Source organism: Ovis canadensis, chromosome 3 (genome assembly GCF_042477335.2).
Source record: "Ovis canadensis isolate MfBH-ARS-UI-01 breed Bighorn chromosome 3, ARS-UI_OviCan_v2, whole genome shotgun sequence".
Lineage (NCBI taxonomy): Eukaryota > Metazoa > Chordata > Mammalia > Artiodactyla > Bovidae > Ovis > Ovis canadensis.
Window position 1 is genome coordinate 82,227,814 of NC_091247.1, and position 71,555 is coordinate 82,299,368.

At 47.7% G+C, this 71,555-nt stretch overlaps 1 long non-coding RNA gene across 2 annotated transcripts; it reads right to left on the reverse strand.

The window, feature by feature from the left end:
- Window positions 1-21,810: 21,810 nt before the first annotated feature.
- LOC138437015 (uncharacterized) lies at window positions 21,811-42,097 on the reverse strand. 2 transcript variants are annotated; one of them, XR_011255727.1, is made up of 4 exons: window positions 41,707-42,097; window positions 38,975-39,171; window positions 33,135-33,781; window positions 21,811-21,946 (listed from the first exon to the last, which is right to left on the reverse strand). It is a non-coding gene; the product is annotated as an uncharacterized lncRNA (long non-coding RNA). The 2 variants fall into 2 exon arrangements; XR_011255728.1 differs by lacking the exons at window positions 21,811-21,946; window positions 33,135-33,781 and adding an exon at window positions 37,288-38,096.
- Window positions 42,098-71,555: the final 29,458 nt, after the last annotated feature.

Below are 71,555 nucleotides of genomic sequence, written 5' to 3' on the forward strand. Positions count from 1 at the left end.
GGTGTTGTTTTCTGCAGCCAGCTTTCCAGGGATGTGCTGGTGCAGGGGAGGGGTGGGCACCTGGAGGGCGTGGGAAGTCACAGCAAAGCATCAGGGATGTGCGAGGACAGCCAGACCCCAACAGAGATGCCCTGCCCCCACCCCAATTCATCTCTCCCTCTCCCACCCGAGGAGCTGAGCGCTGCAGGGAGGACTTTGCCCAGGATCCTAGTATTTCCTGAAGGGTTCCCTTAGATTTATGTCCCCCAATTTCATCTTCAACCTGAGGGAGAAAGAGAGATCTGAAAGAGGATGACTTGTGCCTTGGACCAAAGACCTTAGTCACGGCTTCAAAGTTCATCCAGTGAGCATCACTGAGCACCTACTATGTGCCAGACACTGTGTGGGAAGATGAGCTTACAGAAGTGAACTTAGGAAGTTTCCAGGCTGGGACAGAGATAAGCGAGAGATGTTTTATTGGGTTGGCCAGAAAGTTTGTTTGGATTTTCCTCAAACATTGTATGGAAAAACCCGAACTTTCTGGCCAACCCAATATAATCAATGCCAAGCCATTCTATGTGATAAATGCTAGAGCTGACTTTACACTGGGGGCTAAGGAGGATGCAGAGGGTGTGAGAGTGTGAGCTATATGTACATGAGTGTGTCATCTGTGAGTGTATAAGTGTATGTTGACGTGATGTGAGCATGTGAGTGTGTGTGATTGTGATTGAATGTATGTGTGAGTGTGCAACTGTGTGTATGATGCTGTGGTATGAGAGTATATAGGTGTGTGTGCACAAATGTGGGTCAGTGATATGTTGTAGGACTGGGCTGGGGGAACACTGGTAACTGTGGCAAAAGGCAGAAGGGCCCTGAGAAGGGATGGTATCTGTGTGTGCTGAGCATACGGGAGATGATCAATACATCTTTACTGATTGAAGAGCAGTCTTCCCAGAAGGGCAGGAAATAGGATCGGGTAGGCTAGCATCAGCTGTGGCCTTGGTTTCTTTTCAGGAGGTTTTTCCTCCTAGACAAACAAACGGAACAGGAGTTTTGTTTTTCCATCTGGATATTAGTAACTGAACCTAGAGGGTAAAAGGATAAATTCTTGAAATAATTAAATGCTAGTAACATCTTGCCTCTTTACGTGATTGTAAGTCAATAGGTTGTAGTTAATTTGCTTCTACAAACTTTATTCTTTCTAAATATTCTTCACTTTTTTTTTGAATCAGCAAAAATGTTTATTAAAAAGGGATCTAGCTTTTCCATGAACTTATGCTGAAAGGGTGTGAAAGCTGCTTGGGGTGCTGGCACCTGGACCCCAGGATTACTTCAGACCTCTCGCCCCCTGTCTGCCTGCCCCGACCTGAAGTTTCCTGTCGGCCTCCCCCGCTCCTGCCGTCCAGCCTCTGGGCTTTGTGTCTCAGCCTTGGTTATTTGTCTTGCTCCCCCTTGATTGACAGCCTGTTTTGGAGTCACATTTCTAGACTGACCTCTGCCTTTCCCAACAGAGCACAGCTCTGCAGCTTACCTAAGGCCTCATGCTCTGAAATCCCACCTTCCCTGCCTCACATTTAGCTTTGCAGCCCATGGGTCACAGGCTGGAGACCTCTACAGCCTTTCAGGGTCAGGTGGAAGCTGGAGTTAAATTGAAATGAAAAATGCTGGTGTGTCTTTACAAAGCTATCTTCTCTCTAAAAAGCTAGCATCTCCCTTTGGATTCTTCTAGCTTTTCTTAGAAGCTAGCAATTATTCATCATTTATAAATTGAAGGTAATCCATTTCCTGATGACTCCTGGCAGACCAAGGGTTGAGGTGGGAGAGTTTCTTGAGAACTTTCATCCCAGTCTGCTATTTGTAGAGGAAATAACTAAAATGTCTCTATTTCTCGGTCGTCGACTTCTGAGATCTGGTTCTTTCCAAATAGATTTCTGTGTATTAAATCCTTTAATAATGGTAAGAGTCTCCCATCAGATTTTTAAACCCAAAGGACAATTGTGTAGGGCATGTTTCAAGGTACAAATTGCAGACAGCTGTTGGTCAAGGCCACCAGATTGTGGGGCAGCGATGAGAATCTGTCTTTTTTTTGACATAAGGTGCAGTTTGAATTGGAGTTAAATTTAGGGCAGGATAAAACTGTTTGGAGTGGAAGCTGGTGTGGGAGTTATTTTAGTTATTTTATTTAGTGTTAGCTTTGGGTTACATGAGGCCTGGGCTCGGGTTCAGATGGCTGTGTGTTAGCAAAGAGGGGGAGGGGCAGGTGGGATTTAGGGTGAGCACATGGTTTGCTACTGGTGTCTGGATTAGGGTTGGGCCAGGTGCTTGGCTGAACTCTGGGAAGCACACTGGTGGGGACCCTCCATCTGACGGTTGTGCTGTGACTCAATTTTCATGCCCACTGGAATCAGACCCCCGGTCCTGGCATGTAATTTTGAGTTGACCATGATAAGGATGTCGTCTGGGAATTGAAGGGCCGCACACAGGAACACCGCGCAGCCTCCAGCAGAGCCCGAAAGACCCAGGGTGGGGGTCTCCCTCTTTTGAGGCAGGAGGGCAGGTAGAGGCCATAGGCCCTGCTATTCATCCTTCCTCCTGCACTGCTGGGCAGTGGGGACTGGACTCGGTCTCAGGATCTGAGGTTCAGTGTCAGCCAGCTGGGTTCTGGGGCTACCTCTGGGCAGAAATGAACCCCACCTGGTGTTCAGTGGACCCATTTTCTCCCATAGCAATCAGTTCAACAATAGACTGATTCTATTCCTTTGCCTCAGGAAGAGACAGGCAGGGAGCATTCCAGTGCCACTCTGGGCTATTTCTCTGAGCTCTTGCAGGAAGAAATGTCTTTCATGCCCTTGGGTTCTTCATTTAGAAGCTTTTGATAAAGGTTTATTGATTGGAAAGCCAGTGATTCCCATTTGATATTGTATGCAGTTTAGGAAGCATGCCAACAATATCCTTATTGACATCATGCATAAAAAGTTTAAACAGAGTAAGACAAGGGTGAATCCCGAAACATGTATGTACCTTCTAACAACATTTTCATCCAACATTTCTTCTTGCCCATTATAAGCAATTTTATCAAGAGTTTGAAGAAATATGTCTGCTTCCTTCCCCTTACCTGGCAGGGTAGAGGACCTATGAAAAAAGTGAAATTAACTTGGCAGGACAGAGGAGCTTAGTGAGCCCCACTATACACCCAGAGAATTCCTTTCTGACTCCCTGGAAAGGAACTCCAAATATTCTTTAAAGGACATATATCTCCAGTCATCCTCTCATGGCTTTCCCATTATACCCAGGCCCTCATTCCCCAAGGCGTGTCTGGGGATTTCCAAATCCAAAAGGATTCCTTTGGATTGAGTGTTAGGCTCAGGCTCTGTTAGTCTCCTCTCAGGAGTGGGACAGCTTACACACACAGCTCATAAACCACACCCTGCCCCTGTAGCTGAGCTCTGGGCATCTCCTGATACAATTCGATGGAGAGGTAAAAAAAAAAAAAGCGCATTTTGGAAAAAGCGATGGTTTCCATGTAAAGGTATGATGGGATGAGGGTGGAGCTGTGAGAAGCTGAAGAAGGAACAAGCCTTGAACTTGGAGTCAGAAGCCCTGGGTCCTGATTCTCCCAGCACTTTGCTGTGTGACCACGAGCGAGCTCTTTCGCTGCTGTGTTCTCACTTAACCACCAGGGAGAAGAAGGGAAAATTTTTTTTTCCCAGAGGAAATCTTTCCTCAGGGCTTTTAGATCACTTTAGGAGTCATAAACTTTTCTGGGAACCTGCTAATATTTGCAGCCTTGGCCCCCAAACGGACACAGACACTGGCACACATGCACACACTCGAAATCTATTTCAGAATTTTCCCTGAGCGTGGCAGCCGACAGTTATCAGTGCCAGCCTCTTCTGTTTTTAAAAAGTTCTGACTATGTCTGCTCAGCTGCCAAAATCCAGCATCTCTTCCAGCCTTCGTGATGTGCTGGAGTTACAGCACTATTTCATCCACAAGTTATTGTGAGTCCCCGCAATAGAAAATATGAATTTAGAGGCTCTTAGAGAAGCCTCAGTTCTCTTCAGTTAATTCCAGCTTCTAAACTGACTTCCAAATATTTATTCTTTCTGATTTGAAAACCTTGCCTGGAATATGGAAACCAAATCGGATTTGCCATACTCACTTCCCTTCCGTGGCCCTGACATCACTTCTCTGCCCCAAGAATATCCTCGAGAGTGGAGAGTGGGTCGGCTGGAAAGCATTCTGGTTGGCGGTGCCGGAAAGCACTCTGGTTCCCCTTGAGATATCTCAGGGGAAATGTGGTGCTTCATGCTGGAGGTTGACTCAGAGGGGATTACCAGGAAGCAAAAGAGGTTTTAGGTCCCAGTGAAACTTGTATAACCCTTTCCAAGGATCTGAGGGTGGGAACCGTAGCATTACATCCATGAGGTGATATGTTTGGTAAAATTACAAAAGTCAGATCCTTTAACCGTGATTGTTAAGCTGTCTGTCTCTCTGCTCTGATTTCCTCGGCTATAGATTTCTGCTGCATTGAGTGGCCTTAGAGAAGGTGAGAGGATTTGTGGGGACCCAGCTAAGGGGAAGCTAAGTTCAGGATGTGTTTAGTCTGGGTTCACTGAGTTGTATTTATGAGGCTTCCATTCACTTTGGTGTTGTAGTTAAATTACTGCTGGCCGTCTGCTGTGGGAGGGGCTTCCGGGGGGGACTTCTCTGCAGTTTACACGGCTGCCCTACCTGTCCCGTGAGGTAACGTGGCTGGAGGGCATTTCGGATTGTGAATGTGTTCTATCACAATCCCACAGAAATGTTTGGGTGATGGAGGAGAAACAAAGTTTAGAACGGAATCTGTGTTACCTGCCTCAGTTCAGTTCAGTCGCTCAGTCGTGTCTGACTCTTTGCAACCTCACGAATCGCAGCATGCCAGGCCTCCCTGTCCATCACCAACTCCCAGAGTTCACTCAGACTCACGTCCATCGAGTCCATGATGCCATCCAGCCATCTCATCCTCTGTCGTCCCCTTCTCCTCCCATCCCCAATCCCTCCCAGCATCAGAGTCTTTTCCAATGAGTCAACTCTTCGCATGAGGTGGCCAAAGTACTGGAGTTTCAGCTTTAGCATCATTTCTTCCAAAGAAATCCCAGGGCTGATTTCCTTCAGAATGGACTGGTTGGATCTCCTTGCAGTCCAGGGGACTCTCAAGAGTCTTCTCCAACACCGCAGTTCAAAAGCATCAATTCTTCAGTGCTCAGCTTTCTTCACAGACCAACTCTCAAGCTGCTATAACAAATTATCAGAAACAGGGTGACTTAAAACAACAGAAATATATTTTTCTCACTGTTCTGGAGTCCAGAAGGCTGGCCCTCTCTTCAAAGGCTCTAGGGAAGAATGCTTTAAACCTTCCTGGCCTTTTTAAGCTCCTGAAACTCCTTGGCTTGTGGCAACATCACTCCAGTCTCTGCCTGCCTTCATATGCCTGAGTTCCTAGCTATTTTATCCATGAGTAAGTGAAAGTCGCTCAGTCATGTCCAACTCTTTGCGACCCCATGGACTATACAGTCCATGGAATTCTCTAGGCCAGAATTCTGGAGTGGGTAGCCTTTCCCTTCTCCAGGAGATCTTCCCAACCCTGGGATCAAAACTGGGTCTCCCACATTGCAGGCAGATTCTTTACCAGCTGTGCCACAAGGGAAGCCCAGGGTGGCTTCCATTTTACACATGGTAGTGTATATACGTGGAGAAGGAAACGGCACCCCACTCCAGCGTTCTTGCCTGGAGAATCCCAGGGATGGGGGAGCCTGGTGGGCTGCCGTCTATGGGGTCGCACAGAGTCGGACACGACTGAAGCGACTTAGCATGCATGCATGCATTGGAGAAGGAAATGGCAACCCACTCCAGTATTCTTGCCTGGAGAATCCCAGGGACAGAGGCGCCTGATGGGCTGCCGTCTGTGTAGTTGCACAGGGTCAGACATGACTGAAGCGACTTAGCAGCAGCAGCAGCAGCAGCAGCAGTGTATATATGTCAGTCTTAAGGGGTCTTCCAATTTGTGCCATCCTACCCTTCCCCTCTGTCCATATATATGTCCTTTCTCTATGTCTGTATCTCTATTTCTGCCCTGCAGGTAGTTTCATCTATTTTATATATAGTAGTGTTTATCTGTTAACTCCAAACTCCTAATTTATTCTCCCCACCTCCCTACTTTTCCCTTTGGTAACCATAATCAATGTACACTCTTTTTATCTGACTTTATATTCATAAATTTGCCTTCTTTTTCTTGGAGTCCCCCCTCCTCAAGTTATACCAATCTTGAGTCCATGTCATGAAATCTGGATTATCCCTGGGTTTGAGCTCATCAATTTGAGTGTATTTCTCTACCATATAGTCTTTTTTTGTCCTTGCATAATCCGTCTTGCCTTCTCCCCTGGCCCACATACGTGTTCAGGTGGCTCCCAGCCCGAGGATGTTTATGTCTTTTTGGTAACTCCTTGAATGGCAGTTCTGTCTCTGCCCAGAGGTCTCCCTTTCTTTCTGTTTTTCAGCCTTTGCCTCTACACTCTGCTCCTTTCTTCTTGCGTTTGTCCTTGGGTCATTCTCACATTCACAGAATGCTAGCTCTAAGGGGACTTTCAGATTCCAAGCCCAAAGTTTCCTATACGAGGCTGATCATCAGAAATAGCTGGTAGTGTTGAAAAAGGATTTTCACTGTAAAAATTATACTAGGGTCCATCATGTAAACAGTGAAGGATACGAATCTTAAGCTGGATACTGTAGAGTGGATTTTTACCCTTGTATCTACCATCCACGGATAAGGCAATGACACACTACTCCAGTACTCTTGCCTGGAAAATCCCATGGACAGGGGAGCCTGGTGGGCTGCAGTCCATGGGGTCACTAAGAGTCGGACATGACTGAGTGACTTCACTTTCACTTTTCACTTTCATGTATTGGAGAAGGAAATAGCAACCCGTTCCAGTGTTCTTGCCTGGAGAATCCCAGGGACGGGGGAGCCTGGTGGGCTGCCGTCTGTGGGATTGCAGAGTCGGACACGACTGAAGCGACTTAGCAGCAGCAGTAGCAACTACCATCCATAACAAAATACAGAACATTTCTATAGAAATATAGAACTCTCAAATTGCAGTACATCTCCTCATACTTGCTTCACATTGAAACGAACTCCCCTAAAGGTAATTGCCATTCTGATTTAGCTTAAAACAGATTCAGGTCAGTTCAGTCGTTCAGTCGTGTCTGACATTTTGTGACCCCATGGACTGCAGCACGCCAGGCTTTCCTGTCCATCACCAACTCCTGGAGTCCACCCAAACCCATGTCCATTGAGTCAGTGGCCATCCAACCATCTCATCCTCCATTGTCCCCTTCTCCTCCCACCTTCAATCTTTCCCAGCATCAGGGTCTTTTCCAACGAGTCAGTTCTTCATATCAGGTGGCCAAAGTATTGGAACTTCAGCTTCAGCATCAGTCCTTCCAATGAATATTCAGGACTGATTTCTTTTAGGATTGACAGGTTGGATCTCCTTGTAGTCCAAGGGATTCTCAAGTGTACTCTCCAACCCCAGAGTTCAAAACCATCAATTCTTCGTCACTCAGCTTTCTTTCTAGTCCAACTCTCACATCCATACATGACCACTGGAAAAACCATAGCCTTGCCTAGACAGACCTTTGTTGACAAAGTAATGTCTCTGCTTTTTAATATGCTGTCTAGGTTGGTCATAACTTTCCTTCTAAGGAGCAAGCTTCTTTTAATTTCATGGCTGCCGTCACCATCTGCAGTGATTTTGGAGCCCCCCAAAATAAAGTCTGCTACTGTTTCCACTGTTTCTCCGTCTATTTGCCATGAAGTGATGGGATCAAATGCCATGATCTTAGTTTTCTGAATGATGAGCTTTCAGCCAACTTTTCCACTCTCCTCTTTCACTTTCACCAAGACGTTCTTCAGTTCTTCTTCGCTTTCTGCCGTAAGGGTGGTGTCATCTGCATATCTGAGGTTATTGATGTTTCTTCCATCAATCTTGATTCCAGCTTGTGCTTCTTCCAGCCCAGTGTTTCTCATGATGTACTCTGCATATAAATTAAATAAGCAGGTGACGATATACAGCCTTGACATACTCCTTTTAAAACGGATTAGTTTTGCCTATTTTAAAAGTTCATGCACATAGTCTTTCCTTATTCACTTGTTTTTGGCTGTGCTGGGTCTTCCCTGCGCGGATGGACTTTCTCTAGTCTCGGCGAGCAGGGGCTATTCTGTTGTTGCACACAGGCTTCTCACTGAAGTGGCTCCTCTTGTTGCGGACCACAGGCCCCAGAGAGCACAGACGTCGGTAGTTGCAGCACATGGTCTCATGGAATTGCCCCATGTGATTATCGAGGTTGACAAGTCCCAGGATCTGTGTTCACTAGACCCACACCAGAGCTGATGGTAAATTCCAGTCTGAATCCAAAGGCCTGAGAACCAGGAGAGCTGATGGTGTAAGTTCCAGTGCTAGCAGACGAACAGGCTCAAGACCCAGAAAGAACTGCTGTTTCAGTTTTGAGTCCACAGGAATGAAAGAACTGATGCCCCCTTGAGGGCAGTCAGGCAGGAGGAACTCCCTCTTACTCAGCCATTTTGTTTTATTCAGGTCTTCAGCTGATTAGATGGTGCCCACTTACACTGGGGAGGGCACTCAGCATTACTCAGTTTACTGATTCAAATGCTGCTGCTGCTGCTGCTGCTGCTAAGTCGCTTCAGTCGTGTCCGACTCTGTGCGACCCCATAGATGGCAGCCCGCCAGGCTCCACTGTCCGTGGGATTCTCTAGGCAAGAACACTGGAGTGGGCTGCCATTTCCTTCTCCAATGGTAATCTCATCCAAAAACACCCTTGCAGGGACTTCTCTTGTGGTCCAGTAGTTAAGAACCCTCCTTCCAGTGCAGGGGATGTGGGTTTGATCTCTGATGGGGAACAAAGATTCCACGCGCCATGGGGCAACTAAGCCTGTGCACCACAGCTAGGGAAGCCTGCACAGTGCAATTACTGAGTCTGTGGGCTCTAGAGCCTGTGCTCTGCAACAAGAGAAGCCCCCACACGTTACAATGAGGGCCCAGCACAGCCAAAGTAAAAAATAAATAAGCATATTTTTAAGGTTTAAAAAAGAAACAAAAACATCCTTACAGACCCACCCAGAATCACATTTGACCAAATGCCTGAGCACCTCCTGGGCCCATCAAGTTGACACTCAAAATCAGCCATCACATATGCATTCACTTCTGTGGGATATGCATTGTTGTGGGGTACACATATCATTGAATCAGACAACATTCGGCTTTAGTAATTACTACCAGGTTCCCAGGGTGATTGTACCAATTCACACTCATCCTAGCGGTGTGTTTAGAGTCCTACTTGCTCTGCATCCTTACCAGCACTTGGTATGATCAGTCTTTTTCATTTTACCTTCATGATGGATGTGGTGAGGCCTCAGCGATGTGCTGGAGCTGGCTTCTGTGGCTTATGAGAGTCAGTTGTACATACCTCTTCCCAATTCTGCAATCAGTGATGTCACACTGATAGCTTGAAATCAGCCATAGTGGTAGTGTTTACACCCAAAAAGGTTTTAATTTCTGGAAACTTCGTTGTTAAATATTTGTCACTGTGGTTTTAATTTACTTTTCCCTGATGAGTTATGGGTAAACATCTTTTCATCTTTTTATATCTTTTTTTCTACCTAAGAAATTGGGTCGTTGGTATTTCCCTGGTGGCCTAGTGGATAAAACTCCGAGCTCCCAATGCAGGGGGCCTGGGTTCGATACCTGGTCAGGGAACTGGATCCCACATGCCACAACAAAGATTGAGCATGCCACAACTGAGACCCAACACAGCCAAATAAATACAGATTAAAAAAAAAAATTGGTTGTTGAGTTTTTCTTTTTCTTGTTGATTTGGAGGAGTTCTTTATATACTCTTGCCTGAGTTCTTTGTAGAATATGTATTGCAAACCCAGTCTGTTGCTTGACTTTTCATTCTCTTTTAATGGATAGGCATTTATAATTTAATTTAGTTGAAGTAACATATCTGTCTTTTCTCTCATGGAGAATGTTTTTTATGTTCTCCTTAAGGAATCTTTATCTACCCTGCACTTCCCTGGTGATCTGGTGGCTAAGACTCCATGCTCCCAATGCACGGGACCTGGGTTTGATTCCTGGTCAGGGAACTAGATCCCACATGCTGCAACTAAGAGTATGTAGGCTGCAACTAAAAGATCCTGCATGCCACAGCAAAGATCAAAGATTTCACGTGCTGCAACTAAGACCTGGTGCAGCCAGATAAATAAATAAAAATAAATATTAAAAAAGTCTTTATCTACCTCAGTGGCTTAAGTGTTTAAAAACCATACTGATTTTTGAGTTTACTGAATCAAAGTTTTGAGTGTAGGATTCAGAGTTCAGTGTATTTTACAGCTCCCTCAATGCAGATGGCTTTGAAACACATTAAAAATTTTCTCAACCTTATTGGTAATGAGTGAAATGCAAGTTATAACCACAATGAAATGTTATTTTTCTCATCTATCAAATTAAATTAATGTGGATCAAAAAGTTGTATAAAACACACTGTATTGGCCTGAGATGTGAGGCACTCTCATACGTCGCTGATGTCTGTGTTCAACCTTTATGAAGAGCAATTTAGCAATATCCATTAAAACAAAAATACATCCACATGCCCTTTGATCTGCCTGGCAGTTCTTCTAGGAATATGTCCTACTGGTACTTGGAAGTGTTCACAAAGAAGTATGCTACATGAATATTTACTGCAGTACTATTTGTAATAGAGAAAGATGGAGAATTACCACAGTGTCCACCAATATAGTAGAATACTAAAAAATCAGTAACTGGGAGACAGTTCTATATGTACAAAATATGGAGTGACTTACAAATTACATGGCTAAGTGTAGAAAGGACCTTGTAGCATAATGTCTCAGCAAATATATACAAATGGATAATTTTTATGCGTGAACGTGCATGGTAGTAGTGGTTTAGTTGCTAAGTCGTGTCTGAATCTTGTGACCCTATGGACTGTAGCCCTCCAGGCTCCTCAGTACGTGGGATTTCCCAGACAAAAACACTGGTGTGTGTTGCCAGTTCCTTCTCCAGGGGATCTTCCCAACCAGGATTGAACTCTTGTCTCCTGTACCGGCAGGAGGAGTCTTTACTGCTGAGCCACCAAGGAAGCCCTGCCTGTATGTATCTGCATGTCTGTATGTGTGTCTATACTTATACATGCCAGTGTATTCAAGTATATTTATTGAAGAAAACAAGGAATTCAGCTACAACGGCAGCCACTGGGGATATTGAATCCACTATGTACCTTTTCTGTACTGTTGGTCTTTATAAACCATGAGCTTTTATTACCCTTCTTTTTTTAGAGCTCCTTAGGTGACTTGGGAAGCTCCAGTACTTTGGCCACCTCATGTGAAGAGTTGACTCATTGGAAAAGATCTGATGCTGGGAGGGATTGGGGGCAGGAGGAGAAGGGGACGACAGAGGATGAGATGGCTGGATGGCATCACCAACTCGATGGACGTGAGTTTGAGTGAACTCTGGGAGTTGGTGATGGACAGGGAGGCCTGGTGTGCTGCGATTCGTGGGGTCGCAAAGAGTCAGACACGACTGAGCAACTGAACTGAACTGAACTGAGGTGACTTGGGAGACCAACACATATCTCGCATGAGGAGACTCAGCCCACAGAGTTTGGCTTCAAGCAGGGTTTGCCCAGAGCGTCATCCTCCCTCAGAGTCCAAATTCTCCCTCTTCCTACCTCTGCTTGGCCTCTAGCTCCAGAACCAGTTTGTCCTGTACACTTTCTGCCTTCTGCTGGGACCCTCCAGCAGGCCAGGAGCCAGATGCCCCCTCCATGGGTCTGGGTGGGAGGGTGAAGCAGCCCCACGTGCTGGCCACCAGCCCCTCCCGCCTGCTCTCCTTGAGGGTGATCTATGGCTTGTCAGAGGTGTGGTTCTCACCACTTGCTGAATAGAAAGCTTCTTTGTTCTTGGGAATGAAAATAACCTGAAGATAAATGTTGGGGCTGGAAGGGCCCAGGGAATGTTGGGCTCCAGCTGCCCTGAGGCTCCTCCTTGGAGCTAAAGGTCTGAGGTTGAGGAAGACGGGAGTGGTTCTGAAAGAATATAGTGGCTGCGGGTCCTCTGGGGACTGTGAGCTGTGGCCCCTGGAAGGTGGCCCTGGGCTCTTCTGAAATGCAACCCAGCTCTCCGCCTTGCCTGAAACCTGTTTCCCTGGTCAGTAACCTTCTGGCAACCCCTGGCAACTTCCTGTCCCCTGTCACTTACTGGTTATGGCACAAGCAACTCCCTTACAAGCTCTTCTTATTCCTCACCTGGAGGCTGCCCTCTGCACCCCTACACAAACCCCCTTTCATCTTCTCCCTGCAGTTTGTCTTCCCAGCCCCCTTGCTTCCTCCTTGCCCCGTGGAGCCTGAATTTCATTTCTCTGGTTGTTGTTGAGAAAGGGTGGGACCCAGCTCTGCACCTGGGCTGCAAACCCCATAAAGTTCAGGGTATGACTTTGCATGGACCATAACCTCCTCCTTTCCCTAATCCAGCCCAGGCAGGACTCATTTGAAGGATCCTGGAGCTGCCAGGAGAAGGGGAAGAAGAGAAGGGAGGATTGTTTTGGGTTGGTAGTCTCAACAGAAAGGCACAGACAAGGTTTGAGCCTTGTTAGTTTTCACTCTCATCCCTAAGTTTCTCTTTTTCATCCAGAAACTTTGGGAGGGGGCCTAAGACTGTCCAAGAATCTCAGAGGGTCAAAGGTGAGAATAGCATCAGAGCCCTCTGGGAAAGCCTGGGGCTGCAGTGCCCCTACCCGAACCCCAGCCCTGGCTCAGACAAGGGAGCCAGGGGGCCTCAGAAGTTGGAGCCACAGAGAGGACTCTAGAGAAATCCTCACAGACAACCCAATGTATCCCTCTTGATAAGCATGGTTTGTTTGGGATGGCCTGTGGGAAGGGGTACGAGGGGCCGTAAGGAGAGAGGAGGAAAAGAGAGGGAACTGATAGGACACCATAGGGCTAACCCTCCTGTTCTCTGGGTGAGAAAAGAGAGGCAGAGAGAAGCCCAGGACTGTGTCTCCAAAATGGAGATGAAGCAACCTTCCCTGGCACCTGCCCTTCTGTTTGTTCTTGCTGGCTCCTCCCTGGGGCTTAATGGAATGGAAGGTTTCAGCCTTTGGGACTGATTGGATCTTAAGGACAAGCTCCCCAGGGTGACAAGAGTCCCTCCCAGTGCCCCTCCTCCCAGTGACCTCAGCTCAGTGTCCTGCAGGGTCACCTGCACCATGGATTCTAAAGGCAGAAAGTGCCTGTTAGACCCTCTGTCTACAACCCATGCCCCAAGTCTTCATCAGCTTTGCCTCTCTTTGGCTCTGCTGGTCAGGACTGGATAAGGTTTAGGATGAATCATGGTTTGGGTTTTATGTGAAAGAATAGGAAGAGAAAAGGGACGGGAATGACCAGTTGTTGCATTGTAGGTGCCAGACTCCAGGGTGAGCACTCAGGGCATACATCCTTATTTTTAACCCAACCATCCTTATTTAAGGCTCATGACACTTCTTCAGAGTAGGAATTGTTACTCCCATTGCGCTGAGTCTGCATGAGGTTCAGTGACTTGCCTCAGGTCACCCAGCTGTGATTCCAGTGGTGGAGTATGTGAGCATCACTGTCAGGATCCGGGCTGCCCCACTGTATGCTGGCTGATACCTGGCTCTGCACATGGGACAAGTTGTCCAGGGAGCACCTAGTTCTATGGATGGAGCCTTAACCAGCCAATCAGAGCACTGCTAGATGCACCAGCCAAATTCTCCAAAGGGCTGTACTGCCCCAACCCTGACCTCTACAGCCTCCTCCCACCTGACCCGGGCAGGGATTTCTCAGGGCTCCTTGCTGATTCTTGATGTCCCTGGGCTGGCAGAGGGCTGGCTTTGTGCTCATGCTCAATAATCCGTGAAGAAATCAATGCATTCCCACCTCCCACCCTGGATTCAACCAGGACCCACCAGCACGGCTTATAATCACATCCGTGTTATTTGCCCATGCTGGGCAGAGGCATGGGGGCAGGCTGGGAGCTTCAAGGTAAACTTTTGGAGACTAATAAACTGTTTCTCACGTTACAACTCCACTGCCTTTCCCTTTCCCCACTGGCCCCTCCCCCAGGACCATCCCCCACTCCTCGCCACTTTCTTCTCTCTTTCACTGAGGCCGACATCACACTCACATTTTCCAAAAATTACCCAAATTACCCAGTCTTCTAGCTCCTGCTGTTGTCTGGAATTACAGATGCTGTCTCCTGTCATTCCTTCCCACCATCAGTTCTGAGCATCAGGACTCCCCAGCTCTGGTTCCTGGTTGCCTTGGGTCCCTCAACTCAGCTTGGCCTGGCAGGGATGCAGCCAAGTGGGGTCTGACCCATCCAGGAACTCTTTCCATCACCAGGTCCATGGGGCTAAAGGTGCTGCTGGAAGGAAGTGAAGCTGTGGCTCTGCGTGTGTGTGTGTGTGTGTGTGTGTGTTTGTGCGCGCGCGCGTGAGTGCCTGCAAGGAGGCCGGCTCTGAAAGACTCATTATGTAGACAAGGGGCTGGGTCTTTCCGAAGCCTGGATAAATGGGATTGGAAGGCACATATTTCTGTGTAAAAAGCTTGGGATTTGGAGTCAGAAGACCTGGGTTCCGGTTCTGGCTTTGTCACTCATGGATGTTGTACACAGGTCACCACATAGCTCCTCCCCTCAATGTTCTCTGCAAATTGGGACTCTGTTGCCCAAAATGGCCATAACAGTATTTCCAGTCCTACACTCTCTTCCAGAAACCTTATTATTCCCATTAAGAGGTGGAGTCTCTGTCCCCTCCCCTTGAGCCTGGGCAGGTCTCTGTGACTGCCTCAACAAATAAAGTGTGTCAGAAGTGACACTGGTGACTTCCTTGGCTAGGCATTAACAAGCATATGGCTTTTACTGACTGCCTCTCAATCTCTCTCTCTCGCTGGAACTTGGCCCCTGGTCTGGGAGAAAGCTCAGGCCACTTGGAGGGAGCGTGTGGAGGTGCTAGCTGAGTGTTCCAGCCAAGGCCTCAGACAACAGCCAGCATCCGTGGTGAGTGAGAGCCTTCTGATTCTTCTGACCCCGAGTCTTCAAGTTGCCCCGGCTGGTGCCAGATGGAGCAGAGAAGAGCTTCCCTACCCAGCCCTATACAATTTCCAGATTTGTGAGCAAAAGAGATGTTATTAAGTCAACTGAGTTTGTAGACTCAATGTCTACAACAGGACTGTAGTAGTATTTGGCTTGCAGAAGTTGTGAGGGTTAAATCAAGAGAGGCTGTAGCAGGGCCCTGTGGAGTCCTATGTAAATATAATACATTGTTGTCCCCATGCTGTCAGAGCACTTCAGTGTGCAGCAATAAGATATGGACGTGCATGTCTATACTGCGGCAATAACTGGGTTACATGCTCTCCTCATATCACTTAATTTACTTATTTATTTATTTTTGCCATCTGGCTGCATTTAAAAAAAATTTTTTTTTTAACACCAAAAACATTTTGTATTGGGGTATAGCTGACTAACAATGCTGTGATAGTTTCAGATGAATATCAAAGGCACTCAGCCATACAAATACATGTATTCATTCCCCCCACATATCACTTCACTTAATCCTTACATGTTTTTCCATGTGTCAACCTCCTGCCTTCTTTCATCCAGGTCAGGCAGGATTGATTGGGTTGGTTGTAGTAAGGATTAAATTAGGTTGGTATTCTTATTTTCACTAGTTTGTAAATGGGAAAACAGAGACACAGCTAGTTTAACTTCACATGAAACTAGAATTTGAAACTACATGTGTGTTCCTGCCAACTTTTCCCTCCTCATTCTCTAGGAGCTCGAGCTGGGGCAGTTGCCTAAAGAAAATGGTGACACTAGGGTGTCTCAGTAGACCCTGGCCTGAGAAAGTCCTTTTGCTTGCTCTGTTTATTTTTATTATCGTATCAACAAGCACGTATCGAACACCTATAAAGAGACAGTGTGTTAGGTAGGCCCTGGAAGCACAAGTCACACACCTTCTTCCTTAAGCAGCTCTGGGTGGAAATAGAGACCTCTTAATTATGTAACCTTGGGCAAACTTGACCTTACCATCTCTAAGCCTCTGTTTTTTCATCTGCGAAATGGGGATAATTACAGAACTCATTTCATAAGGTTATTGTGAGAATTATATGATGCATTAATATAATTCTACTTAAAGAAATCATGTACCTGGGAAGTGCTCTATAAATATTATTCTTTAAAAGTATAGAAAGAAAGGTTGATAATAGAATGAGATATCCGCCAAAATAGAATGGAACATAAAGTGCTAGGGGAGGCAAAAGGAGTAAGTAATTAGCTCATCCTACAGTAGGAGGGGTGCTGAGAGAAGGTGACTTTTGTCCCGAGACTTCAAAGGCAAGTAGAAGAAGCAGACGGCCTATAGAAGGGCTGTGTTTAGTGTGTCTGGAGCCAGAGCAGCCCCAGGATGCTGCTGCACAGGGAGCTGGGAGTGATCGAAACAAGGCAGGTTGGGGAGGGGGCTTTGGATGACAGGCTGTCCCACAGACCCAGGTAAGAGCCTCCTCACCAGGCTGAGTGATGAGGCTTTAAGGTGCAAATACTTAGCAGGAGGACGCCAGGTTCCAAGATGCAAAAGCTTGGTATGAGAATTGGAAGTCCAGGAGACCTCACCCTGGGGCCCAGGGCTTAAAAGAAGAGGCTGGTGTATCAGAAACATCTTCTCACCCCTCTCACAAATCTGTTCAGAGTGGACTCATCGAATCTTACCTAAGCTAGATAAACAGAATCTGCTCTTCCCAATAAACCACCAAGCCCCTGGCCCAGGAATGGCCCAGAATGTCAGTGGAGATCAACAAATGCCTGCTTGGAGAACTTTGCCCCAGGAGACCCAACCCCTGAGGATCAGTGGCTTTCTAGCTGATGCATCTTGTCCCAGGGAGATGTCTTCGTAGGAATCGTGGACAAGCTCTGGGCTCTATGTGTGCAGAGAACAGCTGCTTTGCTTTAAGTATTAATAATGCAAAACGAAATGTGTGGGGTGCCCAGCACACCAGAGCCCACAGCCAGGGTGCGTTGCATCTAATGTCCTCTGCACTCGGGTTTGGAAAAATGTGGTCAGTGAATTTAATATATTTTTTGGCAAAGAAAAGATGACAGTTAACTTCTCTCTGAAGCCTCACTAAAGTGGGTTTTCTCCCTGGAAAGCAGAGGGGAGAGTGTGGTTTCTCCCAGGATGCCAGCAGGCCTGCTGCCCAAATTCTCTCACAGCCCCTCTGCTCTGCCCACCTTGACATGCACAGGGCGCTCTGGGGGCCACAGAGCATCCCATGGTGAGGATAGAGAGGTAGTCATGCTTGTTCAAGCTCCAGTGAGGCCCGGGTGGGGCAAAAGCCTCAGCTCCTGCAGGCTTCTCCCTCCCAAACACTCTGTTCCCATCTCACCCTCCTTGAATCACCCCCCACCCCCTCTCCTGCTAGTCATCAGAGGAGATCAATGTGAGAATGTCAGTGCCACAGGGCTCTCACGGGGCCCCTGAGTTTGACAGGTGATCCCAGGTCTCCAAGGGCCAGAAGTCAGCCCCTACACACTTCCTTTTCCTCAGTCCTACTGCATTTTTAAATCCTGGGGAGGACCGGACAACAAGGGCTCCCCTCTCCACTCTTGCCCTGTACCAGCTATGGCCAGAGTCTCTGTGGCTTGTTCCCCCTTCCCTGACACTCTAGGCCCCAGCTTCTGTCTCACCAAATGCCACAGCTCTCATTCAGCTTCTTCTTTTTAAAACATTGGGATATAATTGACATACTACAGTATGATAGTTTCAGGTACACAATGCAAATAACCTGCTATTTGTATACATCGTGAAATGATCATTGTAATAAGTCTAGTTACTACCCATCACCACATAGAGTTACATGTTTTTTTTTTCCCTTGTGAAGAGAGCTTTTTAAGAGGTACCCTGTTGGCACCTTTCCACTATGCGCTATCAATTGGCTTCTTGAAAAGTGAATAAGTGCTGGGTGACATCACAGTCCCACAGCCAGGGAGCAAGAAAGTGTCAGAGGCGAATGTTTGTGAGGAGAAGTCAGAGGCTCTGGGTTTGCCCAACAAAGGCGCCCTGTGCAGGCGTGGTCACGGTCGCGGCCAGCACCACCGCAGAACTGGAACAAAGCTGGCCAGGCTTTCCCCAAAGTCTATCCCTGGTTTTATACAACCTGATAATGTTCCCATTTAGAGGCCTGAGCAGATCATCCAGCAGTGAGTGCCAGGCAGCCTCAGTTCGTCATGGCCTGGTTGTGGACTGCTCTGGGGGGGGAGTGCCCTGGGGCTGCTGGGGAAACAGTCACCCCAGGGCCTCTCATGGGGGGCAAGGAGCGGGCTCCAGGCAGACAGAAATAGCCCTGCCTGGGAGAGGGTGGGAGCGGTGATCGCCAGGCGCTGGGGCTCCAGCTGTGCCCCAGGCTCCAGCTCCCGCCACCCCCCCATTCACCCCCACCCCCCTTGGCATCCAGCCCTTGGGGAAGCTGAGAGAAAGTCTCGCCTGTTCTGCATGCCGCGGGCAGGATCGGCCTCAGCCATCTCCTTCATGTGTCACCGCTGGCTGTAAGCGCTGTGTTTGGTTTGGCAGAACGGCTATTTAAATAGCAGTGAAATGTGTCACTGGAAAAAAATTAGCTCATGTTTCCTTTACCATTTCTTCATGATTTCCATTAAAAGTGTAACCACGGGTAATAAATTAACAAGATCTGTAAAAGGGACCGTAGGAAACCATGGATCCAGAATTCCTATAAACTTCTAACCCGTGATACAGAAGAGCAAGGCTACTTGGGGGAAGGGGCTTTGGCTCACCCATACTCCAGTTTTCTTTGTGTCTGATTCCTTACCCACCCTCCCCAAAGTGAGAGGAAGCCCTCTGCTTCTTTTAGGGGTCGCTGTGGTTATCAGGGGGGAGAGTCTTTGCTTAAAAAAACCCACAGCCTTGGGGCTTGGCTCAGCTCTTCCTGTTTCATTAAAAAAAAAAATCAAGAAAAACAATGAAAAAATGACTTCTCTACCAAAGTATAATCTCCTTCCCCCAACTGTGCCTCACCTGGTCCCAACCACAGTCCAGTAGCTGGTTTCTTGATGTGGAAATCAGATGCTTTCCCACGGGTACCGGATAGCTGGATGTTGAACTGTAGCTCAATTTTACAGATATGAACACTGAGGTCAACGAAAAATATTTGCCTTTGGCACAAAACCCAATAGTCAGCGAATGAGTGGGGGAGATGGGAACAGCAACCCTCTGATTACTGCCATGTTCGACACACACAGATACACACTCACACAGCAATGCTTATTTGTTTGTGCTGGTTCAGGGCTCAAGTGGCAGGCAAAGGATCATTGCAGGGTCCTGAAAGTCTGTCTGGAGATAGTGGGTAAAAAAGTTGCTTCTGAGGAAGGCGGCCCTGAGGAATGTGTTTGGTTTGACACATAAGGGCTATCTATGGGGGTGCCACGGAGAAGGCAATGGCACCCCACTCCAGAACTCTTGCCTGGAAAATCCCATGGATGGAGGAGCCTGGTAGGCTGCAGTCCATGGGGTTGCGAAGAGTCGGACAAGACTGAGCGGCTTCGCTTTCACTTTTCACTTTCATGCATTGGAGAAGGAAATGGCACCCCACTCCAGTGTTCTTGCCTGGAGAATCCCAGGGACGGGAGAGCCTGGTGGGCTGCCGTCTGTGGGGCTGCACAGAGTCGGACACGACTGAAGCAACTTAGCAGCAACAGCAGCAGCAGCATGGGGGTGCCAAGGCAGTGCCTGCTGTGCTTCACCCAAGGGATGGGTGAGTAGGGCACAGGACTGGAAGGAGTGTTAATGTCACACACAGGGTTGGGGGCTTAGGGGTGTCAGTGTTCCACCTGGGCTAGAAATCTGGGGACAGGACTGGGGAGTGTATTCAGTGCTACACACAGGAACCAAGGAAGTAGGGGGAGGAAGGGAGACCATGTCCCACTTACACCCAGTGCTAGAGCAGTAGAGTGGGGCAGAGGATGGGGGGACTGTTTTTAGTGTCACACACAGGGCTGGGGGCTTGGGGGAGAGAGCTGGGGGAGTGTGTTCAGTGTTACTCACAAGTCTGGGGGAGTGTGACAGTGTGACACACAGGGTAGGGGTGGAAAGGACGGAAGGAGTGAAGGAAGACAATTGGCAACCGGTGAATCTCCTCTGCCTCTGTTTCTCTGTCCCCCCTCCTTCTTCAGTGATCCTTTCACAGATATCTTAACTCTCCTTTATTAGTCTGAAGTGATTGCCAAGCCTTGGTCTCCTGTTAGAACATGGGGTGAGATGGGGAAATTTGTGCCACTTTCTAAGCCCAACTTCTATGCGACTTGGTCCCTGGGGTACAGAGGAGGCCATTTCTTCTCCCCTCTACTGGATGCCAAAGAATTGATGCTTTTGAAGACTCTTCAGAGTCCCTTGGACTGCAAGGAGATCAAACCAGTCAATCCTAAAAGAAATCATTTCTGAATATTCATGGTAAGGACTGATGCTGAAGCTGAAACTCCAATACTTGGGCCACCTGACATGAAGAACTGACTCATTAGAAAAGACCCTGATGCTGGGAAAGATTGAAGGCGGGAGGAGAAAGGGACAACAGAGGATGAGATGGTTGGATGGCATCACAGACTCAATGGACATGAGTTTGAGCAAGCTCCGGGAGCTGGTGATGGACAGGGAAGCCTGGCGTGCTGCAGTCTATGGGGTTGCAAAGAGTTGGACACTGAGTGACTGGACTGAACTGAACTACTGGACAGCAGTGGTGTAGAATGCAGAGGCTCAGGAAATCCTTGTTCACAAAGAAATTCAAGAGGGATTTGATATCAACTCTTCACCCCACTGATTTGCATCAGGAAGTCTGGACCCCTTTCCTTCCTCTTGACCCTAGTTCCCAAACCCTCCATTCTGTCCTCACAAGCACCACTGTCCAGTTGCCAGCACCGTCTCCCCAGGGGTGTCTGGCTCTCTTTGCTCAGTCTTTCCTCTCTGTGAGACTGGAGTGACCAGCTCCTGGATAAGGAGTGGGCTGCCATCCCCAACCTGCTCTGGGCCCCGGACTCCAGAAAGCCCTTCCCGTATAGCCTACAGCAGAGGGCTCTGCCAAGGCACCTGCTATAAGGAAGAAGAAACATCTGCTTGTTTTATTTACATTTCATCCAGATGTTTGGGTGCCATGTAGACGCAGCCGTCTGAACACTGGCTGGAAACTGAGCTTCCCTCTGCTTGGAGCTGGGAGGCCAAAGAGGGAGTGTCCTGAGGCTGAGAAGGAACCTGGCTGGGCGCAGACACAGCCTGGGGATGGTGGAGGGCCGGGAGGGGGGCGGTACGGAAGGCGAAACGCTGCAACAACCGGAACAAGATTCCTCATAAACAACTGATCTGTTTACAAAGCCACCAGTGTAGGCGAGCCCTTGCCAAATCATGATTTTTAAAAATCGCCTTTATAGTGTTTCGCACCACTTTCCAGATGGCGGAGGAAGGGCCTACTGTGTGCTCGGCGGGCCCCTCCCCGGCCGCCTGCCGCGCGCCCGGCCAGCTTCCCGCAGGCTTGCCGGAGTCTGTGGTTGTGAAGCGCCAGAGACCAGCGGTCCCAGAGGCTCCAGCCGAGAAGGCCAATTAACAATGCCGGGCAGTGAGCATAAATCTACCACGCTCCCCCTTTTCCTGGGCTCGGGGCTGGAAAGTATCAGAACTGTGCAAATACTTGGGATGCTTCTCTTTATTAGTGATAAAATATTGGACGTCAGCGTGCGCCGTTTCTTGCACTGCCTCCGACAGTTGGAGCAGTAATTGTGATGAATAGGGGCCCAGGGGCAGGGCTGCAGGCGTTTAAGAAGGCTCTGCGGATTGAAAATATTAGGATTGATTAAAGGTCAAATACTTTATAAATTTATCAGTGCTGTATGCGTTCTTCCGAGGTGGGGGCTGCTGCCCTGGCAGGCTGTTGAAAAATAACTCAGTATGGTCAATGGCTCTGCCGCCGCCCCCTCTTCCCATCTTCCCCTTAGGCCCTGCCACTTTTAATCTGCGAAACTGATGAAATGAGCGGAGTTTCCTGTCTTTCACGCCCTTTCGGCTTCTCCCTGCCAGGAGGTAAGCTCAGCACAGACATCTGTGGGCAGGTCTGTCCATTTCCCACTGGAGACAGAAAAGTTTCCTCCGTGGAAGCTATTTTAGTCTTATGGCTCTGACACCAGCCATCAGGGGCAGAGCCTCCAGGAATAGCTCTGTTACCCACCCAAGGAGCTCTCCAGGCTAAAAGAGGGTGTGACTTATTCTGTCCTTTTCAGGAGTGTCTGATTTCCTGTTATTAGTTGGAGATCTCTGTAACTCTGTGCATGCCCGGAAACTCCACGTGAAATTGTTTTGTCAAGGCAGCGGCCCTCACCTAACTCCTTGTGATAAGGCTCACTCATTAAACACATATGTACTAAGGCAGAGGGGCTTCCCTGCTGGCTCAGGGGTAAAGAATCCTCCTGCAGTGGGTTCGTTCCCTGGGTCGGGAAGATCCCCTAGAGAAGGAAATGGCAACCCACTCCAGTATTCTTGCCTGTGAAATCCCATGCACAGAGGAGCCTGGCTGGCTACAGTTCATGGGGGCGCAAAGTTTCGGACACAACTGAATGACTAAACAACGGTTAAGGCTGGAGGCGTTCTGGTTCTAGGGAAAAGCAGGAGATGAAAGGGATGAAAAGCCCAGCTTCCATGGAATTTAGGTTTTAGATGGGAGCAAGAAAATTGATAAAAAAAATTTACAGTTTATTGCACAGTGAGTGTGTGGAGTGCGCATGCGCACCCATGCTTCGTCTCATCCCACACTTGGTGACCCCATGGACTATGGCCCACTGGGCTCCTTTGTCTTCTGTACATGCTGGAGAAAAATAAAGTAGAGGAGGAAAGGTAGTAGGGAGGCCCAGTGGGAGGACATTGACATTTTGGAAATGGTCAAGGAAGGCCTTACAGATCTGAAGGAGGTGAGTGGAATTATTGGAAGGAGCATTTCTCTGTGTGTGTATGCATGTTTTAATTGTGCTAGTATGTGAGTATTTTAGTACTGGTTGTTCATGTCCTTTCCTTTTGGGAATTAGGTATGGGATAAATAAAACCATATACAGAAAATGAAGAAGGTAAAATAAGACCTATTCGGAGAAAGAGATTTCCAAAACTCTAGACAAACAGCTTGCATCCAGATTAACTGGAGGGGATGTTAAAACACAAATCGTTGGATCTCACCCTCAGAGCATCTGGTTCAATTGGGGTCTGAAAATTTGCAATGGTAGCAAATTTAAATGTGCTGCTAATCCAGGAACTGTGTTTTGACATCCACTGCTCTAAACCGGCAGAGCATGCTCTGACTCATCAGGTGAAGGGAAAGTGAGCAAAGTTTCTCCTCCTAGGCTCTGCTAAAGGAAGGGAGGGATTTGTTTACACACCTCTAAAAGTAGCTCTTCCCAAAATATGCTCCATATAACACTCCTATCAAGGGATGTTCGTAAGGATTACCAAAAAAGGATTCTTTTGTCAAATATGTTTAGAGCACCCTGAAAGTACATTCTAGTGCAGGACTTCTGGGGGCCTTTAATGTGCAAATAAACATTGTGACTCTCCCCAGAGGAGGATTTAATGGATATTTAGTGTTTCATAAACTTTTCTGACCACAAGATCTCCTTTACTTTTCCATGGAGACTCTCCCAAGGCCAATGTACAGTGGGATATGCTTTGAAAACACTGGCTTTAGGACTAAAAGGTCTCCTCCAACCCACACTGGTACATGAAATGAAAACCTCATGCAGTCAAGAACTCAGAGGACATCATATCCAGCGGTTCTGTGTTCTCTTATGGACTTCTAGATGTGCCCAGGTTCATTGCCCATCCTTGTGTCCTCTTGGTTCTTTGAGGAGAAAGCCTGGACCCCTGGGCTCCTGATCCTTGTGCATATGACTTGGGTAGGACTGGAAGACGCCATCCCTCCCCCGGATAGTGGAGTCTTGTTCAGACACACTCCAGCTACCCCACATATGCAGAAGGAGCATGTGTTGTGCTGGCTGAGTGGAGAGGATTGGTCAGATAGGATGCGGGCGCTGTTCTGCATCTGAGCGTGTGGCTCCTGCCTATAAGTGGGGTCTGCAGAGCTGAGAAGGGGAGGGGCCCACAGGCCCAGCTGTGTCTGGAGAACAGCAGCCCTGATATTTACGACTATGATGGTCCTTCTCTAGTGGACCTGCTTTGGAACATAAATAAACTTAATAGGCTTCAAATAATAGTGACAACTGAGTTTAAACCCTAGACTGTGGTCCAGGGCAATGGACGTCTCTTTCTGTCTCTCAGTGTCTCCCCTGTCCGATTCCATACAGCAAGTGCTCAATTCTGAGCGTAGCAGCAGCATTGACTTTGGGGGGGGGGCGGTCTTTGGACAAAGAGATAGAGAGCTGGGTGACCTTGGGAGTAAACCAGGGGATGAGATACATTCTTGCAGAACATTCCAGGCTGAGATGTATTACTGGCCTAGTCCAGCCCCCTCCCTGATAGGGTAAATTTCAGATCCTGCTCCTTCCTTACCTTGGGGAAGGGTGATCTCAGCTGTTCTTAGAAGCTGTGGCTGAGACATGTGAAATTATAAATTTGGTTCAAGGCATTGGCATATTTTGAACACTTTCTATGTATAAAATATCATACCATCTTGTAGGAAAGATGCCTACCTCAAACATACGGCAAAGTGGGATCAAGGGCCATAGTGTAAAGTTATAAAGAAAATGAAGATGATAACAGTTGAGATGCATTCTTGCCGATCAGGGTCGGGACTTTCCAGGAGAGGGAGAGCTCTAAACAAAGGCACAGAGATGGGGGTGTACAAGGAGTGTCCTGAGAACCATGGGTAGCATGAGAAGGCCAGCAGGAAAAACTCATTGGAGTTAGAACTTGGAGAGTCTTTCCTTTCAGACTAAAGGATTTGGACTTCATCGAATAAGTACCAACAGGTCATGTTGTGTTTTAATGTTCAAAAATAATCCACGTTCAAAATAAAATCTTCAAATGATACAAAAGTGTATTCAGTGAAAAGTAAGTCTCCGTCCCATCCCTGACTTCCAATTGCTCCGTTCTCTTCCTGGAAACAAATGCTGTTACCAGTTTCTTGTGCCTTGGAATACCTTCTTTCAGAGGTATTCCATATCTTTGTAAACATATGGAGACATAATTCCCCAGTACTTTAAAAACACAAATATTAACATGTTGTATACACTTAACCTGTACCTTGCTTATCATCACTTAACCATAGATCCTAGAGATTTTTAGGTAAGACTTGGAGAAGGCAATGGCACCCCACTCCAGTGCTCTTGCCTGGAAAATCCCATGGATGGAGGAACCTGGTATGATGCAGTCCATGGGGTTGCTAAGAGTTGGGCACGACTGAGCGATTTCACTTTCACTTTTCACTTTCATGCATTGGAGAAGGAAATGGCAACCTACTCCAGTATTCTTGCCTGGAGAATCCCAGAGACAGGGGAGCTTGGTGGGCTGCCATCTATGGGGTCACACAGTCGGACACGACTGAAGTGACTTAGCAGCAGCAGCAGCAGCAGCAGCAGCAGTGTGCTCCATAGTTTATTTAACAAGACTTCAGTGACGGACATTTGATGTTTCCAGTCTTTTACTACTTCAAACAATGACGCAGTTAATATGCGCATATGTTAATCACTTTGTGTGTGTATTTGTAAATTCACAGAAGTGAAATTACTTGGTCGAAGGTATTTGCATTTTTATTACTGTTAGACTGCACCTGGGGAAATGTAATTCAAAGGATGCTGGAACCAGATCCATTTTAAGAAGATCCATTTTGGAGGAAACAGGACTATGGGAAGGAGGGGACGAGATAAGTTTGGAGGTTGTTATGATTACATCAGGTGAGATGTGATGAAGGCCAGAACAGAGCCGTGGCTGAGAGAAGGAGGGCTGGGCAACGGTGGAAGAGACACACTAGTGACCAGTTTGATGAGTCCCGGGGAGAGAGAAGGAATCACAGACAGGTCCAGAGCCTCACATGGGGAGGGATTAACCGAGAAACAGAAGGAGTGGTTTTGATCAGATTCTCTAAACATGAAAGTGGAAAGCTAAGAAATCACCATCTCAGGCCTGGTAAAGATAGAGCAGGAAGAATGAGACTCAAAAGAAGTTAGAGGGTCTTAATGTCTCCTGGGGAGGGTTGATCAGACCTAGTGCAGTTCCAGACAAGGAAGGGCCAAGAGCATGGGCTTTGGAATCTTGGAGTTCAGGCTTTCTGCTGGAACCAAGAATCACTAAACTTTAGTGCTTTAACACAATAGATTATTTCCAGCTCACATCACCCTCTCGTGCAGGAGCAGTGATGAGGAAGGTACTCTGCTGAAAGCAATTATGGAGAATCTTAGATTCTTACATATTCAGATTCTGCCCTTCTCCAGGTCCTCTTCTCTCTCATTCAGCCATTGGGTGGGAGAAGAGAGAATCGTTGTACAGGCAGGTTTTATGTGCCAGACCTGGAAATGGCTTATGCCACTTCTACTCAAAAGTTGCTATTGGTTAGAATTGAGTTGCATGGCTGCACCTGCCTGCAAGGGGCCCTGGGAATGGCATCTAGCGGAGAGTCCAGAAGGAACGGGGAAATGCTTGATGAACAACTAACCAACCTCTGCCTCCCAATCTGTGTGTCCTGGGCAAGTCATATAACCTTTCATAGGCTCAGTGTTCACATCTGTCAAATGGGAATAATCACTTCACAGGTAGGATTGTTGATCTTTTGAGGATTAGATGAGCTTATGTACATCACCCACTTAGGAAGGCATATGTAGATGGATAAATAACCACCATAGTGAATATTTGTACATATTCATAGTATGTGCTCCTTGGTTGGGATGCTGTGGTTTTCCCTGTCTTTCTCTGCCCACTCTAGGTCTACACAGGCAGAAGAAAACTCAGTCTGCCTATGACTGACCTGGATCATTCTGGCCCGAAAGTAGATTTCTTTTCTTGAAAGAAATCACTTGGTTTGGTGAACTCCATAGACTAAATTCATGAGATTGTTTCAAATCTCCCTATGGCTGGTCTGTGTAGACCCAGCCACAGCCTCTGCCAGCCAGCTTCAGTCCGAGGATAGGCAGGCTGCAGAATGATTCTTGTTCATTCTTTCATGTTATTCCCACACTTCAGAAGTCTGGAGGGAAGCAGAATGTTTGCTGTTCTGGGATCATTTGAAGCCGGGCATGCAAAGAGTTCCGAGTCACTTTCAAGTCTGCCCGTAGGAAATCTTTCTTGGCAACCAGACAACTAGAATTAGTTATTAAAGGCATGTCAAATGAATAAAGACACCTCTGTGAGGAAAACCGCAAGAGTAGTTACTTTTTCTAATATGAATAGGAGGCTAATATCAAATCACCTTTAATTTTCCACTCTTTCTTTGCTGTTTCGATGGTAGGTCAAATCTAATAATACAGATACTACAGAAAACTGTTTCTGTTTTCATCTATCGCAATATATAGGCTCACTGCAAATGTGTGTCTTAAAAACCAGGGTCTGGAATTTAAACAAGTACCTGCACACTGACAAGCCTGTTTCCTCTAGGAACATTCTCCCAGATGCCAAACCTGTGTTGCCCTCACAGGCTGTAAAGAGCTGACCCATTAAACAGAATAAAGCCTGGTCTTGTCTATAAACCATGCATCCCACAGAGCCCAGGCTGCAGCACTTGCCAAAGGGCAAGGATGACCATGAAGACCCAGCCGTGAGGACCAGGGGAGCAAGTGGTGTGAAGGCATTTTTGAAAACAGTCCAGATGTGAATCACTGAAGGTCCAGTGTAGTCTCTGTACTGTGTGGCCTAGATTTAGGGTCACTGTGGATAGATTTGTGGACAGGGGAGCTGCCGACCAACAGGAAGCACTGTATTATGGTTAGGAGGCTCCAGAATCTTTGTGTCTATGTGTGTAAAAAGGTTATTTTAATAAATAAAATGGCTAAGTTTCTAAAAATTCTTAAATGGATTCAAACCCTAGCACTGCTATGTTCTATTGTTATAATGGGCAAGTTGCTGGATTTCCCTGGCCCTCAGTTTCCTCATCTTTAGAATGGGGACGATAATACCTATTTCACACAGTTGTAAATATTAAATGAGCTGATTTTTACAAAGATCTTAGAACAGATATTTGATAAGAAGCCAGCTCCTGATGAGTGTTAACTATTTTTGCTAGTATTATCAGCAATATTATTATCTAGTAAGGAAAGGAATGGGCTTCCCTTATGGCTCAGCTGGTAAAGAATTTGCCTGCAATGCAGGAGACTTGGGTTCTATCCCTGGGTTGGGAAGATCCCCTGGAGAAGAGAAAGGCTACCCACTCCAGGATTCTTGCCTGGAGAATTCCATGGACCGTATAGTCCATGGGGTTGCAAAGAGTTGGACATGACTTTCAGATTCACACAAAAGGAAAGGAATCCATGGATGATTTTATGTGTGGGTGGGTCACATAAGCCGAGCAACATGATTTTATATAGAAGGGAGTTTGGTTGATTGAGAGAAGCCGGTTTGGTCCTTGAAAATGCAGCCACCTTGGAAGCTCTTTTAGGTAGACATGACTTGAACTTCACGGTCAAATGGTGAGGCTGTCCCCACGCAGATGCCCACCTGGGCAGACAGGTTTGTCCTCCGGATGCAGAGGTTTTCATCCAGGTTCAAAAATACAGAAACCATTTAACTAGCCAGGCTCACTCCAGCCTCCTGGAAATTAACCTCCTTCAGGTGTGTCCTGTGGGCAAGACCCCTTTGGAAGCTCTCTTTTCCCATGTGTTCTGTGTATCTAAGAGATTTGAGCGGCCTTTTCTTGAGGGCCTAGTGGTTATTTTGCAGCCTTTGCCCCTCCATCTAAGTGCAGGCCACCACTGTGACCTTCTGCCCTTGTCCTTAACTTCAGGTAACTCAACCTGGTTCCTGGAAGCCTCAGGCTGAGCTTGGCTCTCCAGCTTCCTTTCCACTGACAGTGCATCTCCAGCTGGTCTTGAATCTGGCTACAAAGCCACTCTGGGATGGCAAAGGTCCTCTTCTTGACCAGACTCTACTCAGGCTCTTCTGAACTCTCTTCTCAATCAGGCCCTAACTTTGGGGCTTCAGTGTTAATTTCTGCATTGTCTAGGTTTATCAGGAGTCCTGCTGAGTCAGTTTAGTCACAGTCCCCTGCTCTTGGTATCTGATCACACTTGTCATGTGGTTGGGGTCTTCATCCACTCCATCCCCCTAACTGGTGTCCGATCCTCGTAGCCTGCCTTCAGCAAGAGTCCTGTTAGGTCTGTTGAGCTAGAATCCCTCCTAAGCTCTGGTGCGTCCTCTTAGTAACTGTCCATGCATGGATCCCACCCTGCTCCTTGGCTATAAATTCCCGCTTTTCCTTGTCACCTCTGGGGTTGCAGGCTTACCCTGGTGGCTCAGTGGTAAAGAATCTGCCTGCCAATACAGGAGCCCTGGGTTTGATCCCTGGGTCAGAAAGATCCCCTGGACTAGGAAATGGCAACTCACTCCAGCATTCTTGCCTGGGAAATCCCATAGACAGAGGAGTTGGCGGGCTATAGTCCACCAAATGACTTGGGGTCGCAAATGAGTCGGACATGACTTAGTGACTGCTGCTGCTAAGTCGCTTCAGTCGTGTCCGACTCTGTGCGACCCCATAGACGGCAGCCCACCAGGCTCCCCCATCCCTGGGGTTCTCCAGGCAAGAACACTGTGGGGAGTGGGTTGCCATTGCCTTCTCTGGACTTAGAGACGAAACAGCAACAAAAACAATAGCAGCCTGGAGTTGAACCCTCTCTTTGCACTAACACACACCCACTTCAGCAGCACCCCCTCTCGTTTGGAGTAAAATCTGTTTAAACCACCTGTAACTAATGTCATGAGTAATTTTTCTTTGATGGAGGTTACTGGGTTTGTTTTGGGGGAGCCAAGATCGGCGATAGATCACGGTGCCCTAACAGATCGTGGGATGGGCAAGAGATCTAGCACCGCCTCTCACAAGCAGTTGGTAAAGGGACACCAGGGGAAGCAGCAGGGAGTTCAGCAGGACTGTTAGCCCTTTCCTGCCCTTGTTATCTCCTTGTTTGATATTTTTAGGTGCAATCACTGTTTAACGGACTGAGCAACAAATACCACTGTCCCTTAAATTATGCACTTAAGCTTTTTGCTTGCTTACGCTCTCTTTTTGTTTCACAAAAGGGTGTAAGGTGACTAATTTGTTTGTGTAGACTGCAAAACAAAGATAGAAATGGAAAACCACTCAGATACTGGAATACGGCCGTATGCTTCAGTTGTTTGCCTTTGTGAATTAAGGCAAGCAGTCAAGTGACTGGTAAAAAACAACAACAAAAAAACACTAGGTGTGGTGTTCTGGAAACACAGTCTAAGGCTTGTGATGAGGATAGAGCCTGTGTATGCACATGTGTGCGTGTGCATGTATTTCTGTGTAGAGTGTAGGGGCCCGTGCTGATAAAGCAGAAGATGAAATGGCAGAAATGCCTGCGTGCCTGCTGGGACCAGGTGCTTTATTTCACTTACTCCTTGTAACTAACCAAGGTGGTAGGTATTATCACTACACACTAGGAAACTGAGGTGAAGAAAGGTGAGAGACCAACTGAAGGCAGAGTTCCAGAGAATAGAGAATGATGCAAAGATATAGAGGAAAACAATAGAATGCGAAAGACTAGAGATCTCGTTAAGAAAATTGGAGATACCAAGGGAACATTTCATGCAAAGATGGGCCCAGTAAAGGATAGAAACAGGAAGGACCTAACAGAAGCAGAAGAAATTAAGAGGTGGTAATCATACACAGAACGATACAAAAAAGGCCTTAATGACCCAGATAACTACAATGGTGTGGTCACTCACTTAGAGCCAGACATCCTGGAGTGTGAAGTCAAGTGGGCCTTAGGAAGCATTACTACAAACAAAGCTAGGGAGGTGATGGAATTCCAGCCAAGCTGTTTCAGATCCTAAAAGACAATGCTGTTAAAGTGCTGCGCTCAATATGTCAGCAATACAGAACTGGAAAAGGTCAGTTTTCATTCCAATCCCAAAGAGAGTCAATGCCAGAGAATGTTCATCAGTTCAGTTCAGTCGCTCAGTCGTGTCTGACTCTCTGCGACCCCATGAATCGCAGCACTCCAGGCCTCCCTGTCCATCACCAACTCCTGGAGTTCACTCAGACTCACGTCCATCGAGTCCGTGATGCCATCCAGCCATCTCATCCTGGGTCGTTCATACTGCTGTACAATTGTGCTCATTTCACGTGCTACCAAGGTAACGCTCAAAATCCTTCACGCTAGGCTTCAGCAGTATGTGAACCAAGAACTTCCCGATGTACAAGCTGGGTTTAGAAAAGGCAGAGGAACCAGAGATCAAATTGCCAACATCCACTGGATCATAGAAAAAGCAAGGGAATTCTAATAAAACATCGACTTCATTGACTATGCTAAAGTCTTTGGCTGTGTGGATCACAACAAACTGGAAAATTCTTCAAGATATAGGAATACCAGACCACCTTACCTGTCTCCTGAGAAACCTGTATTCAGGTCAAGAAGCAACAGGTAGAACTGGACATGGAACAACAAACCGGTTCCAAATTGGGAAAGGAGTACATCAAGGCTGTATATTGTCACCTTGCTTATTTAACTTATATACAGAGCACATCATGCGAAATGCTGGGCTGGATGAATACTAAACTGGAATCAAGATTGCCGTGAGAAACATCAGCAACCTCAGATATGCAGATGATACCACTCTAATGGCAGAAAGTGAAGAGAAACTAAAGAGCCTCTTGATGAGGGTAAAAGAGGAGAGAAAAAAATCTGGCTTAAAATTCAACATTCAAAAAACGAAGATCATGGCATCCAGTCCCATAACTTCATGGCAAATGGATGGGGAAACAATGGAAACAGTGACAGATTTTATTTTCTTGGGCTCCAAAATTACTGTGGATGGTGACTACAGCCATGAAACTAAAAGACACTTGCTGCTTGGAAGAAAAGCTTGACAAACCTAGACAGTTTATTAAAAAGCAGAGACATAACTTTGCCGACAAAGGTCTGTCTAGTGAAAGCTATGGTTTTTCCAGTAGTCATGTATGGATGTGAGAGTTGGACCATAAAGAAGGCTGAATGCCGAAGAATTGACACTTTTAAATTGTGGTGCAGGAGAAGACTCTTGAGAGTCCCTTGGACTGCAAGGAGATCAAACCAGGGAAATCAGTCCTGAATATTCATTGGAAGGACTGATGCTGAAGCTGAAGCTCCAATACTTTGGCCACCTGACACAAAGAGCCACTTCATTGAAAAAGGCCCTGATGCTGGGAAAGATTGAGGGCAGGAGGAGAAGGGGATGACAAAGGATGAGATGGTTGGATGGCATCATCGACTCAATGGAGATGAATTTGGGCAAACTCTGGGAGATAGTGAAGGGCAGGGAGGCCTGGCACACTGCAGTCCATGGGGTCACGAAGAGTCAGACACGACTGAGCAACTGAACAACAACACATGAGGAAACTGAGGGGAAGAAAGGCGAGATAGTACCCTCAGCTCCAGTACTAAGTAAGAGAAAGAACTGTGACTCATACCAGTCTGTTTGACTCTGCAAGCCAGACTCCTTCCCCTTGGAGAATGGAGGAGGGGGAAAGAGAAGAGAGCTGCATGGAGCTGGGGACAGGAGGAAGGAGAGAAGATACCCTAGGAACATGGTTTAAAAGTCCTGGTAAACTACAGAATGAAGTCTGAGCCATGGTGCTAAGCCTGCCCCTGGTACCCCTAGTCCTCAGACGCCATGCAGTCTGCAAGTCTGCTCTCTCCCACCCCTCCCCCCGCCCCCACTTATCTCTCTTCCCTGTCTCCCTCTTTACCTGACGAGATGACTATTTGTCTGGTGTTGGAATCTGCATCTCCACATCTGTACATTAAATCGTCTTCAGCACTTAGGGGCTACTGCTAGGGCAGGGGACAAGACCCCAGTCCCTGTCCCAAGCTGGGTTACCTGTGGGAGGGTGACCGGAACACCGGGGTAGAGCAGGACTGGAAAGGCCGCTCTGCCTGTGTCTGCTCTCAGCATCTCGGTGTAGCCAGCCTGCATCCATCTGCCTCATTTCCTGAGCAGCCTCCAGTGGCGGCAGCGCAGCCTCTCAGCTGCAGGCTGTTGGTTCTCCTTCACTAGTCACCGGCACTCGATATAAGTCATCCAGAAGTAGCTGGGATGATGCAGCTCTCATCTTCCTCCAAGAGGGCCTCGTGGGAGGGAAGTCCCTTTACTCCCTGCGAGCCCACAGCCCTCTTCCCAGGACAGCACACTGTCACCCCAGGAGGCGAGGCTGGTGTGCGCACTCCTGTCCGCTGCTTCCCTGGGCTGGGAACCTCTGCAGAACCTTCCTGCCCCAGCCCTCCTGAGCAAAGAGCCAAGGCAGGGTAAAGCCTGTGCATATAGGGCCTCAATTTCAGATCAGATTCACAAATTTAATTTCCTATTCCTTAATTTAATTCTGCATTTTAGTTTTGTTTTTATTATTTACATGGGTTCCCTTTAATGATTCCAAATTGCTGCTGCCCTCTAGCAGTATTTTGTCTTAGGTTAACTTCTTGAAAACCGATCAGTGTTGGAGTTTATTCCGCGCTGGGTTGAGTTATTTTCTGAAACGAAGCACAATTAAATTAGAATAATGAACATGCTCTTTAGAGGATTAATTCATAATAAGCAGGCCATGTGCTACAGCTCACAGAAGAAAGGGCACGAGGACCGAAAGCTGTTTTTTTCTGCCTAAATATGAAAAGTACATTCTGCAGAGCAGAACAAATCAGCTAATGATATCCAGAGCGCTGGCCAGCCCCAGAGCGGCACGGAGCTGGCATCTCGAGTTAGCGCAGCTCTCACTGATGTTGCTGCCTACCTTCGCTTCTTGGGAAGGCTGGCAGCGGGTGAGCTGTCTGGCTTCCTTCTCCTCAGTGCAGCTGACCGAGGTCACTATGGACCTCCTAGATTCTACCACAGCAAACCCCAAAGTCCACAGCCTGTGCCATCATAGGCTTTACCCTAAGAGCATCCCAGAGCCTGGTCATTCATTTATTCTTTCCTCCAAAGGATGCTTTACTGAGCTTCTCTTATGGACCGGGCATCCGCGGGTACCCCCTTGGGATACATCAGTGAAGGAGATAGACAAAGACCCCTTGCCTTTCTGGAGGCTATGTTCTAGCACTCGGAGACAGACAATGAACAGTAGAAATAATAAGAGAATTCTGAAGTATATTATGAGGCGATGAGTGAGGAGATTGGGAGTGGTGGGTGTGTGTGTGTGGTTTGCAGTTTTAAATATGGTGAGTCAGGGTAGGCTTGTGGAAAGCTGTCAGCTGAGCAAAGACTTGAGAGGCATGAGAAGTGAGTCACGTTCAGGAGCACCCAGGGGTCAAGAGCACTCCACAGGAAAAGGCTGGAAACAACACAGGGTAAATGCGCTAAGGCTGGTGTGTGGCTGGTGAGTTGAGGGTGGGCACAGCCAGTGGGGCCTGAGAGGAGCAAGTAAGTGGGATATGAATGAGACCAAGTCTTCTGGGGCCCCGGGTTCTGTGCTGAGTGAATGGGATGTCATGGCAGGGACTTGAGCAGAGGGGACACAATCTGACTCATGTGAAAGGGTCTCTGGCTTTTGACTGAGACTTTTCTGGGGTGAAGTAGGGTGGGGTGGGCGGAAGCTGCAAGACTTGTCAGGAGGCTAGCGGCTTAGGCCTCTAAAACTCTAGCCTCAGTTTGCCGTTTGCCATGTTCTCTGGACAGTGAAAATGGCCTTCCCTGGTGGCTTAGACAGTAAAGAATCTGCCTGAAGTGCAGGGGATCTGGGTTTGATCCCTGGGTCGGGAAGATCCCCTGGAGGATGAAATGGCCACCCACTCCAGTATTCTTGCCTGAGAAATCCCATGGACAGAGGGAGCCTGGTGGGTTACATTCCAAGGGGTCACAAAGAGTGACTAACACATTGGACTGCAGCAATATGCTGGGCCCAGGCTTCACAGCCAGGCCTGGAGGCTGAGTCTCCTGTAGCCCCCTGCCTCCCAGAAAAGCGGCTTTCGAGCAGCTGTGAAGCAGTGTGCAACCATTATTCTTTGTTTGGCCCTGATGATCCCTCTGCAGCCCCTCCCCACCCCTCCCACTGACCTGTGGACCAGGAGGCCGGAGCCTGCAATGGAAGGGGGCTTCCAGGCAGGGACAGCTCTGCACTGTCCCTTTGTTTGTCTCCGGCTCCTCTGAGAGGGAGACACCCTTTCATCCAGGTAACGAACCAAGTGACATCAGGTGGCCTCTGCTGGGCAGCTGCCACAGAAGCTGGGGACAGATCAAAGCAGAGGAGGCCCAACATCTGCTGCAACCAAAGCAAGGAAGAGGTACAAACAAGCTGAATGCATAAATAAGCAGATGAATGATTGATGGGAGGGGGGATGAATGATTAATGAATAAATGAATGATTGATGAATCAACAGCTCAGAGCCCGCTCCAGCTCTCTGCTCCTTGGGTACAATCTCTCTTGGGAACCGAAGAATAAAGATCCTCCCAAGGCTATCACCTCTAGAATTCCTGCGGGAGTTGGGATGGCACTGCTTCTGTCCCCAGAGGTTGTAGAGGCTTTGGTCTCCGGGGCTGCAGGGACAGGTGGAAGGAAGGAGACCAGAGCCACTGGAACTGGGAAGGAAGATGCCTGGGCAGACTGGGTTCTAAGGGAGGAGAACTCTGAAGCTCTCACAGGTGGGGAAGGTGTGAGGAAATACAGTGTTTTAAAGAAGTTTAAAAAAAATCTTTTGGCCATGCCGCATGGCATGTGGGACCTTAGTTCCCTGGTGAGGGATCAAACCCACACCCTCTGCATTGGCAGAGCAGAATCATAACCACTAGACCACCAGGGAAGTCCCAAGAGGGTGTGTTAAATGTGGGTTTTATTATTACTCTGGTATTGTTATTACTCAGGTTAGGTTAGGTAAATGGGTCAGAGGATCGGGAGACAATTGCCACTGAAAAGATAGTTTGTTATAGGGCCCCAAAAAAGGGCACAGGCCACACCATGGTGGGGGACACGGGGAAGCACCGTGGTCAGTCAAGGGGCAGAGGAAGTGACGGAAAAATGTGGACAAGAGCCTTTACTGTGGTTTCCACGGGCAGGCAGGGGAAGCAGATTGGCTAGTTTGAAACCCTTCGCTGGGTTCTAATGCACAGGGGCTGTCCCTGCTGACTGTACCCTGGTCCTGGGGAGATTAGAGCCGAGGATATTGTTGTGGACTGTAAAGTGATCTATAAAGGAGGTGGCTGAGGGCTTGGACTCTGGGTTGGTTGGTTTGCATACGAAAGCTGTACCAGCAGGTGAGTGTTTATCTCTAGGAACTGGCTAACCCCGGAGAGGAGCAATCCCTCCAGTGTTAGCAAGACCACAGAGCAAAGCATCAAAATTACAGAAAATTTAACAAACACACTTAATACCAGAGGGACCCGGGTCCCTGGTGGCTCAGATAGTAAAGAATCTGACTACAATGCAGGAGACCCGGGGTCTCCCTGGGTCGGGCAGATTCCCTGGAGAAGGACATGGCAACCCACTCCACTATTCTTGCCTGGAGAATCCCATGGACAGAGGAGCCTGGCAGGCTGTAGTCCATGGGGTTGCAGAGTCGGACACGACTGAATGAGTAACACAACACAATACAGAGGCAAAGAGGAGAGACTTGGTTTTTCCTTTCCTAGTCCCACTCTAGACATTCTATAGATACGGGGTCCTGGATTAGTCTCATTCTAGACCTTGTTAGGGTAGAGAAGTGCATTTTAACTCAGTGTGTGATTGCATCATTTCAACAGGCAGGAAAATTTTGGTGACTGAAATTTCCAGAAACTTCTCTTGATGGGGCAGGGTGGTGATTACCCCTCCACTGCACTGGCACCACCAAGAGACTTGATAAGCCCCCACTTCCAGAAGCTCTTGTTCCCTGGTGTGGCCAGATCCTAGTGTCTCACAGGGGAGAAGTGCCCTGTGGGGCAGGGTTTGAGGAGGCAGAGTCTGGAGATGCTGGATCTCAGGGTCCCTCCCAATTTTGGAGGAGGGTCTTGCCAGGGGATTGCCACAGAATCTAAACTGTGAGTTGGAGGTTCAAAAGACCGCTCAGAAGAGTATGTGTAAATATGCCACTTTATTTTCTGAACTTGAATAGAAAATCAAAATCAAAATGGTTCCTATTGGCAAGCTTATTAAGGGCTAGATGTTGGGCTAAGAACTTTGCATATTTATATCTCTTAATTCCCTCAGCAACCCCAGGATGTTGGTATTTTTACAGACCAAACTGAGGCACCCACAGGCTAAGTGACTTGCTGGCACGTGGTGGAGCCAGAATTGCACCCAGATGGGTCGCAGCCACTTGGAGTTGAAAACTGCCTGGACTTTCCGGAGGCCTCTTCCAACAACCCAGCTGATCTCTCTTTATTCCCCCAACCCGGGGCTTCTTGACCTTTTGAGGGCTGCAGGGCCCTCTAAGCATGCGATGAGTGTAACATCTCCTCCTAAATGCACTAAATGCACACTTTGCACTTGCACAAGTACACCTGCAATGCAGTTTCAGGGGCCCACAGGCCCTCCTGAAGCTCTCGAACCCTGCTTCTGGCATTCGCTTTCTCCAATGACTGTTTTTCTTTCTCATAACCTTAGGGCACAGGGCAACCCTCCAGGCCCCAAAATCATCCCGGTGGGGAATGGAATCAGACAGGACAGGTTAATCAATGAAAGCTTGCCGCGTGCTCCTTCCATAATTGCATTCCTGTCTTTTCATCCCGGCAGCCAGCACTTAGGGTAATTGCATTCCAATAAGGCTCCCAGGTTTGGGGCCTCTGGGGCCTGCCCTGGAACCAGTTGACATGCCATCTGCTTCCAGAGGGGGTTCTGGAGACCAGGACAGCCTTTTAAAATTCTTCTCTGTTGTCTTGGCTCTAAGAGAGACAAAGGACTCTGCAACAGATCTTGTCCAAAATCCCACTTTCTTAACCCACCCACATCAACCCTGGAGCCAAGGAGTCTTCCTCCCTCCCAGGCTGTCTTTCTGAAGTCAAAATAGCAGCACCTGTCATTCCAAGTGAATGACCTTTGGAAACACCTGGCTTCGGAGCAGGCGTTGGGGGTGGACACTGGGCTGGCTGCGTGGAACCCCTGCTCAGGACTAAAGGAATGAAGCACTTGGGGAGCTCCCTTAGGAGCTGGGCCTCATGCTGTCTCAAACACCTCCACTTCACTCATTTGCTCAAAAGATTTATCGGAACCTCCCTGAAAGACGCCTTCTCTTTGCAAAGAAAAGCCACTGTACAGAAAAGGAGGGAATCCCTCAAGAAGCAGGCAAATTTCATGAATCCAGAGAGTCTCATTTCCAGAAATATAACTTCCTTTACACAAGGTCCACGGCTTCTCCAGACATTATGAAGTCTATACAAGTAACAGAAAAAGTGCAGGGTTCAGGGTGATTTAAGTTTCACTGGTTCCCAAATAGAGGTGCCTCCTCTGCTCACCCCCAGCAAAGGAATGAGGTCTTAAGTGGAGAGGTCTGGTGTTCTACGACTTACAGATGCACCCCTGCCCAACCCCCACCCCGTCCCGCAGCTTCCAGCACCTGATGCTTCTCTCCTGCAAAGAAAACTCTCCCCTGGGGCTCTTCGCCCTCTTGAAATTGAGCCCCAACAAGCCCGCCCACACCTGCCACCAGCCTGGCTCCCTTGTCCACCTCCTAAGGGCTGACAGCTGAGTCCCTCATGCCTGCTGAGACCTTCCCGCTCTCTCTCAGAGGCAATGGGTTGTTTCAGGATGGAAACGTTCTTACCGCAGAAGTGAAGGCAATGAGTACTCTTGGGTGGTTAATCCCCTCTCCAACATTATAATCCTTGAGGCTGATCTGTGGTTTAGCAGAAAGCGTGGACTTTTCAGTGTGGCAGGCCACCGTTTGAATCGTGCTTCTGCTGAACATAGGCTGTGTGACATTGGGCCAGTCCCCTCATTAGCCTGCATCTTAGTTTCTCCCTGTGGGGGGTGGGGGTGAGGGTAACAGAATGAGATATGTCTTGCAGCAGCAGTTCCCAATCTTTTTGGCGCCAGGGACTGGTTTTGTAGAAGATATTTTTTCCACTGATGGGGTTGGGGGATGGTTTCAGAATTATCCAAGTGCATTCCATTTATTGTACACTTTATTTCTATTATTATTACATCAGCTCCATTTCAGATCCTGAAGGTTGGGGGACCCCTGCCTTACAATGGTTGCAACTGAAGAGATAACATGCCCTGACCCCCAGCATTTGATATTTGGTTTCCAGAATTCCATGGACAGAGAAGCCTGGCAGGCTCTATAGTCCCCGGGGTCACAAAGCGTTGGACACAACTGAGCGACTGACACTTTTTCTTCCTTCTTTCCTACGTGAAGGCACAATTCCTCTATAAAATGTTAGAAGGTTCTGCTGGGTTGTTCTCTATCAGTACCCTTGGACCTGACTTCTCCCCAGCTTTCCCCCCTCAGTCATTCCATTCTGTTCTTTCTTTATCCTAGTCTCTCCTTCTACCTGGGACTTCCCTGGTGGCTCAGTGGTAAAGAATTCGCCTGCCAATGCAGGAGATGTGGGTTTGATCCCTGGGTCGGGAAGACCCCCTGGAGGAGGGGATGGCAACCCACTCCAGTATTCTTGCCTGGAGAATCCCATGGACAGAGGAGCTTGGTGGGCTATAGTCCAATGGGTCGCAAAAGAGTTGGACACGACTTGGTGACTGAGCTTGCCTGTCCTCTCTACCTATAGCACATTGCCTCAACTGCAAATCGCTGCTTCAGCCTTTCTCCAGAGAACGTGGTTCTCACTAACAGGCTTGGCATCCCTCCTGTGGATCATAGTAGCGGTTTGTGTGGCCTCACAAATGGGGACATGATAGACAGGTCAATTAGTCCATCCCTGCCTCTTCTGGTTTAACACATACAAGTCTGTAAGGGCTGCCACCCACTTTCTGTGAGTGGTGAGACTGAATGGTACGTTTGAGTGGGGTGGATCTTACATGGGCACCAGCCTCCTGGGGACGAACAGGAGCTGGCAGGGCTGTGCGATGCACACATCCTCCTGTTCAAGGCCACGCCCGCTTCCATGTCTTCACTGTCACCAACATGCACACCCTTGCCATTGGCATCCCAATCAGGACTACCTGAGCCTCAGAGGACCCAGACCTAGAAGCACCATTTGGGGGTATGTTTTGCATGCTTACAAGTTAAGTGTTTTAAATGGAATATTGAAGTTCCTAAGACAGTGCGTGGATGGGGTGGGGGGTAGGGAGTGGGGTAGGAAAGGGGTCACAACAGGCCAGTGAAGATTAGGGATTTAATTAAACTGCTTGTTTGGGTAAGGGCTTTTAGGTGCAAAGCTGCTTTGCATGATAATGGCAGTTTATCTGAATTCCATTCTCCTGAAGGAAACTCTTTTACACTTAATTACTGTGACCAGTAAACCTGTTTTATCCTTAACGCCCTCTCCCCAGGGGTGGGGGTTTGGGGGCGGTTTTCCTCTCAGCTTCAGTTCTGGTGACCATTGCCAAGGACAGACCCTCTAGTCATCTGTTGCAATCCAAGGAGGCCTGTCCACGTGGCAGGCAATACCGAGGTGGGTGGAGGGCCCTTAAGGTGACTCAGTGAGGTCAGGTCTGGTTCAGGGTAACCTCTGAAAGTCCCTGGAGGGCTCCACAGCCAGCCAGGGCTGCCGAGAATGGGGCTGGGGTTAGGCTGCTGGCACTGAGCCTGAGGTCTCTGCTCCCAGAACCCGTGAATGCTAACCACTGACATTCACCTCATAGTCTCCTGCTTCTGAACTGACTGGCGGGGTGTGGTGGCTAAGAGTGCTGGGTGGCGGTGGTTTGGTGGCAGGGGTGGGTGTGTGGGTAGTCAGGAGTAGAGGGGAAGTCCCTGGCTGACTTATCAGGGTGGTCCGGAGGTGGAGGGGCTTTATCTTGGCATTCGGTGGTGGTAGTAACTGTTTTCCAGGTAGGTTGGCAGCATTTATTCACCTGCCAGGCAAAGGGAGAGGAAGATGGAAAGGTTGGTGGGGAGAGTCAAAGAGCCCTGGTACAGAGAGGGAGCCCCAGGGAGACGCGCCTCAGCATTCAGAGGCTCCAGACAGGCAGGCAGGCTAGGGAAGGGTTAAAGAGTTTGGGAACTCCTGTTTCCTATCACTTGTCAGCCAGCCTCGCTCTCATCCTTATCAGCAGGGATAGGGCCATGCAGGGAGAGGCTCAGAGAGCTTTGGTTTCCAAGCTCTTCCCAGACTCCAAGCTCTCAGCATTTCTCTTTACCTTCTAAGGGCTCATGGCTCCGGCTGGGGGCAGGGCGGCGGGTAGGGTCTGGGAACCCAAACACGTTTAATGGAATAGAGTAGGAGTTACTAAATGCAGCCCTGGGGTAGTAGGGGGCTGAAGAATCTCAGGAGTAAACCTTCAGAGTTAAACTGCCCCTCCTCCGTAACCCCCCGCCCCCACCTCCATAACAGAAAGCCAGATTCATGCAGCTGCGTCTTCACTCCTTAGTTAACTCACCATTGGCTGCTGCTGCTGCTGCTAAGTCGCTTCAGTCGTGTCTGACTCTGTGCGACTCCAGAGACGACAGCCCACCAGGCTCCCCCGTCCCTGGGATTCTCCAGGCAAGAACACTGGGGTGGGTTGCCATTTCCTTCTCCAATGCATGAAAGCGAAAAGTGAAAGTGAAGTCGCTCAGTCGTGTCCGACTCCTAGTGACCCCATGGACTGCAGCCTACCAGGCTCCTCTGTCCATGGGATTTTCCAGGCAAGAGTACTGGAGTGGGGTGCCATTGCCTTCTCCCACCATTGGCTAACACCCTTCAATGTATTTCCCTTTTACAGTTCCCGCTGAATCAGAGATTTCCGTTGCGTTCTTATGCACTGGCCTTTGGAACTCAAGTAAAGGCCCTTTGATTTCAGGTGAAATTCCTCTTGGTAGATTGGCCCTAGGCTGGTCTTTGGAGAGGTATGCAGTTTTTATTTCTTCTATCAATACTAACTGTCCTCATTTCAGCCATTAGAAAACTTGATGTCTGCTTTTTATATCTTCATTCAAGTTATTGATTTAAAAGATGTTGCCTGGGAGAGGGCTGAGGGTGCGCCATCAGTCACACCAATATAGATTGTCTTCTAGAACTTGACATCAATCCAGGATCAGTGTCCTTTGAACCTGGTTATTAGTCCAGCTGCTATATTGTGTCTCCCATATTGTGGTCCTCTGATTTATTAATATAATCCACCAGTGTTTCCAGAAGGTTACCATGAGAAAAGATAGGCCCCTCTCTGAAATCCAGTACACTTAGTTCCCTGTATCTTCCTGATTTGCCATTCTAGTAACCGTTAAAGAAGGAAGTAAGGTTCATGTGATACTTTGAAGTAGACAAGAGATGGTATGAATTCAAATGTAAATATCATAACTACAGTTTTGTAAGGAGCAAGTGTTTCTTGCCAAGAAGAAGTGGTACATAGTTCAGATAAGCCAAGGAGCTGGGTCTGTAAGAGAGAACTGATCAAGGGAAGAAATGGGGATCTAAAGAGGATTTGAGTGCATCAAAGGCAGGAACTGGGGCAGCAGTTTGTGGAAAAGGCAAAGTGATTTGGGGGTTTCAGTGATTTGGGGGTTCCTGTGACTGCAAGAGTAGTTCTTGGACTAGAACCAAGATTTCCACCCTGCTCCTGGAAAACCAGCCACAAGACATCGATTCTTCTAGATCTAGAAACTCCAGGCAGGTTCTGAAAACCCCAGGCTGACCCTCTATGCCTCTGCTAAGGCTGTTGACCTGGATAGCCCTCTACTTGCTGTCTGCGTGGTGAACATCTTCATTTCCATTCCAAGTCTTGCTTGCCTCTTCCTCACCTCTGATTCCAGACTTTCCCGGGTAGAACTACTTCTCCCGCTGTGACTTTTTCTTCCCTGTGCAGATGTTCCCAATATACATTTGCACTGAGAACCCTAGATTGTACAGAGGAAAGAACACAGGCTTTGAAGCCCAGTAGAGTTAGATTTCAGCTCTGACTTTGTGTCTTATTTTAACCTCTCTAAATCTCATTTTCCTTATCTGTAAAGTTGGGACAGGAGTAAATACTCAACAGGACTGGCAAGAGGATTCAACAGATAGTGAGCACAGAGCACTGTATTAGTTATCTTCCGCTGCAGAACAAATTACCCCAAATTTAGTGGCTTAAACCAATAATGAACACTCTCTCACACACTTTCTGTGGGTCAGGAATTTGGGAACGACTTGGCTGAGTGGTTCTGACCTGATGTTTCCAATGACGTTGCAGTCATCTGAAGGTTTGTTTGAAACTGGAGGCTTTGCTTTCAGATGGCTGAGCCACATGGCTGTTAGCAAAAAGTTTTAGTTCCTCCCAGGTTGTTGGTGGGAGGCCTCATTTCTTCTCCATGTGGCCTCCCCATAGGGCTTCTTGAATGTCATCACTACATGGCAGTCGGCTTTCTTCTAGGGTACCCGCCCTGAGATGGAAGCTGCATAGCACCTATGGTCCAGTCTCTGAAGGCACACACAGTTTTTCCCATAAATTCAATTAGTTACAGATGTCAGTCCTGCTCAGTATAGAATAGGACTACAGAAGTACATGAATACCAGGGAGTAAGCATCTTTGAGGTCCATACCCAGCCTATTGTTTAATGTTGTTCAGTTGCTAAGTTGTGTCTGACTCTTTGCAACCCCATGGATTGCAGAATGCCTGGCTTCCTATCTTCCTATGTTCTTCACTGTCTCCCAAGGTTTGCTGGATATCTTCTTATGTCCTTTACTATCTCCCAGGGTTTGCTCAAATTCATGTCCATTGAGTTGGTGATGCCCTCCAACTATCTCATCCTCTGTCGCCCTCTTCCTCTGCCTTCAATCTTTCCCAGCATCAGGGATTTTCTAGTGAGTCAGCTCTTCACATCAGGTGACCAAAGTATTGGAGCTTCAACATCAGTCCTTCCAATGAATATTCAGGGTTGATTTCCTTTAGGATTGACTGACTTGATCTCCTTGCTGTCCAAGGGATTCTCAAGAGTCTTCTCCAGCACAGTTCAAAAGCATCAGTTCTTTGGTGTTCGGCCTTCTTTATGGTTCAACTCTCACATCCGTACATGACTACTGGAAAAACTATACCTTTAACTATGTGGACCTTTGTTGGCAAAGTGATGTCTCTGCTTTTTAACATGCTGTCTAGGTTTGTCATAGCTTTTCTTCCAAGGAGCAAGTGTCTTTTAATTTCATGGCTGCAGTTAATATCTGCAGTGATTGTGGAGCCCAAGAAAATGAAATCTGTCACTGTTTCCACTTTTCACAATCTCTTTTGTTACTGAAAGTGTGTCATATCATAAGGTGGAAACAAAGTCTCCACTGACAGATTGATGCATTAAGAAATGTGAGATCTATTTGTGTATATGTATATGCTGCTGCTGCTGCTAAGTCACTTCAGTCGTGTCCGACTCTGTGCGACCCCAAAGACGGCAGCCCACCAGGCTCCCCCGTCCCTGGGATTCTCCAGGCAAGAACACTGGAGTGGGTTGCTACTTCCTTCTCCAATGGGTGAAAGTGAAAAGTGAAAGTGAATGGAATATTATTCAGGCTTAAATATAATATATATTACATACACATAATGGAATATTATTTAGTCTTGAAAGGAAACCCTGCCATTTGCAACAGCGTGGGTGAACCTGGGGAACATTCTGCTAAGTAAAATAAACCAACACAGACAAATACTGCATCATCTCACTCATATGTGGAATCTAAAAAAAGAAAAAAAAAAGAACAGAGAACAGAATGGTGATTACCAGAGGCTGGGGTGTGGGGGAAAATTAGAGTTATTGATTGAAGCATACAAACTTGCAGTTATAAGATGAGTAAGTTCTAGAAACCTAATATAAATCATGGTGACTGTAGTTAATAGTAATGCATTGTAGACTTGAAATTTGCTGAGAGAGTAAATCTCAAGTGTTCTCACGACACACAAAATGTTTAACTATGGGAGATGATGGATACATTAGCTAGTTTGTGGTCAACATATCTGTATATCAAAACATTACATTATATACATGAAATGTAGATAATTTTTGTCAAAAATAAATTTCAAAAAAAATTTTAGAAAAGTCTATCATAAGGGTCCAATTAATAGTAGCTGCCATTATTATTAATTCATAAATCTGCATTTTCTACTAGAAAATAGACCCCTCAAGGGTGGTCATTGTGTCCTGACTATTTGTATCCCAAGTTCTTAGAATGCTGTCAAGTGTATTGGTAGGTCCATACTAGATGTTGGTGGAGAATACATGAATGAAATCTCAGAGTTAGCCTAGTGGTCTAGTGGCAGGCTCAGAGTGACTGGGGAGAGTTCACACTCAGATGTTCAGTGGAATTCGGGAACAACCATGTACCTGGAATTACCAACCTGTATAGAATCAAGACGTGATGGTTCCTTACATTTTGATGCTTGAGTACCAAAGACATTTGATACCTTAACAGCAGACAGGACAGGAGTTCTTAATTCTCTTTGGAAAAGAGGCCCTGATCAGGAATTTTGGCGTGGAGCAATAATCTCAGTCCCATGATTTAAACAGTGAACCCTCTGCTGTTTATTTCCCCAGGCTAGGGCAGACATGGGAACCTCTTGATATTTTTGTCATACTCAAATTCCTGTCTTGATGACTCCCATGTCCTTCGACTGGGCAGAACAATCTCCCTTTCTAGAAGATCTGATGCACATTTCTTAGAGTTAATTAAAAGTGCACAGAGAGTTTCATGTCAGAGACCTGCCCGGCTCCTCCTGCCCTCCCAGCAGCAAAGGAGCTGAATCTGTGAGGTAACTGATACTCCGGGCAATATTGAGTTTCGAGACATGTTGCTCAAATTGTAAGCCTTGCTCCCGCCCCTTGGGCTTGAAAGTTCACCAGTTGTCCTTTTCCCACAGACGGAGCCCTCTGTCTCTTCTGGTGTATGTGTGTTTGCTCCATTTTCCAATAAGAAGCCACTCCCATGGGGCTGCACCTCCAGAGCCTGGGACATAAAGACCTGTGGAGAAGCAGGTGTCTTCGCAGGGATTTCCCATGTAGATCACATTCCCAGTTGCCTGAGGTTCCATTTCTCCCCAGTTCCTTGAAATCTCAAATGAGTAGGTTTATTTGGCCCTTTCTCCCTTCTTTAAGCCAGGGTGAGAGTGACAAGAAGAGAGAAATTCTTTTTCTATCAGAGTGGAAGGAGCTCGGTTGCAAAGATCAATATGTTGCCCTAGATAATAAAAAGAAGATTGAGACATAAACCTAGACACACCATGGGAGACACTTGATATTTGCATTGCACTTAAACCCAACCAGGTCTCTCTAGGGGACTCTGAAAGGAAATTAAAAATGCTTGTTGATTGAAATTAAAAAATGCCATAATTGGGTCTGTTATTATGTATCAGGGACCATTGTAATCCCAGGCAACTGCGCTCTGGAACAACCCCATCTTGAATGAGATTCTTTTCATGGCATTCATTTCACTTTCCAAAAGGATTTAACCAGAAAGGACATTTTTGGTAGAGACAGCATTGAGAAACATGGCCAGTGGGAGAGTTGGAGACTCGTGCATATGAGGAATTCTTTGGGTATAGGATCAAGGCGATGTGACTATTGGTTTTCAGTTTCCCCCTTTGCGTAGCTGTGGAAAGAATGTGTCATTCCTGGTTGAAAACCCTGCCAAAGTATTTCCTTGGAGATAAAAACACAGAATACAAGTTTTAAGAAACATTTTTTGGGGAGTCAAAAGAATGTTAATGATTAAATTATTAAAGAAGTTGAAAATAAAATAAATACTTATGACCAGTTAAAATATTTAAAAAGATACTGAAAGAAAATATTAAGTGTTCAGAGGGGAACCAGGGAGTGGGGCAGAGAGAACCCAAAGAGGGACAGTGTGGAAACCAAATTGAGGAAGCAAGACTTTTTAACTAATGATTATTAGAGAAACAACAACAGTGATTCTTTTAAAAAACCAATTATGATTCTAGGAAAAGGGACGCAAAATAATCTGTCAGCCATACTAGGTTGGGTAAGCTATGAGATTTATGGATAGTATCTCTTATTTCTTCTGTGACTGGAAAACACTTTTTTGGATTGTTTTGTTCAGTTGACAACCATTTATTGAGCAGATACTGTATGCCATTGTTTGGCATATCCATATGCAATAAATACATTAAAAAAAATCCTTACAACATCTCTATGAGTAGGCATAATTATCACTCCCATTTTATAGGTAAAGAAAGTGAGGCCCAAGTAGATTAAGCACTTGCTGAGTGCCACAATTAGGAAGCAGTAAGGTGTGGATTTGAACCTAGGAAGTCCTGTAAACCATTGCATAATGCCATCCCTTAATATGTGAGCAACCAAAATGCAAGACAGAGTGGAAAGCACTTCATGGGTGATGACATCAGCTGCAATCAAAGTTCTAACCTCTGGCAAGGGAAGGGGATGGTAGGAGGGAGCTCCCTTGAGGGGTAGTATTTGAGCGGGGTCTTCAATGTGGGTGAGATTTTCTAAGTGAGCAGAGGAAGAAGCATCTTCAAGATGGAGGGGCTGACATGAACCAGGGCTTGGAATTGGAAAGTGAAAGATGTGTTTGGAGAAGTTTATGATTCCAGTGTGTGGGGACAGCAGTTGTCCAGGGTGGCAGCAGGTTAGCTGGAGTGAGAGGAAGCCATCGGGAGCAGGGCTTCTCCTGTTGAGTGCACACGTGGGCGACAGGGGTAGAGGTTGGGGGTGGGGGGGTGGGTTCTTGTTAAACGCCACTTTCTGCTCCAGTAGTCTGTGGCACCAGCCCACAGGGATGGCCAGGCAGCCGGTCTTGGATCACACTGGGCATCTGGGCTCTTGAGGGCCTTGTTTTCCTGGCTCAGGGTGTGGAATTTATTTGGTAAACCCAGGGCTGCACAGATGGATTCTATGCAGGAAAGACAGGTTTTAGAAAGATGTTTGGTGGTAGTGTAGAGTGCTCTGAAGGCCTTTAGGCTTTGATTTCTTTAGCTCCTAACTTGCAACCCTCAAAGCTCAGAACACTGACTCAAATGGGGTTTGGGCAGGAAAACCCAGGGTTCCCGGCTAGTTGACAGGACTCAGCTCACCTTTGGCTTCTAGTTATCACTTTTTCAGCAGAGCTGCCTAGAAACCATTTCTCCCCTCCTCCAGGACTGGCCAGTAGCAAAATCTGTCCTATTCTATAGAGTTCAAAAAGGAGATGAAACGTTGGCTCGACCTTGGTTCATCCTTGTGGGCCCATCCCGGTAAAGGCTGGGCCTTGTCACCCAGCACATTCTGGATCACTTTTCCACAACCGACAGATCTGCTTAGGAAAGGGAAAATGCTGCTAATATCAGCCTGAAAAAAACATCATCAGGAAATTAAATCTGTGGCTTTAAAAAATCCCACACTGCTTTCTGGCTCTGCTCCCTCTCCCAACAGGGATTGCTCCCTGGGCCTGGGGGCCTCCTTCCGGCTTCCTCCCTCCCTATCAAGTCCTCCCACCCTCCATCCCCTCCTCCAGCCTCCTCTCCCCCTTTCCTCCCTTTCTTTCTCCTCCCTCAGGACCTCCAGCCTCCCTTCTTTCTTCTAGCTGGGCTTCTCCTTTGTGGCTTCAGGCTTCCCTTCCGGTCTCCAGGCCTCCAGCTTTTCCTCAGCTCCAGGGAAGCATCTGTCTGTCTCCTTTTCATTTCCCATCAGGGAATCCTAAATGCTGAATGGGCCCTTCAGACCAGGCCCTGAAGGGGACTTGGCTGGGGCACTAGGGGAGAGGGGAGGGGTGCTGGGGACCTGCCGGGTCCATACAGAAGCCCATTGATAGTCAGCCCCTCGACACAGACAACCCAGCCCAGCCTCCATGGCTCCAGGCGGAGAAAAGTGTCCCTGGAGGCAGTGGTCAGCCACCCGGCCATCGTGAATGACCTCAGTGTGTGACTGGTGGGGGAGCCTTCAGTCTGTACCCTCCAAATCCTTCAGGTCTATCAGCCCTACCATCGGTGTGAATATATTCGTCTTGAAAATAATTTGTCAGTACATCTCCATCAGCAGTGCTGATTTCATTAATTGAAAGAATTAGTTCTTTGTGGCCAATGGAAGAACATGGAGCCAAAACACACGGAACACTTTTTCCCCAGTGACCCAGAGACCCTTGGACGAACTCCTGGGTGCCATGAAAATGGATCGTTTTGCAGAAAGAATATCGTTGGATGTTTATTTAACATCACTTTCCATCCCCCCAAAAAGACCTTCAATCCTTCTCACATCTGGCTGCTTTTCTTCCTCCACTTTTTGTGCAGAGCCAGGGCAGGGAGGAAACTTCATCAGCCCGAAAACATCCAGCAGCAAAGTGTAAATTAAATGTGCAGAGGGGCCAGGGGCAGGGGAGTCTTATATCCTCGGGGTGGAGGAGTAAGGAGACTGTGTCCTCACCCTTACTCAGTATGGGCAGAACTGTTTCTGGACCCTGCATCTGCCACTAGGAGCTGTGTGACCTTAGGCAAAACACTCTACTCTTCTGGGCCTCAGTTTCCTTACTCACAAAATGGTGGGGGTGGGGCACTAAAGATACCCTCATGGGGCTCTGGGAGGATTAAAGGGGGTAATGTGTGTTCAGTGTATGGCACATAGTAGAATCTTAATTGATGGTAGCTATGATTATTCTTGTCAGGATCAAAATCAGAACAGAATTTCAACTGTCCCTAGATCTCAGAGACGTGCCTTTGCCAGTTCCATTCAGGGAGACAGATGGGCAGAAGTATACCTGATGGGGGCGGGGGAGACAGATGGGCAGAAAAGCATGATCAAGGGGATCGGAGGGAAGGACAGACCAATGGGTTGACGGACAGATGGGACATCTCATGGGGAAAGTAAATTGATGACAACTCAAAGGAGATACTGAGACACGGTGGTCCTGTGGGAGGGACAGATGGATGAGGTCCAACGGGAGAGAGAGATATGACAGGCCAAAGTGGAAGACGGATGGCAATTTCATAGTGGAGTGGGGGTGGGCATGGGCAACCCAGTGACTGGGGAGAACAGATGGACACCATGCTGATGGTGGGGCCTGGGCTTCCTGTTTAGTCTCTTCCTCAGGGCTGGACATCCCTGAATTCAGAAGCACCCCAGGGGCTCTGTGGGCATTTGAGAGATGGGGGCGGGGGTATCACATGACCTGAGAAGACACTAAGCCCTGGGTCGGGGTCGGCTGGGGCCTCTGTGCCGCCCCCTCCCACAACCCCTCCCTGGGTGGCCGCACAGATGAAGGCTGAGCCATGATGGGAAGGGGAGGAGGGAGAAGGAGGAGTGAAGAGGAGGAGGAGGAGAAGGTGGGAGAAAACAACGTTTTGAAAGAAAAGGGAAATAAAACTGGCTAAAAGTTTTATTTATTTAAAATAAAGGTTCAGTTATGCTTGACTGTAAACATGCCGGCCCATCCCTCCCTCCCTCCCTCTCCTCCTGGCAGAGGCCTGGGACCACACAGCAAGCCGGGGGCAGGAGGCAGAGAAGGCCAGAGTAGGCCGTGGGGAGGGGTGGGACTAGGGTGCCCCAGGTGTGGGGAGGGGAGAGGGACCTAGGAACTTGGCAACCCGCGGAGCACAGCTGGGTCCAAGACCCGCTGGCCCTCAACTCCCAGTCCTTCGGCACACAAACCCCGAACAGTCCCAAAGGCTTCAGGTCCACACACAGCCCGAAAATGCTCGGCAGGGAGATGCAGATGGCGTAGCCACACACAGGGACACTCACAGGTGTGCCGGTCTTTCTCTCACCTTCCTCTCTGATTTTCTGTTTGTCAGAGATAGACAGCAGGGTCCTCCAGGAGGTGGCAGAACTCCAGCTGTGAGTCACAGGTTCTTTTTGAACTCAAAATCCTTACCTCTTTCTGGTTCCACCTGACTTCCTTCCGTCTTTTTCTGGGACTGAGCCTGTTTGGGTGGCCTGTAAGAATCTATGAGCTTGATGAAGCAGAATCTGGAGTAGAGACAGGTGTGGGGGACCCTGTCTTGCAGATCCTTGATGAAGACATTGTGCAGGCCGCCATTGGTGGCCCCACTGGCCAGGGAAGGGCTGTGGTATGCAGCAGGGTCAGGAGGCAGGAGGCAGGAAATGTTTGTGATAACAGCCTTCCCCTCTAGCAAGCTCCACTGCAGTCCAGACTGGGCTGTAGGGTAAGGTCAGGGGGCTACAGAATGCCAGCCTTGGGGACTGAGGCAGGAAGGGTGGCATTCGTGGGGGCCCCTGGGGCTGAAGAAAGGCTGCGCCTGGGGATAAAACTGACCCTGGAAAACCAGACAGGGCTGCCTTCCTTTGGGATCAGAAGGCTCAACCAGACTTCAATAAGGCCAGATCAATAAGGCCAATTCTTTTTCCTTAAGAAAAAGAAAAGAGGAAACAAACACCCCTCCCCTCCCAGACTTTGTTAATCCAAGTTGCTGGGAGCTGGAGTAGGTCTCAGTCAGTCCTGGCCCCAGGGCAATTCATGCTCCAGGTTGGTCCCACTGGGGGCCACTTGTGACACTAACCAGAAAAATGGGAAATGGAAGTGTGTGCTGAGGACCAGGTGGGAGGCTCCGAGATGGAATCCAACCCAAGGGAGTCTTCTGCTGGGAATGGAGGCTCAGGGATGTAGTCATGGAGCAAAGTTTTGGAGGCTTCGTGCTCCTCCGGCTCCTACTATCTCCTGTTTGCTCGGGGCGGGGCAGGGCAGCAACCTCGCCATCTGTGGTTGACTTGGACAGCTCACAAAGGAGCAGGAAGTGCTGCAAAGGAGCCACCGCGGGTGCTATTGTGCCAGTGGCCCTTCGGAAGGATTAGCAGCTTCTATCTGTCCCTGGGGGCTGCACTGTAAATGCCTGTGTAATGCTAATTTGTGGTTGGCAGGAGATTGATTGGGAAGGAGCTGAACAATGGCAAGAGGAGGCCAAGCTCTCTCCTACGTCAGGATAACCTGTGTGTGTGTCTTCTAGAAGGAATGTAGCAACAAGGGCACAGAAAGGATGGTTGAAAGAGAGGACGAGGTTTAAGGCACCAGTGGTCAGAATGAAGTCTGCGGGGTATAACTCAGGGAGATATTTTTGAAGGGAGTAAGTAACATCCTATCACTTTTGCTGTGTTCTATTTGTTGAAAGCAAATTCCTAGGTCCAATTCCCACTGAAGGAGAAGGGATTACACAGGAGGCCAGAATCTGTGAGAGCCATTTCAGAAGCTGTGCAGGACCCTTAGAGTTCCTAGTCAGTGCTCAGGAAAAGATGTTGTTACTTGGTCTGGTGTGATCTGGAAGACACGCTGTTTTTCCCCGGGGGCCCTGGCCTCTGCTGTCCCATCTTCTTTCCTACTGGAACTGGTTTTCACGGAACGTGTTCCTTCCAGTGCTGTGGGGTTTGTAATTGCCCTCTCTGGGTGTCGGCTGGCCAACAGAGGACAGATGCTAACTCGTATTCACACTGTCTTCCTAACTATCTCTTTGAGAACATGTGTGGTCCTGCATTGTCGTCAGTGTACAGATATTTTAATTTCCTGCTCACCTGCTCATTAGAGGATCTGATTTCTTCCTGCACTTATTTATGTATTTTTCTCTAGCAGCCTGTAGACAGGTATTTCTGTCTGACCATCTGGTAGCCATTCACCTATATGACAGCTTGAGAAAGGAATTAAGTTCCCCTGTTTCTTTAGTGATATCTGCATCCTTTGACAGCAAGTTATCTTCATCACCTCTTAAAATTCTTACTATGTTAGTCTTTCTGGTACCTAGGCGGCTCTTTCAGAGAAGGCGATGGCACCCCACTCCAGTACTCTTGCCTGGAAAATCCCATGGACAGAGAAGCCTGGAAGGCTCTAGTCCATGGGGTCGTGACTTCACTTTCACTTTTCACCTTCATGCATTGGAGAAGGAAATGGCAACCCACTCCAGTGTTCTTGCCTGGAGAATCCCAGGGACGGGGGAGCCTGGTGGGCTGCCATCTATGGGGTCGCACAGAGTCGGACACGACTGACGTGACTTAACAGCAGCAGCAGGAGGCTCTCGAGATCCCCTTACTATATGCAACTGTATCTCCTTCAGGTTAGCTTCTCATGCCTTTCTTTTTGCGCTGAGGTTTTAAACATCCTAGGCAAACTCCTACATCTGCGCCTCTCCTCACCCACCATCCCCTAAGAGTGATGGATTCGGCTTACCTAGACCAGACCTAAAGTCATCAGAAAATATTCAGTGAAAGAGAAAATCTGATCCCTGTTCCTGACTTATCTCTTGACGGTTTCCTCAGGCTTTTGACCTAATTCGGGTGGATGATTTGGGGAGAGCAGTGTGTCTGAAAATAGAGGAAGTTCCAGGGTAAGAGCGAGGTGGTTGGAGCCTCATCCTGCTTTGATTTTGCATCTCATATCTTAAGAGCCCACCATCTCCCCCTGCTGCTGCTAAGTTGCTTCAGTCGTGTCCGGCTCTTTGCAACCCCATGGACGGCAGCCTACCAGGCTCCTCCGTCCATGGGATTTTCCAGGCAAGAGTACTGGAGTGGGGTGCCATTGCCTTCTCTGCCGTATCCCCCAGGACTCATACAAAATGGGGAAATCATGAATTGGGATCCCATCAACAGACAGGACATCAAGGGCTTCTGTTCAGGAGTTTTAACTCAGCCCATTATTATCTGTTGTATTTTTTTTTGTTGGAAGGAGCATTGGAAAGGCAGAGGGCTGTCTGACTGTAGGATGCAAATACTTAAGGTAAATGTCATAATACACTTTCCCTGAAAATGGTGCTGCATGGAGTGAATAACTAATATCCTAATCAGGATGAAGCCAATGATTGTTTTCTGGGATCTTAAAACTTCTCCCGACATCATTCTCATACTAATTTCTAACTGGTTAGTGGAAATTAACGGTCACTATTTCTAGGACCTGTTGTCTCATGGTCAAGAGTGTGCATTCTGGTCAGCCTGGTTTTGGTTTGATTCCCAGTTCATTTACTTATGACCTATGTGACCTTGTTTGTCTCTCAAAGTCTTAGTTTTCCCATCTGTAAAATGGGCACATGATGGTTTCTAGTCTCACAGGGTCATTATGAGTATTATATTCTGTAACACATGTGAGAGAATATATAGCCTTGAATGCTGTACATATAGAAAGCCCTCGAAGGTTATTATTAGTTTTATTATGTCAGCTCCCAGGACTTTCCAACAGTTGAAGCCTCTTATTTTTGGAACTCAGTTTCTCTGTTATACATCTTCCTTGATGGGGATTGTCTCTTTGCCACCCCCTCCCTTGAATGTTGAGCATCTGATGACTCCTATATCAGTCTCTCTCCTGACATTCTGTCTCTGGGACTTTGACTCTCCTCCCTGCAACCCTCACCCTGTGCTGCTTCTGGTGTGTGAAGCAGCCTCTGAGTCCTGTCAGCTTATTCCTATGGAGTGTCCTCTCCGGGTTGAGGGACCATCCAGCTGGGTGGTCTCCCTCCTTATCACTGATGACCTCATTGTGAGCCTTACCGAGGCACTGAGGAGAAATGGGAAAAGTTCAGACAAGTTGTTAGTTGTCATCCTGCTCAGCACCCCACCCCCATCCCGCCAAAAGGTAACGGAATTTAACTTCCTAAAACACAGAGTTGAGTCAAAACGCTTTTTGTCTGCAGACACAGAGCAAACCTTTCACATGGCTGGGGGAGCTGTGCTGAAGAAACCACCCAGGAGGCCAGACGGGATGTCTGTGGTAGGTGGGATCTCTCAGTGTGAGAAGGGTTTAGATATGGGGCACAGGGAAGTGTCCATGTGGCCCAAGGCTCCACCTTGATCCCAGGCCGTGGCCACAGCCGCTCCAGGCCAGAGGCCTCCTCCGTTTCTACAGGAACTCTGGCAAAGTAGTGCTTCCCCCCAAACTAGTCTGTCTCCTTTGGAAACTAGTTCACTGGTTTCCATAGCAACAGGACCCCCCAGCTCTGTCCTCTCTGAGCCCCATCTCAGAAGCTTTTTGGCACCGATATTAAGGGGTGGGTAGTCTTTTTGGAGAGGATGAATCATCTCCATACTTGATCCAGAGGGAATTGGGTTTTCTAAAGCCCAAAGCTCTCATGTGATGTAAACAGTGAAGTGAAAGCTAGGATGTCAGGGTGTTAGGGAGCTTGGCTCTGCTCGGGAAAACAGGAATGCTGAGTCAGTTGATGGAGGCAGATTTTGATGAGTGTTGTGAATTATTGGTTTGGCATGGAGCATGAAGTGGCTTTGTACCAAATCACCGGGGGCGGGATGGGGGTGGGAAGGGCTGGCACCAGCAGGGACCTCGACTGGCTTAGGTGGAGTGTCTGTCGGCTCCCTCTCAGAGATCTGGACAGCTTGTGTTACACAATCCTTCTGAGGAGGATGAAACTCATAAGCTGTCCTCTAAAGGGAGGAGGAGGATCATCCATCTGTCTCATGACCACAGTCCTGCCCGTCAAGGGTGGATAAAGCCTGTTTCTCAGATGCGACAACAGAAGTGAGGGTCTGGGGGTGGGAAAGTGATCTTCAGTTTGGTGGGGAAGTTGGAGTGAAGATATTTTTCCTTTCTGATCATCCCAGGAGAGGACAAAATTCCCTGTGTGGTGGATGATAGTTTGTCTTTGTATGGAGACTGGCGTGGAAGGAAAAGAATCGTGCTGGTACATGGGTTTCCCAGGTGGCGCTAGTGGTAAAGAACCCACCCACCAGTGCAGGAGACACAGAGATGCAGGTTCAAACCCTGGGTCGGGAAGATCTGGAGGAGGGCACGGCAACCCACTCCAGTATTCGTGCCTGGAGAATCCCATGGACAGGGGAGACTGTCGGGCTACAGTCCACAGAGTCACAAAGAGTCGAACATAACTGAAGCGACTTAGCTTGCATGCATGGTGAGCTCTGCAAGCTGATTAGTTAATGGAGGAGCTGAAACTTACTTTGGGAAGCTGATCACTGATATGGGTCTAATTTTTACCTGCATCATTTCCTTGTTTCTTTTAGTGCTTTTAATACATAAAGGGAGAATAAACAGATTTGAAGATTCTGTTAATTTCTTTGTGATTTGAATGGGTGGATGAGATTCCTGATTTCTGTAATTATCTGTGCCTGGAGGTGTATACAGGAGAGGATCACTGGGGAAGACTGGAAACTCCGAGTGCCTAGGAGTAGGGAATGTACTCCAAGGGTCATGGAAAGAACTTCCTTCTGACCGCTGGCTATAGCCCTCTGTGTGGGTGGGAGGGGAAATAATCCCTTTTATCCTGGCTTTGGTTTGCTTAATTACCTCTTTAGCAGTGGTGTTCATGGCTGCGACAGGTGTCAGCTTTGTAACACAGATGACAAGAGCTAGCCAACATCTTTGGTCATTGCTGACCTGTATAGATCTTCAGTACTATGAGGTCTTGTACCCAACTGTGGTCTCTTGTCCTGGGGATTAGATATAAGGTATCATGTTCATTTCTGAAGAAAAGTCTGGAAAGGCAGTTTCTCCTTTTGAAGCCAAAAAAAGAAGTTCCAGTGGAAGAATTGGGGTAGAAGGATGGGCACAGGGGATGGAGACCGAGGGAATTTGTCTCTGCATTGGAAAATTGTCCTTTGCACCTGCAAGCTGCAGGAGATCAGCAGAGAAGAAACAGCTGGATTCTTTTCGTCACCTTATCCTGCATATTATCTTGAGATAATATGTACTACACTACACTTTGAGAGAGTGTGGAAACCTGGGAAGTGTATATTAGAGGGAGCAGGAACACTGGGGTTTGAGACTGCCTCTGGCCAGTTGTGGTCCTCTCGGCTTGCCACCGGGGCTCTCTGTATCTCTCTAGTTTTCTCCTCTGTTGGTGGCGGCAGGGAGAGGTGGTAGACAGGGATTAGGTGGTCTCCAGTCTCTGACCCACTGGCCCCAGCATGACCACGTCTCTCATGCACAGCCAGAGATGCTGACTGCTCTCAGCAGCGCCGCACTCTCCCCTGCCCTGCCTCCCCAGCGGGTTATCATGCTGACTCTGCGAACACAACCCCCATCTGGATGCGGTCCAAACACCAGATGTGCCCTCGATTAGTGCCGGTCTGGGGAATGTTTCCATGACTGAAAGGTCAGTGTCGGCTGGAAGTGCCCAGAGTGGGTGTCTGCCCCCCACCCATGTCAGCTGCAAGGGCTGAGCCTTACATTATCTCACTGGCCCCAGGAACTTAGCTGGGGCGGCATGGGGGCTGGGGGCTGGCCAAGTTCAGAAGGGCCTTGTTTTGCTTGCCTGCCTTCTCTGTTTTTTCCACTTGGAAGAGACTCCAGGGGTGTGCAAAGAGGGAAGTCCTGCTGGTGTGTAACTGAAAACACTTTGTTCTCCTTTAGATCTGCATGGGCCCCTGTCTCTTCTGATTTTCGTGTGGCGCCCGTCACCTCCACTATGGAAAGAAAAATGAACCGTGATGGTGTGATGGGCCAGGCTGCCATGTTTTACCCTATTTACAGGTCATGTTAAGTATTGCTTCTACACTTCAGATGGCCTTTCATGTTTAATTTCATTCGAGTAGGGCTGTGCGAGGCTTTCCTCTAGGTAGCAATGAAAATTAAACACAATTGAGTTTGATGTGTACCTTATTGATTCCAGACCCATTTCAGTAGACTGGGACACTTCAGCGACCTGCAAATTCTACACATTAGAGTTCAGAATTTACACAAACACCATGCACTCAAGACATGGACTTAAATGTTTCTCCCAGCAGCACCCAACTCCCAACCAAAGACACAGGCTCTGTCAGAAAATGGAAGTTGCTAATGAAGATGGATTCCAGATGATATTGTTGGTCGTCCCCTAGGGAAAAAAAAATCACTTATGAATAATTTCATGTAGAAAAGGGAGTCATCATTTCCTCAATTCTATGTTGTCTATTTTGGTTCTCTGTAGTCCACTTTTTATCCCACAGGTCGCCACAACTTCATTTCAAAAAGATGAGGGAAGAAAGCAGAGAGGTTGTGTGTTAAGCTGGCTTGGGAACTACCAAGTAATGAAAACTGCTCAGCACCTTGGATTGACTGCATCCTGTTAAAGCACAGGTTCTCCTCTTTGGGTGTGATGGTGAGGGTGAAGCACACTCATGAGGCATCCTTAGAGAAGGCCACTTGAGCAAAAGGAGCAATTGGTAACAGAGCAAGGCTGGGTGCGCAGGTTCCCACCAGTCATTGGTTTCAGGGCATTGTGTCGATCGTTTCTCTTTTGCAACTGAGCTGGAAATTAGAGGCTTTATTCAGTCCGCAATGGGAGAAAGGGAATTTTAACAAGAGAGCATGGCCTTCTGAGGCAAGAGAAAAAAAGTATCTTCCCTGGGACAGGGACCAGAGGTGAGTCAGAAATGGCTGGTGGAGAGTGGTATTCCTTGCTGGGGTCCCAGGGCCACTTGTAAAATGATGCCTAGATGCTGGTCTCCAGCCAAAGTTCTCAACCTTGGCTGCACATGGAATTACCTGGGAGGCTTTTACAACCTGGATGGCCAGGCCTTGCTGCAGACCCATTAGATCAGACTCTCTGGGGTGGGATCCGGGCTGAGGGAAGTTGTCAAAGCTCCAAGGTGATTACAATATGCCTCTAGGCTCGAGGCCCACTAGTCTAGGACCTGGCTAATCCATGAGTGGCCTGAGGACCAGCAGCCTTGGTATCACCTGAGACTTGTAAGACTTGCAGCATCCCAGCTCCATCCCAGACTTACTGAGTCAGCATCTGCATTTTAGTGAGGTCCTTGGAAGATCTGAAGTCTATTAAAGCACAAAGAACTGTGGTTCTCCAGCTTGGCTGCACATTAAAATCTCCTAGGGAGTGTTTAAAAATCCCAGTGCTCAGGCTGCACCTCGTGCCAATTAAATCAGAATTTTTGAGGGTGGGATGCAAACATCAGTAGCTTTTTATGGGTTTTCAGGTGGCTCCGATGTATATGAGTTAGCAACCCTGGCTACATATCAGAATTGTCTGGGGAGCTTTTACATCTCCAGATACTTGAGTCCTACTCAGAAATTCTGATTTAATTAGTCTGGAATAGGCTACAAAAAGCTTCCTAGGTGATTTTAATATATAGTCAGTGAGAGCCTCTGTTCCAGAATGCTGGTCCAGCTTCAGTGAGTGGACAAATTTGCTACAAGTCAATGAATCCAAGAACTACTGATGGAAAAGAATGATCAGACCATGTCTAGGCTTATCTGGTCTCAGGACTGTTTTTGATATTGGATCTTCTCACATATGGCAACTACAGGGACAGGGAGGCCTGGCGTGCTGCAATTCATGGGGTCGCAAAGAGTCGGACACGACTGAGTGACTGAACTGAACTGAACTGATACTTTTATAAATGAATTCAAATATTTCTATAAAGTCCCTTTTGAAAAATTTGACCTCAGTTCAGCTGAATTAAGGGACCAAAACACTGGTTTACACCTGGGCCACAGGATCTGGGAAAAGTTAAGGATCAGGTGAGAGGGAGGCCAGAGAGGTCAAGGTGAGAACTAGGGTGAGAAGGGTGGAGATGAGGGATGGAGAAGAACTTGGAGGGAGAAAGAAGTGAGTGGATTGGGGTTTCTTGTCCCTTTTATCGAATTGTACTCTCACCATTTCCAATATGGCAGTGGGGTCAGGTAGTTCTATAGTAGGATTGCTGAATTGAGCAAATAAAAACACAGGTACCCAGTTAAATTTGAACTTCAGATACACAATGAATTACTTTTTAATATGTCTCATGCAATATTTTGACTGTGTGATCACAATAAACTGGAAAATTCTGAAAGAGATGGGAATACCGGACCACCTGAGCTGCCTCTGAAGAAACCTATATGTAGGTCAGGAAGCAACAGCTAGAACTGGACATGGAACAACAGACTGGTTCCAAATAAGAAAAGGAGTATGTCAAGGCTGTATATTGTCACCCTGCTTATTTAACTTATATGCAGAGTACATCATGTGAAATGCCAGGCTGGATGAAGCACAAGCTGGAATCAAGATTGCTGAGAGAAATATCAATAACCTCAGATATGCAGACGACACCACCCCTTCTGGCAGAAAGCGAAGAACTAAAGATCCTCTTGATGAAAGTGAAAGAGGACGGTGAAAAAATTGGCTTAAAGCTCAACACTCAGAAAACTAAGATCATGGCATCTGGTCCCATCACTTCATGGCAAATAGATGGGGTAACAATTGAAATAGTGAGAGACTTTATTTTGGGGGGGCTCCAAAATCGCTGCAGATGGTGACTGCAGCCATGAAATTAAAAGACACTTACTCTTTGGAAGGAAAGTTATGACCAGACTAGATAGCATATTAAAAAGCAGAGACATTACTTTACCAACAAAGGTCCAACTAGTGAAAGCTATGGTTTTTCCAGTGGTCATATATGGATGTGAGAGTTGGACTAGAAAGAAAGCTGAGCACCAAAGAATTGATGCTTTTAAACTGTGGTGTTGGAGAATCTTGAAAGTCCCTTGGACTGCAAGGAGATCCAACCTGTCAATCCTAAAGGAAATTAGTCCTGAATATTCATTGGAAGGACTGATGCTGAAGCTGCACCTCCAATACTTTGGCCACCTGATGTGAAGAACTGACTCATTTGAAAAGACCCTAATGCTGGGAAAGATTGAAGGCAGGAGGAGAAGGGGACGACAGAGGATGAGATGGTTGGATGGCATCACCGACTCAATGGACATGAGTTTCAGTAAGCTCCGGGAGTTGGTGATGGACAGGAAGCCTGGTGTGCTGCAGTGCATGGGGTTGCAAACAGTCAGACATGACTGAGCAACTGAACTGAACTGAAATTAGAAAATTATTTGTTTATCCAAAATTCAGTTTTAACCGCGTATCTTGTATTTTACCTCCCTACTCTGCAGACAACCTTAAATTCTCAGTGTAGGAAAACCTGTGCTGTGAGTAAGCCTTTCTCGAGGCCTTGAGTGGGCTCTTGCCATCTGAGGTGAGGTCTGTGTGTATCTCTGTTGTTTGAATGCTGTCCTAGGAAGTCCACCATCCTGTGTTTTATAGGGCTTGCTCAGTGCTCCCAGACCAGCCTGGGAGGAGGATGTGGGGGATGTGGCTGTTCCTATGGACACTATCCTTCAACTTCGCTTCTCTGGTCTTATCTACAGTCTTTCGTATTGAGGTGGTTCCTGGGAGTTCCTCCAAGGTACCCTCTTCCCCGCTCCCCATCTTGTCACCTGCCCAATTTAGGCTGCATATGCTCAAGAGAAAGGGAGCTGAAAGGCCTTGCTGGGCTGGAAGTGACAGTGTTGAGTGGATGGTGACTCAGACACATGTAGGAAATAATGTGATTTACAGTCACAGCCAGAGTGTGTCCCTGAAGCTGCTGTTTGATGTCTGAGCCCAGCGAGTCTGGCTTTCAGCAGAGTCTGTTCCACTGTGATATGTTCAGAGTCAAAAGTGCTGTTTCCTGTTCCAGTCAGCTCTGAACAGCTCATCCCCTGCTGGCTTCAGAGTATGTAGGGGCTTGAGAGAGTGGGGAGGGGGGCAGAGAGTGGGACAGAGCCAGCTGCCAGGGAGAGACACACAATCTGTGCAGGATGAGAGAGTGATGGAGGATGGGAAGAGGAAAAGGAAGAGGGTAGATGGAGGTGGGAGGGAGAGAGGGATGGAGGGAGAGAGCTGGTTAGTTAGCCAGGGATGTTCAGCAAGATGCAGGATCATCAGGATGTAACCTTGGCTCATCCCTCCAGCCAGTCCCATTAAAGACCTGAGATGGTGCTGGTCTCCCCTCTGAAGCAGAGTCTCTCAATTGGCCTTGAGAAAAGCCCACAAGGGCTTGTGCAGGCTGGAAAACCGGCTGAGCCCAGTTCTGTGGCCATGACTCATTTGCCTTGCTGCTCCAAGGTGAGCACCCCAACTGTAAGGCTCAGGGGCTGGTCCGACCCCACAGGCATGACTGAGGCTGGAGCACTGGCATGCGCCCTAGGAGGAACGCTTGCTTACGATGTCTGCTGTTGGAAGGTCTCCCCATCTCCCTCCTGACACCACTGTCTTCTCAGAATAACAGATCATCACAGTCTATCATCACCTTCCTATAAACTGTGCTTTGTGTTTCTGCTGGGAGAATCAGAAGATCCAGGCTCTTCTCAGTGTTTCCCTCTCTGTTTCCTGTTCTCTCTTGCTTCCTTGCCTGCAGCATGGAGAGCTGGGGTTTCCAGCACATCTGTTTCCACAGACACCTAGGACATGGTATGGGGAAGATTCTCCAGAGAAAGCTCAGTAGCTGGTGGCAAATTAAAATGATAAATGGGCTTTTGGCCTTGTTGACCCATTAGTTGAGGTCAGGAACAGCCAGGGACTCTGTGGAAGATTGGGAGAGCGGCCAGGGGTGGGAGGGAGTTGCTTCAGAATGGGACCGGCCCCCTCAGCTCACACTTGTGGGGACCCTACTCAGAGTTGGTCCTAGTTCAGTTGTGGAGGGCCGGGCAGCTGAGTGAGAGGTGGGTTTCCAGGTGAACTGTGCTGACTGGTAGACGGAGCTGAGCCTCCGCCTTGCTGCCTATTTAGAGTTTGGTTTATCGAATCTTGGCTAGTGGCTACTGGCTCCAAGCCTGTTCTCTAGGACTAGAGTGTACTTTTCTTGGAGATTAAGAAGCTCTGGCCACTGGGGGAAGAATTGGCCTGCTCCTACGGGGCAGCAGCTCATTCTGGAATCTAATTCGGAAACACAGCCTGTGGGTGATGTCATGCATGTCATGGATGGTGTGTCAGGTCCTGGAGCCACGGAAGATGGGCTTGGATGACCTCGGGGCTCAGGCTCCCCAGCTCTAGAAAAGAACAGCTTGCCTGCACAGAATTCCTCCAGGGCTGGCACACATACCCCATTCAGAGGATGGGCTGGGGCGGGCCTGGCTGGCCAGATCCTGGCTGGCTCTCATTTTTCTGCCTTCGACCAGACTCAGGCTTGGCTTGCGGGTCCTGAGTCTCTGCCTGGTAGAGACATCAGTAAGGAAAGAGCCAGGGCCCTGGAGAGACTGGTGGGTGAATCTGTATGGGATTGTGATCTGTATTTCTTCCCATGGAGCTGGGGGTCTGAACACCTGGCCTGTGTGTGTTTTGAGGGTCAAGGTTGGAGGAGCTCCAAGGTGGGGAGGTGGCTGATTAAGAGGAGAAAGAGCCCAGTCCTCAGTCAGGCCCAGCTCTTCATCCTCTCCTGGCCCCTCTCCTCTGCCCCTGGTGTTTCTCATGTTCTGGGATAAGGTCTAAATTGAGACATTCCAGGAGCTGCCAACCTCGCGGGTCCAGGGTGGTCACAGGACTCACTGGCTCCACGTCTTCTCTGCGTTTGGCCCTCGCCCTAATCCCTGCCGGTGCCTGTTGCCAACGTCTCACTGCCTGCTGAGGTCCTCTTTTCTTGCGCCCGTTCCAGGCACTGTTTGGAGCTGCTGAGGTGGGTCTGCGTGTGTGTGCCTGTGTGTGAGTGTGTCTACACGTCCTCCTCAGACATTTGACTAATCATTTATTGGCCCCAAGTGAGGCACAGATTCCACAGTCCTTTCCAATCCTGGACTTAGTGGTTGGAGAAAGTGCCCGAGTACAACTTATTAAACACGTATGATTCTCTCCACCCTTCAGGGCCCAGCCCACGCTGCCAGTCCTTTAGATAGTCGTCTTCTCTCAGGACCCCTTCCCTGTGTGCTCCCTTCCCTGGGCCCCTAGGGTCTACAGGATGTGTCTGACACAACCCAGCCAGTGTGGTCTGAACCAGTTTTGAACAGTTAGTCTGTTGCTTCCCAGAGCCCCCGCTTTGGAATCGATCAGACTCAGGTGAAAATTCGGATTTTCTTGCTGATGAGCTGAGTACCTTGAGCTAGTTGGTTTTATTGAGACTTGGTTTCTTTATCTGAAAAGAGGAATAATAATACCCTCCTCTCTGGATTGTCTTGAGGATTCACGGGCTTCTGCGATGAAGCCCTTGGCATAGGTCTGAGCTCCTGTTTTCGGTTCTTCTGTCCTCACGGTGGTTGGAACGGAGCTGGGCCCGTGGTCAACACCCAGAAAAGTAGTAGTGACTGATTAATGATTATGGCGCCTGCAATTATTGGGATGAAGTTCCTAAACAGAAGAACAGCTCTAAGCAAACCCATTAATTAGGGGCCTGTTTGCAGTTCTTTTGTGCTGGCTTGTCATGTGTTAGCTCAAGGAGGGCCTGGTACTCCCCACCCCCAGAGGTCATTCTGGGAAAATAATGACCAAGGGGAGGCTCTGGCCTGAGGTGAGCAATTCCCACCTACTTGTAACCTTCACGCCCACCCTCCCCTTCCCACCCCAGAGCTGGGGCAATAAACAAGTTACCAGGTGACAAACACAACCCTAATAAAGAGGGCCACAGGCTTTAAGACGGCATTAAGCCTGAGCTAATGGACTTTGCAGGGAGCAAGGACTCCCTGGGGCACAGGAGGACTTCTGACCTGGAGTGACCTCTCAGGTCAGGGAAGGCCCAGGCTAGAAGCTACTTTTTTTCTTTCAAAGTTGCATGTATTTTTAAAAAATGAAAAGAAATCAAAGGTCACAATTAAATACTGATTTTTTTTCCCTCAAAGTTTGCAAAAGTTGGCAATCTTTTTTAAAATAATTTTTTATTGGAGTATAGTTGATTTGGAATGTTGTGTTAGTTTCAGGTATACAGCAAAGTAAATCAGGTATATATGTATACATACAGGAAAAAAAATGTGAAAGTGTTAGTCACTCAGTTGTGTCTAACCCTTTGCGACCCCATAGACTATAGTCCACCAGGCTCCTCTGTCCTTGGGATTTTCCAGGCAAGAATATTGGAGTGGTAGCTATTCCCTTCTCCAGGGGATCTTCCTGACCCAGGGATTGAACCTAGGTCTCCTACATTGCAGACAGATTTTTTTATGTAATATACACACACGTATATCTCCACTCTTTCAGATTCTTTTCCCATACAGTTCAGTTCAGTCCAGTCCAGTCACTCAGTCGTGTCCAACTCTTTGCAACCCCATTACCACAACACGCCAGGCCTCCCTGTCCATAACCAACTCCCAGAGTCCACCCAAACCCATCACTGACTCCGTGATGCCATCTCATCCTCTGTCGTCCCCTTCTCCTCCTGCCCTCAATCCTTCCCAGCATCAGGGTCTTTTCACATGAGTCAGTTTTTCGCATCAGGTGGCCAAAATATTGGAGTTTCAGCTTCAACAACAGTCCTTCCAATGAACACCCAGGACTGATCTCCTTTAGGATGAACTGGTTGGATCTCCTTGCAGTCCAAGGGACTCTTAAGAGTCTTCTCCAACACCACAGTTCAAAAGCATCAATTCTTCAGTGCTCAACTTTCTTCACAGTCCAAATCTCACATCCATACATGACCACTGGAAAAACCATAGCATTGACTAGACGGACCTTTGTTGGTAAAATGATGTCTCTGCTTTATAATATGCTGTCTAGGCTGGTCATAACTTTCCTTCCAAGGAGTCTTTTAATTTCATGGCTGCAATCACCATCAGCAGCAATCTTGGAGCCCAGAAAAATAAAGTCAGCCACTGTTTCCCCATCTATGTCATGAAGTGATGGGATCGGATGCCATGATCTTAGTTTTCTGAATGTTGAACTTTAAGCCAACTTTTTCACTCTCCTCTTTCACTTTCATCAAGAGGCTTTTTAGTTCCTCTTCACTTTCTGCCGTAAGGGTGGTGTCATCTGCATATCTGAGGTTATTGATATTTCTCCTGGCAATCTTGACTCCAGCTTGTGCTTCTTCCAGCCCAGCATTTCTCATGATGTACTCTGCATAGAAGTTAAATAAGCAAGGTGACAATATATAGCCTTGATGTACTCCTTTCCCAATTTGGAACCAGTCTGTTGTTCCATGTCCAGTTCTAACTGTTGCTTCCTGACCTGCATACAGGTTTCTCAAGAGGCAAGTCAGGTAGTCTGGTATTCCCATCTCCTTCAGAATTTTTCACAGTTTATTGTGATCCACACAGTCAAAGGCTTTGGCATAGTCAATAAAGCAGAAATAGATGGTTTTCTGGAATTCTCTTGCTTTTTCGATGATCCAGTTTGATCTCTGGTTTCTAAAACCAGCTTGAACATCTGGAAGTTCACGGTTCACGTACTGCTGAAACCTGGCTTGGAGAATTTTAAGCATTACTTTACTAGCATGTGAGATGAGTGCAATTATGCGGTAGTTTGAGCATTCTTTGGCGTTGCCTTTCTTTGGGACTGGAATGAAAACTGACCTTTTCCAGTCCTGTGGCCACTGCTGAGTTTTCCAAATTTGCTGGCACATTGAGTGCAGCACTTTCACAGCGTCACCTTTCAGGATTCAGGCCATTATACAATATTGAGTAGAGTTCCGTGTGCTGTACGGTAGGTCCTTATAAGGTATCTATTTTACATAGAGTAGTGTATATATGTCAATCTCAGTCTTTCAGTTTATTCTCCTCCACCCAGCAGTTACTTTTTGAGAAAAAGGAAGACTTTTTTAAGTAAAAATGAAGTTACGAAATAGAGTATTATAAAAGTCATATTATAACTTACATGTTTATGTTTATCCAAAATAACTATTTCACAGTAATTTCAGGACTAAGAGCAGTATTAATTGTTGTATGTGGCAAACAAGCAGGTGGTAATAAGCTAATGGGACAGAGGTTGAAGGTAGCATGATGTCTATCTTTCCCAGGTCAGTCCCCACCCCATTTCACGGGCACCGTCATCTTGGGGCAGTTTGGAGCCCAAAGCCCTGGCCTCTGCTGCACCTTGTTCCTTTCAGAGCTGAATGGGGCCTTGGTGACAGATTCGAAGATGACCTCATCTCACTGGGAAACTAAAGCCCATTCATAAGCTGCAGACCCCTAAACAAGAGGTGGCACTGGCTTCCTGTAAAGGCTGTGCCGCATGTGGCTGGTTTGCATCTCTGCTGTTCTGGCGCCAGCATCCTGCAAATGCTGGGGACCAAGTACTCTAGAATCACCTGCTGCAGGCTCAGCCAACATGCTTTCATTCAGTTCTGGGATGACTGCTGCTTCCCCTAATTGTGGGAAATACCTCAGGGATAGGAAGTGCATCTGACTTTTTCCTTACCTGCACCCTCAGCATGTGTGGTGCTCCATAGATTAATGCTGAAATAAATCTTAGTCACTGGTCATGTCTAACTCTTTGTGATCCCATGGGCTGTAGCTCGCCACGCTTCTCTGTCCATGGAATTCTCCAGGCAAGAATACTGGAGTGGGGTAGCCATTCCCTTCTCCAAGGGATCTTCCCACCCCAGGGAACAAATCTGGGTCTCCTGCATTGCAGGCAGATTCTTTGCCGTCTGAGCCACCGGGAAAGCCCAATGTTGAAATACATTGACTCAAATCTTCTCTGAGAAGCACTCTGATTCCCACATGGACTGAGTCAGACCTTTCTTCCTGGACTGCTTTCCTCCATTTTTAGAACAGTAACATATCATATTATTGTTTGTTTCCTTGCTTTTGTCTGGTTCAGGCTATGAGCTTTTGCTTGGTATCCTGAGTACCCAGCATAGTAGAGTGAGCAAAATTCGGTGGCAGAACTGAAGAAAGAGTTGTGTGAGATGAGTTTGTGGGGCAGGCAGAACGAGACAACCTCCCCACCCTGACCCCTGGCCCAGCATGCTTGGAAGCTTGGAAATTTCCTGATGAGTGTTTTCCTGTTTTACAAAAATCCTTGTCTGTCTCTAGAAGCCCATGTTCTCCTCTGCCGGTATCAGGGCACATCTGGTTGTTGGTACATATTGCTTAGTTAGAAACTCTTAAAACAGCATGAAATTGTTAGCACGTTGCTCCTGCCTGCCAAGCTGTTCTTGAGACTCAAGCTTTGGTGGATTTGGTTTTCTGTTTGTTTTCTGTTTTCATGCAGTTTAGAAAATTTGGTCTGTGACAACCTTGGGGGAAATAAGCCTGCCTTGAGCTCTGCCAAGGAGAGGGCAAGCCTGAGGTGAGGGCTGGGGGAGGTGGGGGATGGAATCATCCTGGAGAGGCTGTCGGAGTCCTCACTTGGGTTTTGTCTCCTTGCGTTTTGGGTTGGATGTTCAGGCTAATTTGATGTCCTGGGAGAAGGATGCCCAAAGGAGGTGGGGGTGGGACCAGGGAGAGCCTTGTCTCTGGATGAGTCCTCACAGGTAGACCAGCGCTGACCAGTCCAGAGGCTTTGGGTTCCGGATAACACAGATACGCTCTCTCTGAATAAACTCCCTGAGGTGGGGGCTGTGAAGGAAGGGTTCCCCTTCCTCCTGCATCTGATTTCTATGCTATCTTGGTGTGTGGGCAATGCTAGAAACCAACTTTTCCCACATGGCCCCAATATGCTGTTTCCCCCTCCCCACTCTTGGTAACTCTTGTCTCTTGGCAGATTTCTTTTCTGAAAATAATCTCGTTTGGGGAAAAGTCTGGGCTGGTCTATTTCACCTTGGGTGGTAGTTGTTAATCTTGTTGGAGATGGAGACTTGGCCAAGCCTGCTCCTGGATGGTCAGATGGGGCATGGGAAAGGGAGGTGGGAAGGGTCTTCAGCACCCCAGGGCAGGACTCAGTTTGATTCCTGGCAGCGGAGAGGGGACTCATCAACTGTTTTGGTCAAAATGCCAATAGCAGCATCACTCCTTTCTCCCCCAAGCACTATGCCTTGTCTTTGGTCTTCCTTGTTCCATGCTTTTACTGTTATTTAAAAATATTTTTATCTTTTCCCACAACAGTGTGGCCTCCATTTCAGCCTCTACTCTCTCCTCAGGGAATGGTTCTGGGCTGTGCTGCTGGGTTCTGGGTCTTTGTGAGCAAGATTTCTAGTCAGGCCCTGGCATCCTGAATGAATCTCAGAGCACATTCCCCAGGATCCCAGGGATGGGCATTCCATCTCTTTATTGCTCTGGGACTCTGAAGGCTTTCTACTATGATATACACCAAATATTTTGTCCCCTTCCCCTCAAATGTGTATATTGAAACCTAACCCCCAGTGTGATGGTATTAGGAGATGGGGCTTTAGGGGATAATTAGGTCATGGGGTTGAGTCCTAATGAATGAGATTAGTGCCCCGGAGAGCCTCCTCCCCTTCTACCATGTGAGGACAGAGCAAGAAGATGGCCATCTATGCACCAGGAAGTGGACTCTCACCAGACACCAAATCTGCCAGAGCTTTGATTTTGGAATTCTGGCCTTCAGAATGGTGAGAAGTAAATATTTCTAAGCCATGTAGTCTGTAGTATTTTCTTTTTATGGCAAGACGTGGCAAGAGTATTGGAGTGGGTTGCCATTTCCTTTTCCAGAAGATCTTTCCAACCCAGGGATCAAACCTGTGTCTCCTACATCTCCTGCACTGGCAGGCAGACTCTTTACCACTGAGCTACATGGGAAGCCCCATGTTATTGAGCGGACTAAGCCACACCCCTAAAAGCCAGTTCTCTCTGGCAAACTTTCCTTTCCTGCTATCTACAACATGCCAGATACTGAACATGTGGCTTAGATGTAAAGACTTGCCCGAGCCATACAGGAGGTAAGTGACATTGTGAAAAAGTGACATGTAAATGTGTGTCTGTCTGATGTCAAAGTGTTTCCTCATTCTCTACACCAGAGGTTCATGTATTCAGGAAGAGCAGGGATTAGAGGGGCTTGCTTCTGAGTATTTGTTGCCCTGCCCCCAGCCCAATACTACTGGCCTAGCTTTCTTAGTCCTACGCTCCCCAACTCTAAGCCTGCAGGAATGCCCTTGCTGCTATCCAGATCTAAATCAAGACAAAATCCTCCATCACCATCCCTGAGCTCTAGTTAATATATTAAAACAGTCTTTAATTTAAAAAGGTGGGGGAAGGGAGAGAAGTTCAGAAAGAAATAATTGGAAGAGTTTCTAAGTTTTGAATTCTGAATGGTAAGGCTTGTAGGCACATGGTGCCATATTTCAACCCAGCCACTTGTTGGGGATCCCCCAGTGTGGTTCCCTATCAGGCAGTAGGAAATTATCCCTCCCTGCCCCCCACCCTCCATCTTACCTGGACAGGGTTTGAGGCAAATGTCCCTGCCATGCCTGTAACCTAGATTGGGGTTCCTAAACTGAAATTCGTGGTTAAGCTTCTGGAGCCTGAGAATTGCCAGAAATTAAATGAAAAATATGATTGCATGGGTGTATATGCTTTTCTTTTTTCCCCTGGGAAGTGTGTTCATGGATGCAATCAGATTCACAGAGAAGTCAGTTGCTTTGGATGGTCTAAGAAGCCCTGGAGGTGAACATGGGGTGTCCATATGAGGAATTAAGTGCTAGGACAAGTTTTGCTTCCTCTGGAGGAACTGGTGATATATTTTCTCCTCTTGTAATTGATTTTCTGTGCATGACATCATTAAAGCATTTCTAATTTATTTCATTTTAATTTTTACTGATATTATTTTTACCTGGATCAATTTAATTTTGTGTAAATATTACAGGAAGAGCTGGTTTATTAATCAGTTTCTTCTTGTTCTTGTTCTTATTCTTCTGTGCCACTCAGCCTTATGGGCCCTGTTTGTTTATTTGAATAACTACTGGAGGACAGTGTTGGTTAAAAAAAAAGGAGGGTTGTGGTACATTGCAAACAAAATGGGATTTCGAGTTGGTAAACCCTCGCTCAAATCCAAAAGTCAACGAACTTTTGCCAAAAATCACATTTAAACACTGTTCTTCACTCTTTCCCCAAGGGCAGGACACAACTGAGAATGTTTATTGGCCCCTGAGACAGGGGCATATCCTCTCACTCTTTCCTGTGTAGCGGCTGTGGCTAGATAGGCCTTGTGGAAAGGGCCACAGGGAGGCCTCTGGCCTGTTATATCCTAATCTAGGCATTAAGCCTGCCTGTACTGGACTCATACTTTGTCCAGCCTAACTCACCAAGGTGAGTGCCAGGCCTTTGGTCCAGAATAAAGTTTTCCTTCACCAGTGGACCACATTGTGTTGGACCTCTCCACCATGGGCCGCCCGTCTTGGGTGGTCCCCCAAGGCATGTCTTAGTTTCATTGAGTTAGACAAGGCTGTGGTCCATGTGATCAGATTGACTAGTTTTCTATGATTACGGTTTCGGTGTGTCTGCCCTCTGATGCCCTCTCACAACACCTACTGTCTTACTTGGGTTTCTCTTACCTTGGGTGGGGTATCCTTGGACGTGGTGATGGTGGAGAGGTCTGACAGAATGTGGTCCACTGGAGAAGGGAATGGCAAACCACTTCGGTATTCTTGCCTTGAGAACCCCATGAACAGTATGAAAAGGCAAAATGATAGGATACTGAAAGAGGAACTCCCCAGGTCAGTAGGTGCCCAATATGCTACTGGAGATCAGTGGAGAAATAACTCCAGAAAGAATGAAGGGATGGAGCCAAAGCAAAAGCAATACCCAGTTGTGATTGTAACTGTTGATAGAAGCAAGATCCGACGCTGTAAAGAG